At 48.1% G+C, this 51,976-nt stretch overlaps 1 pseudogene and 5 gene segments (V, D, J or C); 1 reads left to right on the top strand and 5 right to left on the bottom strand.

Moving 5' to 3' along the window:
• Window positions 1-7,919: 7,919 nt before the first annotated feature.
• On the bottom strand, window positions 7,920-8,546 carry LOC113220062. The segment is given in 2 exon segments: window positions 7,920-8,299; window positions 8,454-8,546. Coding segments are annotated over 2 exon segments (426 nt in total).
• A 6,156-nt stretch (window positions 8,547-14,702) lies between these two features.
• LOC113220060 lies at window positions 14,703-15,364 on the bottom strand. The segment is given in 2 exon segments: window positions 14,703-15,160; window positions 15,276-15,364. Coding segments are annotated over 2 exon segments (504 nt in total).
• Window positions 15,365-20,603: 5,239 nt separating this feature from the next.
• On the top strand, window positions 20,604-21,303 carry LOC113220061 (annotated as a pseudogene).
• A 4,691-nt stretch (window positions 21,304-25,994) lies between these two features.
• Window positions 25,995-27,086, bottom strand: LOC111533812. The segment is given in 2 exon segments: window positions 25,995-26,536; window positions 26,939-27,086. Coding segments are annotated over 2 exon segments (588 nt in total).
• A 1,605-nt stretch (window positions 27,087-28,691) lies between these two features.
• Window positions 28,692-35,139, bottom strand: LOC111528575. The segment is given in 4 exon segments: window positions 28,692-28,863; window positions 31,147-31,250; window positions 34,572-34,891; window positions 35,045-35,139. Coding segments are annotated over 4 exon segments (642 nt in total).
• Window positions 35,140-39,564: 4,425 nt separating this feature from the next.
• LOC111528576 lies at window positions 39,565-40,330 on the bottom strand. The segment is given in 2 exon segments: window positions 39,565-40,144; window positions 40,262-40,330. Coding segments are annotated over 2 exon segments (594 nt in total).
• Between the last annotated feature and the right edge of the window lie 11,646 nt (window positions 40,331-51,976).

The raw sequence follows: 51,976 nt of genomic DNA on the forward strand, positions 1-51,976 counted from the left end.
CAGCCACCCCAGGCAGTGCACCCGCATCCACACGGGGCACATGTGGGTGGGACCCTGTGGAGGGAACACAGAGCACCAATTAGGGCCGCATTCCTGAGCCTGAGTCTGCTGCTTTCAATCCTGCCATTCCCACTCACGAGCAGGTGACTTGTCCTTCCCAGCCTCTGGCTCTCAGCCTGAGAAATGGGGACCACAGAGTTCATTCTGCACACAGGTGATCCATGGGGATATGACCCAGCAGGAGAAAGGAAAAGTTTGTTAACAGGCATTTCTGTGTGGATCAGAGTGATATTTATTGTGAATGATTTATTGAAAGATTTTTTCCATTTTACTTTGACTTACGTTTTGAGTGGCAGAGATGTGTGTTTTTGGCTTTCTTGGTTTCCTCCATCTTAGCACATCCTTCGGGAACCATAAAACTGACCTCTCTCAACCCTGAAACCCTGAAGACACACAGACAGTCTATAAGTACATTATTGGTTTTTTCCTTAAAAACTTTCAATCTACTTTCACCTTTCCCATTGACTATGACAAAACTCATTTAACTTTCATATTAAACAAGCTATTGTACTGGGCACAGTGGCTCATGCCTGTAATCCTAACACTTTGGGAGGCCGAGATGGGTGGATCATCTGAGGTCAAGAGTTCAAGACCAACCTGACCAACATGGTGAAACCCCATCTCTACTAAAAATACAAAAATTAGCCTGGCATGATGGCGGGGGCCTGTAATCCCAGCTGCTCAGGAGGCTGAGGCAGGAGAATCACTTGAACCCAGGAGGCAGAGGTTGCAGGGAGCCGAGATCATGCCACTGCACTCCAGCCTGGGAGATACAGTGAGACTCTAAAAACAAAAAACTATTAATGGATTTAGGTTCCATTTAAATATTGTAACATACACTATCCTGTCTTTCCACCTAGATTCATGTCTGAAACCACGACAAGTGCGTGGAGCAGTTATTTGAGCACCAGAAAAGGAAATGGTAGGCAGCAGTTTGGGATGGCCCCAGCTGATGGAATACAACAGAGTCAGAGTGAGACTCCTGGATTTCCTCAGTGTCCCCTGGCTGGGACTCCGGACAGCCCCAAACCTGAAGGGGCACAAATCTGAAAACCAAAAGAAGTCCGGGAAAGTCCTCTTGCTCAGGATTGAAGATAGAAAAAATAATTGATTTGGCTCAAACTGAAGACTCAGCCCCCTGTATAAGCAGGTGGTTCTCTCTTGCACCAGCAACTCTCTCTGGGTTCACACTGATGTCCTCTAAATGGAGCTGGGGCTTCCTGCACTGGGTCACTCCACAGCCCCTGTAACCTAAAGGGGTGCAGACCAGCCCTGTTCAACCACAATATGATGTGAGCCTCATGGGAATCCCACTGTCTAGTCACCATATTAGATATACAAAGAGAAGAAGGTAAGTGACTTCAAATCATATATTTTATTTACCTAGCATATCAAAAATAATATCATTTTTATCAATCTAAATTCAGTTGCTTCTGTAACACTTTAGATACCTTTTCATGGCCAATGTTACTATTTTTTGAAGAATATGTGGGGATTATGTGGCTGATGGAGATGTGAGTGGGTTTTCTGTTGACAAGAGTGGGCTCTTAAGGCTTTTTAAGTGTTAACTTTGATAGGCTGAAGGAGGGGTGAAAAGAATGATTTTTTGCACAGGATGTGGAGGGTGAAGGTGGGCAGCATCCATCCTGCAGCTTACCCTGTGGGTGCATCTGTGGTCCCTGCATTGGGTAAGGCTGCTCCTTCTGACCCCAGATTCCTGCAGGAGGATCTGACTCCAACTCTCCCTCTGACCCCAGAGCACCTAGTATGCCAGGGCCCTTTTCAGAGAATGGCAGGATGCCACGGGAGCCTGAGCTGGGCAGTTCTGGAAACTGACCCAGGATATTCAGGCGTAGGACTGGCCTTCACCCTGTATGCAAATCCAGAGACCAGTGAAAGATGTCGACCTTGGCCTGATCTTCCAACCAGGCCCCATTTCCCCAAATCATAACTGAGTCCCCCAAACCTCAATATGTCCTGGTCACCTCAGCCCTAAATTCACTCTTGATGCCCCCTCTGCAGAGTCTGCCTGGAGGGCCTGTGGAAAGGGCAGTCTGGGAGTCTCAGATCCAGGTGAATTGGGAAACGCAAGCTCATGGCTTTGTCCACTGTCTTCCTGGCCTGGAGGGCAAGAGTGACACAGATGGGGAAGGGGATTGTGTCTCACTTTCCCATCTGCCTGTGTCACTGTGGGATGAGGAGTGCTAACGTCCCACATCTTATAGTAATAGCTTTTTCCCCAACCTGGGTCCTGTAGATGGTCAGGGTGGCTGTGTTCCCCAAGTTTGAGCCGGAGAATCTCTCAGAGATCCCTGAAGGCCGCCTGCTATCCCCACAATGACCCACACAGGGGCCTGGCCTGGCTTCTGCTGGTACCATTGAGCACTTTTACTTCCAATACTGTTTTCCCCCAAGGTGATCCTGGTTGTCTGCCCTGGAGCCACTGACACTGAGGGTGGCTGTGTCAGCTCATAGCAGATGACAGAGCCTGCAAGGAGAGGAAAGGGAAGAGAAAAACCTTGAAACTGAGGGGCTCAACCCAAGGATATCCTGCCACTTGCCAGGACTGGAGTGAGCCCCAGGAATAATAGGGCTTTCATGGCACCCATGAGCACAGGAGCACAGAGTGGGGGCATATTAACCCCACCAACCCCTCCTCCTGCAGCAGGATCATGAGCATCCTGCCCACCACAGGCAGGGCCCTGCTGAGTTCAGAGTGAGAGCCAGGCTGGAAAGAGAACCTTGGAGATAGGCAGGTGAGTGAGACCCTGGGGGCAGCAGTGAGTCAAGAGACCAAGGAAAAGAGGGGCTTGGTCATGGCTGAAGCACCTCCAATGCTGCTTCTCAAGGCCAGCCTGGGCAGGCTCCTCCCAAGCCTCTCTTAACCCCTTACTGGAGAGAGCGGCCCGTGATGCCAATCAGCAGAGTCAGGGGCTGCTGCTGGAGGGGCCTTGTGGTTTCCAGAAGGGTTTAGCCCCAAGGGACCTAAAGTGATTAGGGGTGGCCTTGCCCTCCCACCCTTTGCCCCCAGGATCTCTTTTATGAATTGATTCCATATTCTCTGCAGACATCTCCACATCACACTGTGCTCAGCCTCACTCCTGGGCTCACTTGGTCACAGCAGAGCTCAGAGGTGACTTTGTCTGTATTTCCTGGGGGAATATGAAGTCCTTCCTGTGGGATGGTCTTTGATGTGGTCCAGGAGGTGACCATAGAGTCAGGCTGGTAACTGGAATTATCTGTGGTGCCCTGTCCCCTCCTCCATTCTATCCTGGCTCAGAACGGAGGTATTTAATTTTGGTCTAGGCCTCTAAATGTGTCCTGATCATAAATATTTTATGTTAGAGAGATTTCTGGTGTAGTCCTAAATCTATTTTTAGAGGGCACTTTCCAGAACCCAATGCAGGTACCGTCTTCATCTCCATTGTACAAGTGATAACACACACCTTGGACAGGTGCAGGTCCCACCCCAGGGCACAGGCCCTGAGTAATAGAGGTCAATGAAATTCCTTATTTGCCAAGTGCACACAGAGTGTTGGGAGATCCATGAGATGCTGGGAGTTTCTGCCTTGGCTGTGAGCTCCTAGGTAGGTCTCAGATGCTGTGCCTCAGCATCTCCAGGATGCTGTCAGGACCAGGGATAGATGAGGAAGTGAAGGAAATGTTTGTTCCATGAGAGAATGAGAGGGGACTGCAAACTCCAAGACCCCCAGAAGTGAATGTTTATTATAACTAAGTTGTCTTCAGTTGCTGGGGAAAATGTATCAATGAATAAGAAATTAAATCAACTAAAGGTTCATGAGCAACTATTTTGTGACTCACCAGGAGATCAAGAGCCATGATTTGGCAACTTCCCCAGGAGAGAGTCGGGAGAGACCAGGGACAATGAAAGTGGAGGAGTGGCCTGGAAAGGAGAAGCCACTATGTCTGCAGGACAGGGGCTCCCAGGGCAAAGGGAAGTGGGGGGTACACCTGTGATCTCAGGGAGGACACTGTACATGACAGGGAAACCATTTTAGCACAACTGGGTGTGTGAGGAGGGGGCACTGTGAGAAGTCAAGTGCTTCAACCTGTGGCAGAGACAGAGGCAGCATCTGCAAGAGCTGAAGGTAAAATCTGATTCTAGAATTTCTACATCAGTGTCAAGGACACAAGGACAATACTCTAAGAAAATAAAGACCCTTTCATTCCAAGTGTGAGATCATGGTCACTGGTGCCTGCTGAATGTCAGCATCTCCCTGTCACCCAGGCCCACCCCATCCCCAGGTAGCTTTGCCAGATGACTCTCTGCTTCTCCCTGGTGGCCACTCCACACTGTGGGCTGAGGACCTAGGGACGTCCTGGGTCTAGGTGTGGATTCAGAACATGCCCTGATGCCCTGATCTGTGGACTTCTTGTTCCAGGGGAGGAATTCCTCTTCTCGGTGTGGTCCCTGCCTAACTCAAGACCAGGTACAAGGGGCTCAGCTTACACAAGAAAATACAAAAACAAAAAACAAGACAACAACAACAACAACAAAAAAAAACAAAAACCAGACGCAGTGAAAGCAAACCCCCATCATATTGGAGAAGAGTAACCTGTAAGAGGCAGTGTGAGGGGAAGAGCTGGCTCAGTGCCCTGTGGTGAAGAATCTGCTGTGTGTGGGGATCTGAGAGGACAGTGGAATCCTGAGGGGACCTGGGACCCAGATCAATCCGTATCTGATATGATACTGTCTTGTAAATGAAGAGCTGGATCCAGGTGTGTGGTGCAGTCAGGTGTAAGGAGGAGAAGTTCCTGTTTATGCTTAGGTGATCTGTGAAGGGCTGGGCACCCACATTCCTTGGTGATCTACAGGATGCAGCTACTGATGCTGGAACTAATTAGACACAGGTGAGCTCAGACAGGCCCCTCACCTGTCCCTGTTTGCCTGGGGCTGAAGTCACTCGGGGGTGGTGGCTAACCTGACTCAGCTATCCTCCCAGTGCTCACTCTGCAGCCACAGGGAAGTTAAGCTTCTGTCACTTCCATTGATCCTGGTTCACCCTGACTACACCCAGAACTAGCAGGTTGACTGTTTTCTGGAAAGTTCTCTGGGAGCTCCCCTTTTAACTCAGCAATGCAGAGCGGATGATGGGGCACCCTTTTCAAGTGAGAATGAGAGCCAGGTCAAGGTGGGACAGTTCTGTTGCAAGTGCTTATCTTTCTGTCTTACTATGAGTCTGTCCAGCTGCTCCCACTGTTATTATCTGTAGCACGGTAATAATCAGTCTCATTCTGGGCCTGGGCCCTGCTAATGGTCAGGATGGCCATGTTCCTTGATTTGGAGTCTAAGAATTGAGCAGAGGTCTCTGAGGGTCACTTGCTGTTATTAGAAGCACCGAGGCCTGGCCTGGCATCTGCTGGTTCATAAAGGCATGTTTATGCTGAGGTCATCTCTAGAGCATATGATCATGGTTGTCAGTCCCAGGGCCACCAACACTCAGACCAACTGTCTCTGTATGTAAGAGGCACAGGGCTGAGAGGAGAGGAGAGGAAAGGAGAGGAGAGGAGAAGAGAGGAGAGAAGAGGGGGCTTGAGGATGAAAGGCCCACTCCCAAAAGGTCCCAACCCAGAGCTGAACTTGGGGTTTGGGGAGCCCATTTACAGAGTAATTTATTGAGTGGTTTAATGGAAGGTCTTTTATTTTTTGTAAAATGTCTTTTAAAATATTTTCACATTGTTGTCCCATAAAATTTTCATAATTGAAATAATTAATGTAAAAATTCTTAGTGTAAAAATACATTTCTCTCAGTGGTGCTGAAACCTGAATTGGGTAGCAAGATGTGGTTGAGAGGATCCCAGAGTAGGTGGGGGCCAAGTAGTGGCCTTTTATCACCGAAGACACTGGGACTTGGTTGCCATAATTCATAGCTGAGCCTACAAAGAATCAGAATGATCAGACAAGATCATGGGTGTGGTCTAGGTGGTCCTAGGATCCCAGACCAGAAGCAGGTGAGCAGCCACCCTCTACTTACTTATTTATTTATTTTTTGAATGAATAGAAAGCTCCATTTAAGAAAGACTGTGAGGGATCTTGGTCCTCGTCAGGGGCTCTGTGTGATTGTGGCCACACAGCTCACCATGGGACCCAAGTTGCTGACATGCTAGGTTTGGTCTGAACCATGGTCCTGGGTGGCCATTTCCAGCAGCTCCCCAATTACATGGCAGGGATGTATTTGTGACTTGAGGTACTCGGTCACGAGGCCTAAGTAAGTTGCATGAAGAGTTGGCCAAATAGACATGACCCAATCCCTGTGCCATGCCATCCTCTCACCTTACAGCTTTGGCATCCTGAGGGGTTCCCTGAGATCATTTGCCTAGGAGGAGGCACTTAGGCTGGGGTTACAGAGGTTTCTGCAGGACATGCAGCCACCACTGGTGTGGACAGTGCTGGTACTCCACCTGGCCTCTGAGGATACCTGAGCAGCAGTGGTGGAAGAACATTCTCCTTAAAGCAGAGTTTTAAGCAGTGAAATTGGTTCATGTCACCTGTGAAGAGATGGGCAGAGGTTCCTAATTCATGGGCTGTGATTCAGGGTGTTGGAAGAGGGTCAAGGATGTTTAGGGACTTGAGAGAAACAAAATGAGAATATTGATCACAGATATATCAGGGGGAGGGATGTGTGAGTAGACCTCTGCCAGTGGGCAGAAGCATGAGAATTTTTTCCGTATGTCAATACTCACCAAGTCTTCTGTGAAAATGAAGTGATTTTGCTAATCAAGTGGGTAGGGTGACTTGTTCTGTGGACACCAGACAGCCTCCCTCAACCACTCCTGTCATTGCCCAATGGGCTCCATATAAAAGCACCCATGGTGGCAGGGACTGAGGCTGTCCTTAGGCCCGTCAATGTGGATTTCCACTAACTGGAGCTGACCTAGCTGTAACCACTGCTAAGTGACCATCTGCCAACAGCAGAGACTAACACAGAGATCCCTATAGGATGACCTTCTCTGTGGAAAACAGTCAGAGGCCTGCTTGATATTAATTTCATTTGCACTCTTCCATCATGGCAGGAATTGGTCTTTTTTCTTACTGGAATTCACATTTACACTACAGAGGATTTGCTTTCATTGACAGCAGTGCTTCTGCCAAAACTGTTATCTCTGGATTACAGAATGATTCACCCATCACAATAGTATTCCACAGGAGGTTCTGATCAAGGAACTCATTTTACAGCAAATAAAGGGCTATGGGCCTTTTCTCCTGGCATTCAAGAGTCTTACCATTGTCCCAAACATTTTGAGACATATGGCTTATATGCATGGTTTGATGACTGCTTGGAAGCTCCATTACTGTGCCAGGCAATTGGCAAGTATGTGTAGGGTTGGGCAATGTATTCCAGGATGGCGCATGTGCTGTGCATCAGTGCCCAATATGGTGCTGTTTTTCCCACAGTCAGGATCCATGGGTCCAGAATCAAGGAGTAAATTGTAGTGGCTCCACTCAAAAATGTCTCTAGTGATCCATCAGCAAAAGTTTGACATTCTCTCCTCCTGACCTCAGGCTCCGTGGATCTAGAGGTCTTAGGCGCACTGGAGGAACGCTTTCCTAGAGGATACAACAATGACTGCATTGAACTGAGACCTGAGAGTTGCCCACATCCCTCTGGACATGCCTGTATGGATGTCTCCCTGTGTCTGTCTTTCCACTCAGACCCTCCATCAACAACTCAAACCCCAGGCAAAGAAACACAGGACATCCTGATCCTGCCAGGCAGAAATCCACACCAGACTGACTCTTCTGCAGTGCCTGCCTGGAGGGCTGGAGAGAAGGGCAGCTTGGGGGTCTCAAATTTGGGTGAATAGGGCCGAGCCTGCTCATGGCTTTGTCCACAGTCCTACTGGGGCAGGAGGAAGATGATGAAATAGAGGGGGAGGGGTTTATGTCTCACTTCCCCGTCTGCTAGTGTCACTGTGGGATGATTACCACTGCTGTCTGCTGATTGACAGTAATAGTCAGCCTCGTCTTCTGCCTGCACTCCACTGATGGTCAAGGTGACTGTTGTCCCTGAGCTGGAGCCAGAGAATCGCTCAGGAATCCCTGAGGGCCTCTCACTGTCTTTATATATCACCAGCACAGGGGCCTGGCCTGGCTTCTGCTGGTACCAAGAAGCGTAATTGTTTGGCAATGCATCTCCAGAGCAGGTGATCCTGGCCGTCTGTCCTGGGGACACCGAAACCGAGGATGGCTGTGTCAGCTCATAGGAGGCCTCAGAGCCTGCAAGGAAGAACAAGAGAGGGGGTTTGAAGATGAAGGACCCATTCCCAGGAGTCCCACCCAGAGGCTGTGTCTGGACTTTGCTCAGGATTCAGGATAGGCTCAGCTTAGGATCTGTGTGGACTGAGTCTGGGGCAGGGCCTGGGGTCAGCACCTGTGCAGAGAGTGAGGAGGGGAAGCAGGAGAGGGATCCAGGCCATGGCGAGACACCAGAGTTCTGCCTCCTGGGCCCACAGCACAGCTGGGCTCCCCAGACCGCTTTTATTCCCTCATGCTTTTGGGGACAGTCAGTGTTTGGTGTTTATGCAAATTAACATCCACTGCAACTCCTCCTGGAGAGATGTCACTCAAACCAGCTGTGGGGGCAGCACAGGCGACAGGAGGAAGAAGAAGCATAGTGTCCAGTTAGAAAATCAGCTGTAGCCTTCAAGTCCCGTGATCACAGTCATCTTCCTGGGAATTGACCTCTTGACCACCCTCCCAATCATCCCTGACCAGGGTTCAGTCCTTGGCCAGGCTCAGCAGAGCTGTGGACCTTCCAGGAGGTTGGCCTGGAGTTGGGTCCACCTCCTACCTCAGCAGGGCTGAGCTGGGCTCTGCTGAGAGATCATGATGACACCTGACTTAGCAGCGGGTGGACCAGGGACCCATCCGCTTCCTCCTGCTGGTCCCTCAGACTCAGTCCCCTCTTGTTCATTCCATCTAAATGCTGTGCTGTGTCATCAGGCACTTGCCAATTACTTCAGTAGAAATAGTTGGGTCATTTAAGCAACCACACACCCCTGTGGAGTCAACAGGGCCTCTGGTCTCATTTTAGCCATGATGCTGCTCCTTCTACATCACCCCTCATTGCCACAAGAGATTAGCAATTGGCACCCTCAGCTCGTCTGTTATTTATGTATGTTTTTCTCATCAATGTTTTATGTAAACTTGCAAAAAGCAGGAGAAAACCACACTGGACTGATAATCTAACTTTAGGCCCCATGGTCTCTGCAGGGGTCCCAGGGTCATGGTCCCTGCACAGCACATGAGCTCCAGAAGGTGGGTGGTCCCTGGTTACTCCAGCCAGGTCCCTGGTCAGTGTCTTGTCACTGAGCGTGGACAGCCCCATGGTCAGAGCTGTGGCTTGAGGCAGGGGAGAAGCCCCATCCCTCAGAACAGTGTCACCTCAAGGAGGCTGGGGATGCCCCATGCAAGGACCAGGGCCCCAGATGCCTCACCCCATCCACCTGAGACTCCCCTGAGCACAGGAGCTGCCCCCTGAGTCAGAGTCCGCCTGGATCAGGAAGGAGAGGCAGAGGGAGGGTAGGGAGGGTGTATCTGGAAGTGCCCAGGACAGAGAGCTCAGCTCCCCAGGACACTGCCGGAGAGGGAGGGACGAGGCCCTGAGAGTGGCAAGAGGCCCAGGCCACCATCCTGGGTGAAGGACTCGGGCTCTGGGAGCCCCGTCACCTCACATTGTGCCCCCTCCTAGACCAATTCGACCTCCAGACGTCTCCGAGGGAATCCCCTTCCTGAGGAAGCTGCCCAAGCTGCCACATGGGCAGCCTCCTCTAGCTGCATTTCCCAGGTGAGGCGTTCACTGTGCCAGGCTTCTATTAGTGTCCTTGGGTGACACTGTAAGAGTCTGACCCTCGGAACATGGTCACTGCAGCCCGAGGGGATAGGATGAACTGTCTTCACTTTCAGTCTGAAGATCGATTCTTGGACACCTGTTGAACCCCAGGCTGACCTTCCTCTTTGCCCCAGCTGGGCAGCCCCAGCCTCTCTCCTGACTGCTCCTGGCTGCAGCTCTGCTGCCCCCAGCTGGTGGAGGAGACAGCCCAGGAGATTCCTTCTTCCAGGTGTGTCGCCTCAGAAGTTGAGGACCAGAAAGTCCAGCCCCATTCCGTGCCAGTGTGACCCAATCTGCCCTGCCCAGCCCAGCACAGAGAGGTCACACATGAAGTGCAGGGAGGTGGGGCAGGTGCAATTGCTATAAAAGTGACTCATGGTTGAAATGCTCTCCTCTAGTGGTTTTGTTCCGTCAGGACTAATTAGAGTGAGTTAATCGAAGCTCTTCTGCAAAGGTTTCAATATTTAGAGAGATGCATGTGCCATCCTACGGGAACCCAGGCTTTCTATGCACTTAGGATGCAAAGTGGTGCACCTCCCACCTAATGAGAGTAGCTATGAGTCAGTGCAATCACTGCATGTTTCTTGCACTGCAGTTTTGTTGTGAGCTAACATCACAGTCGTCAGCACCATCAATTTCATGTTTATGTTTATTTCATTGCACACTTCTCAGAGTTTTTGCTGGGAGAATTTCTACACTAACCTAGTCTGTTTTCCTGATGAAACTGGGACTCTCCTGCTTATTCTCAGCTCGGGGCTGCTGTTCCCACCATACAGAAAACAAGATCTTTTGAGCTCGTTTCTCGGAATCCCTGCAGAGGAAAGACAAGAAGTTCCACGTCTGAAACCCACTGAAGCCCATTGAATGACATCCCCTCATCAGGCTTTAATTAATATGACATTCATTGCTTTTCTTTCTTTTAATTTTGAATGAAGAAAAGAGCTTCTTCAGTTCAGTATAAGCCTCCTCACTTCGCAGCAGGTAACACTGTGGCCAAAAGAGACTAAGTGGCTCAGAAGAACAGAAAACAGTGGGGGCAAGTCCAGGAGCTTACCCAAGTGTCCTGATTTCTGAAACTGGGTGCTTCGGGGCAGAGCTTAGCCAGGGTGGGGAGGGACGGGGCACCAGGGTCAGGCAGGCTTCAGGGTTGTGTCCCGAGAACACACTGATGTCTCCTGTCATAGGGGGAGCCCACCTCAGCCTGCAGAAGGTGGGGTCTGTACCCCAGGGTAGAGCTGGAGAATCTGTGGAAATTGGGGGCTGCTTTGGACACAGGGCCTGGCCTGGCTCCCGCTGGTTCTCTCTGCATTTTTGCCTGCTCCACTGTCTCCTGAGCAGGTGGGGACAAGTGTCTCATGGCCATCTCTACTGGGGGTAGCTGAGTCTTTAGGAAACCACAGAGGCTGCAGATTGAGGAGACTTCAGGGCTTATGCTCAGGGTCCCATCTCCTGAAGCATCACCTGGGCTGAGCTCAGGATCAGGAATAGGCTTACGGTCCTGTGGGGCTTTCCCTGGGGCAGCATCTGTGCAGAGTGAGGAGAGGTGGCAGGTGAATGTTCTAGGCATGGGGAGACATCCTAAAGCTTTGTCTTTGGAGCCCACAGCTGAGCGTGGTTTCCTCAGGCCTCCATACTCTCAAAAGTCCCCATGAAAATGCTCCGTCCATCGCGCTCAACTGGAGAGAACTCAGCAGGCTTCAGTGTGGGCTTTATGGGGCTGGTTCATGTGGAATTCTTCTTCTTCTCATGTCTCATAGGGGAGTGATTGTCACTGCTTATTTGAACAATCTTCAAGGAATGTCGGTATCCCATACCCACGGTTGTCTGTGAAGCTCACAGGGTGGGAAGGTGTCTCCATGTTGCCAGGGCCCTGGCCATTGTTGTGTATCAGTCCCCCTTCTGCTGCTGTGTCAGGACCAGACAGGTGTGTACTTGTGGCCCATCCTGGACAAGGTTCTATATAAGCATAACAATATTTGATGACACTAACTCAGCAGTGACTATGGCCTGTGCCTTGTCTGTTTGTGGGCCTTGCCCACATGAGCTCATTTAACCCAGAAGTACATCTGAGGGAAAAGGTAAGTGAGGAAAATAGAAAAGTTTTGAGTCTGGGACATTTGACACTGCCAGCACTCCCTGGCAACTCCAACATGCACGTGTACACACGTGCACACACACTCACACACAGCATATGCATTTACACACAGGCACACACACCAACTCACAGGCATATGCATTTACACACATGCACACACACAGGCATATGCATTTACTCACTTGCACACATGGCACTGCTTTGTGTACAGGAGAAAGGGAGCACATCTTCCAGCCTGCAGTCCTGTTCTCTGGGCCTGCAATTGCAGAGACCTGAACCATTCTGAGAGACATCACCAGAATGTGTCCCAGCAGAACTACTTTGTGATGGACATTACTCTCCTGCTTGCCTTCCTACAGCTGGCCTTGCTTGTGATGTCCTGGTGCTGGGTGAGATGCTCAGTTTTGCAGAAAGAGTCAGGACAATCTGCTGAAGACTGACAATCAGTTTTTGACCTGTGGCCATTACAGTGGGCAGCATGGAGCCCTGACCGGGCAGGCACAGATGGATGGGCATTAAGGCTGGGCTGGTACCACTGAAAGGAAGGGACCCTGGGGACAGAGAGCAGGGGAATCACCTACTATTTCCTCCAGGTCAGTCCATTGAACACAAGGGGAAGTCAAATGGGCTCATAGAATACAAAGGCCACAGCTGCATTGACCTGGGCTCAGGATAACCAGGGACTATGGTTGGAGGAGAGAAGCAGATAAGCATAAATTGAATTTAATAATCATTAGCCATGGAACATCTTTGCCGGTGTTTGGTTAAAAAAAAAAAAAAAAAAGCTGATACAGAACATAGAACAAAAAATAACACAAATTAAATTGTTTTAAGAACAGAGGATGTCCCTATTATGAAAGATATATTGGAAACAGAAATGGTATAGTCAAAAGAAAATTCATCACATATGTGTATTAAACTACTATTTCCAATGTTACCATTAAGCATCCACATTTTGCTGTGCAAATAAAGAGTTTCCTAATGGTTATACGAAAGTGCATTATTTTTTCTATTTGATATTGAGGTTCCCCTGTGGGGTGAGGGTGGTCTTGAGTGTAGGAAAGAAGAATATTCCATAGGATGTTTCCTTATTACTAAAAAATAATTTCATAGGAAAAGGTAGTTTGCAGCATAAACATGTTTCCACCAAAAAGGTCCTGTTCTTCTGGTAACTTGGCTTGGGATCTTTGTACTTTTAACATCTCAAGCTCTCTTCCTTATCCCATTGTTAAAGTCTGTTCTAGAATTGTCATGGAATATAAAAATATTCAATACATTCAAAACTTAAACTATTTATTTATTTATTTCTTATTCTCAGAACTTGTATGTTCTCTTCTGTTTTTGGCTTCAGTCAAATGCTGATATTAGGACCCTTCTCTCTGAGCCTGCCCTGGATATTCCAGCTTTGGTACAAGCTTTCTTGCCCACCTGCCCATCCCTCTCCCTCAGACTTTTGCCTTAGGGAGAGTCTATTCCTGATATATTAAAGCTCTCCCAAAACTCAGAGCAAGCAATGCAGATAAAAGTTATGTGACTGTGACACAGGGCTGTCTTGGTCAAACCCATGAGTCCACCAAATAGAGGATATGAACATGTTCTTATCCAGTGGAAGACCTCAGCCTAATATAGGAGGTGAAATACAATGACCCTCACAGAGAGATCCCCACCTAGATTACATGCTGGTGGAATTTTCAACCCTCAGACAAATCTACAAACCAGTGACTGTTCAGCCACATCCTGTGACTGTCACTGGCCTGACACTTGATTTTGTATGGTCCAGAGAGACAGTGACTTTTATCATTTTAAATGATTATGTTGTAAATGATGCTATAAGTACCTAAGAATCAACTTTAGGATTGAAAGTTGATTCTTGGACCGCAAAGACTAAAATAATTCTTTTTTAAATTTATTTTTATGCTTTTTAATTTAATAGAGATGAGGATTCACTGTGTGGCCTAGACTAATCTCAAATTCCCTAGATCAAGCAATTGACCTGTCTAACTCTTCCAAAGTGCTTGGGATTGCAGGCGTGAGCCACCGTGCCTGGCCTCAAAGACTAAAATTCTTCTTATCTGGATATTCAAGAAAAAGTTTATGAAATCCTAAAAAAGGAAAAACTACTGAACTCTTTCTGAAAAGGCCCAAACTTAAGCAGAACAGGAGACTCAAAAATAAAACTGTAACAAGGTAACATTTTTGAGTCTGGTAGGTTGGCAAAAATTTACACTTTCAACAATGTACTCTGAACAAGTACTTCCGGCTGGCATTGAAAATTGGAAGAACCCCTCTGGAGGGGAATCTGACAACAGAGGGTGAAAATTACAAGCACACATCTTTCTGACCCAGCCATTTCAGTTTCAGAAATGAATCCTATGGTCATATTCACACAGGAACTCAAAGGAGGCTGCATAGGGATGTTCGCTGCACTGTTACTTCTAAGATCAAAGTTGTGGCGATAACCATTAGAATGTAGTTGGCTAAAATTCTACCCACAGTGTGGGAGATGGTGATGCATTTAGGGTGAAGACATCCCTGAAAAAAGCAGTGACTACAGTAATCAGGCAGCTCCTTGTCACTGTCCCTGCATTTGAAGAGCTAGGAAGAGTTGCACATTCAGGGACCACAGCACACAAGCATCAGGAAGCTGTCCCTGTCCTGGATGAGAAACCACAGGGCAGGTTTCCTGTTGGATTTCACGGTTGGAAAGGAGAGAGGAGAATTCTCAAGGGCCCGCTGCAGGAAGCCCCTTGCACAGGGTGAGGAAGCGTCTTCAGAGCAAGGAGGAAGCCTGAGAGCCCAGGGCAGGTTTTGGTCTCACTTCCCCATGAACTTGGACCACTGTGGAAAGTACCACTACCTGCATATGAGCTGCAGTAATAATCAGCCTCGTCCTCAGCCTGGAGCCCAGAGATGGTCAGGGAGGCCGTGTTGCCAGACTTGGAGCCAGAGAAGCGATCAGAGACCCCTGAGGGCCGCTTACTGACATCATAAATCATGAGTTTGGGGGCTGTGCCTGGGTGCTGTTGGTACCAGGAGACATAGTTATAACCACCAACGTCACTGCTGGTTCCAGTGCAGGAGATGGTGACCGACTGTCCAGCAGACCCAGACACAGTGGGAGGCTGAGTCAGGGCAGACTGAGCCCAGGACCCTGGAAAGGGAGAAACACACTCTAGTGAGTCAGTGCTGGGCCCAGGTGAGCCTGAGGAGCAAGAGACCACGGATCAGCCCAGAGGCCCCTGAAGCCCCTTCCGTGGAGGTGTCACCTGTGCCCTGAGTGAGGAGGGTGAGGAGGAGCAGAGCCCAGGCCATGGTGGAGACGTCCCGAGAGTGCTGCCTGCTGATACCCCAGCGCTGGGCCTGCCCCCAGCCCTGTGTTATCTCCTCTGCCTCAGAGGAGGGTGCGGCCTCCATGCAAATCTGCGTCCTGAGCTCCTCTCCTCACCCCACCCTCACCTAGGCCTGGGCTCAGAGACTTCTGCTTCCCTGGACAGTGGGGCTCGGCTGAGGAGATGAAAATCCTTGTTTGTCTATTCTGATGGCAGGAACTTAATTATTTCATATGTGATTTGCTCAGGAGAGCAGGATCTGCTGAAATCCCTTTCCTGAGTGAACTCCTGACCCTTAGTGTCTCTGCTGTGTGGTGCCTGTGTCTCTGTGACCCTCCAGGCCTAGGCACACCGTGCAGTGCCCTCTGCTTAGCACCCACCTCCAGGCTGTCTCTATTGTCAGGAAATGGGACTGCCCATCCTGTGGACCCCTCTGCCAGGGGGCGTTGGTCTCTGATCTCCCCAGCTGCAGCTTCGTCCCATCCCCACCCACAAGCTTTGTGCTGAAGCATTTGTCACATTGAATCCCTGGAGCACATCAGCCATCCCAGGCAGTGCACCCGCATCTACATGGGCACATGTGGGAGGGACCCTGTGGAGGGAACACGAGCACCGACCAGGGCCGCAGTCCTAAGCCTGAGTCCTCTGCCCCCAATCCTACCCTTCCCACTCATGAGCAGGTGACTTGTCCTTCCCAGCCTATAGTTCTTAGCCTGAGAAATGGGGACCACAGAGTCCACTCTGCACACAGGTCATCCATGGGGATATGAGCGAGCAGGATGAAGGGAAAGTTGTTAACAGGCATTTCTGTGTGCACCAGAGTGATATTTATTGTGAATGTTTGATTTATTGAAAGATTTGTTTCCATTTTACTGTGATTTACGTGTCAGGTCACAGAGATGCATCTTTCCTCTTTCTTGGTTTCCCCCATTGGAGCATATCCTCAGTGCAACCTAAAGCTGACCTCTCTCAACCCGGCAACACTGAAGACACCCAGACACTCCATAAATACATTATTGGTTTTTTCCTCAAAATAATTTTAATATCTTTCCTCTTTCCCCATTGTCTATGACAAAATTCTTTTAATGTTTCATATTAAAATAAATATTAATGGATTCAAGTTCCTTTTAAATATTATAACATACACTATCCTGTCGTCCCATCAGATTCATCTCTGAAACCATGACAAATGCATGGAGCAGCTATTTGAGCACAAGTAAAGGAAACGGTACTCAGCAGTTTGGGATGGCCCCAGCAGATGAAATAAAACAGAGTCAGTTTGAGACTCCTGGATTTCCTCAGTGTCCCTGGGCTGGGATCCAGACAGCCCAAAACTTGAAGGGGCACAAGCCCAAAAACAAACAGAGGTCCAGAGAGCCCTCTTATTCAGGATTAAAGATAGGAAAAGAAGCTTATTTGGCTCCAAGTGAAGGCTTAGTCCCCTCCACAAGCAGGTAGTTCACCCCTGGGTTCTCATCTCTTATACCAGCGCCTCTGCCTGGGTTCACATTGATGTCCTATGGATGGAGACGGGGCTTCCTGCACCAGGTCACTCCACAGCCCCTGTAACCTGAAGGGGTGCAGACCAGCACTGCTCATTCACAATATGAGGTGAGCCTCATGGGAATCCGAATTCTAGTCATTGCGCTAGAAATACAAGGAGAAGAAGAAATTGGTTAAATCATATACTTGTTTACCTAGCATATCAAAAATAGTATCACTTTCATATGTAATCTAATTACAATTATTTAGAAGACATTTTCTATACTTTGCATGGCTACTGTTGTTATGTTTTGAAGAATCTGTGGAGATTGTGTGGCTGATGGAGATGTGAATGGGTTTCCTGTTGACAAGTGTGGGCTGTGGTAGCTTTTTAAGTGTCAACTTTGATAGGCTGAAGGAGGGGTGGAAAGAATGATTTTTTTGCACAGGGTGTGGAGGGTGTAGGTGGACAATGTCCATCCTACAGCTCCCCCTGTGGGTGCATCTGTGGTCCCTGCGTGGGGTGAGGCTTCTCCTGCTGTCCCGGGTTTCCCTGTGGGAGGATCTGAATCCAACTCTCCCTCAGAACCCAGAGCACCTGGTGAGTCAGGCTCCCTTTTCATTCCATACAAATGCAAGAAACACTCAGATCTCATTGGGCATGTGGATACTCACAATGCTAATTTAGGAATAAACGGGTGCTTTCCAGTGTACAGTGGCCTCCTGAGGTCCCGCATGGCCCATGTTGGGAATGACTGGTGATCCTAATTTGGGTTCCCTGGAAGCAGACTCTGAGATGGGGAATTGCATGCACAGAAGATGTGAAAGGAGGTGAGGGAGGCAACACTGGACAGGAGACCCCGACCCACAGTGAGGTCTCATTATTTCCTACAGGGAGCTGTGGAGCTGGGAGGATTTTCAGGTCCTCCTATGTTTAGGCAGAATCTTGAGATATAGGCCTCAGGTAGTCATGAAACCTAATCCCGCTGAGGAAGAACATAAACCTGGAGGAGGCAGTTTTCTGCACTGAGCCACACTTCCCAGTGAAGGCACAGCTCTCAGCTGCCACAAGCTCCCAACAGTGCTGGGTGGCTGAGCTCAGAAGAAAGAATCTGGGCAGATCCCACAGTGTCCACTCCTCTGGTTTTACTGTAGAGAATGACACGACTTGAGCTGTGCAGTTCTGGGGACTGATCCGGGATATTCAGGCCAAGGACTGGCTTGTCATGACCTGTGGAAATCCAGAGACCAGCTGAGGGATGTCCACCTCAGTCTGTTGATTCAATTAGGCCCCATTTCCCTGAGTCACAACTGAGTCCCCAAACCCCCGTACATCCTGGTCAGCTAAGTCCTAAATCCACTGTTGACGCCCCCTCTTCAGAGTCTGCCTGGAGGGCTGGAGGGACTTAGATCCGAGGGTCTCAGATCCATGTGTACTGGGCCAGCCCTGCTCATGAATTTGTCCACAGTCTTCCTGGCTGGAGGAAATGTCCCATCCTGGTCATTTCATCTAAATGATGGATTGTGTCATTAGGACACTTGTCACCTATTTCAGTGAGAATAGTTGAGTCATGTAAGGAACCACTCACCCATGTGGAGTTATCAGGACATCTGGTCTCATTTCACCCATGGTACTGATCCGTCTGGGCCATCCCCTTCCCCACAGTGGACCAGCCATTGCTATCCTCAGCTCTGCCATTGTTTATTTATTTTTCCCATCAAATCTTCATGTAAATTGGTAAAAAGCACCAGGGTTCTCCATCCAATGTGGTTTTCTGGTGCTTTTTCAAGTTTACATGAGGTATTGATGGGAAATCCAACTTTAAGCCCATGGTCTCTGTGAGAATCCCAGGGACACAGTCTTTGCACAGGGGGTGGGCTCCATAGGGTGGTGGTCCCTGGTCCCTGGTCCCTGCAATGAGCTGTATCCTGTCACTGAGCCAAAGACCAACTGGTGGCCAGAGCTGTGGCCTGAGGCAGGTGAGAATCCCCTTCCCTGTGGAGACCATCTCCTCAAGGAGGCTGGGGATGTCGCATCCAGGAACCAGGGCCCTGAATGTACCACCCCAGCCCCATGAGACTCCACTGAGCACAGGAGCTGCCCCCTGAGCCAGATTATGCCTGGAGCTGGAAGGAAAGGCAGAGGGAGAAGGGGTGGGGGAGTCTCTTGAAGTGCCCAGGACTCAGGACTCAGCTTCTCAAAATGTTGCTGAACAGAGAGGGACAAGACCCTGAGATTGGCAGGAGGCTCAGGCAGCCATCTTGGGTGAAGGACTCTGGCCCTGGGATCTCCATCTCCTCACACTGTGTCCCACTCCTACAGCACCCCAACCTCGGGGGAATCCCGGCTCTGTAGGAGCTGCCTAGGCTGACACCGGGCCCAGGTGCCTTGGCTGCATTTCCCAGGTAAGGCCCTCATGTTCCCGTCTCCTGTCAGTGTCCTGGGTGAACACTGCATAAATCTAGCACTCGGGACGGGGTTACTGCAGCTCAAGGGGGTAGGATGCACTTTACTGGGCTTCCATACTGAGGACTGATCCTTGGACTCCTCTTGAGCCTTCAGGGTTGGCCTCCTTCTTAGGCTTCTCCTGGGCGGCCCCAGACTCTCTTCTGACTGCAACTCTGCTGCCCCCTGCTGGTCAAGAAAAGGGAACCCATAAGCTTCCCTCCTCCAGGTGACCCCAGAACACCTGACACCTGGGAGGCTGAAAACTATGGAGTCCAGCCTCAGTCTGTGCCATATGTGAACGCTTCTGGCTCAGCACAGGGAGGTGGCATATATGGTTGCAGGGAGGTGCAGGTGCAATTCTAGTAACTGAGTCTCAGGTTGAAATACTCTTCTCTGTTCCATGGTTTTTGATCACAGAATACAGAGTGCAGAATAAACTGTAGTTCTTCTGTGAAAAACCTAAGTCCAGTGAAATGCGGTTCTCCCCACATGTACTCCTTTTTCCCGTGTATACTGAACACAAGATTGATTTTCACACCCCAATAAGAACAACTGCACTGCAACTGGGAGCAACTGATGTTTCTGTCACTAAACCTCAGTTGTGTGCCTGAACCATCATCACCGTCATTGTCATGGTATTTTTTCTATTAATCATAAGATCAGGAAGATTAAGGTAGAAAATTATGACCGTAAGTAGGTGGAACCTTTCTGTGTTCAATCCTGTAGTTTACGACTGTAGTTTTATCAACATGGTTTCATTTTTCCTTATAAACTTAAATATTTATCAAAAAGTTAACATTTCAGAGATTAAAGTTGATACCTTTCGTCACAAGATTTTGATCATTTTTTACGTATTTGATGTGAAACTCTGCTTCTTATTGCTAGAAGGCCTTTCCTTCTCTATAGGCATAATCAAAATTTGTTTTAATCACGTTTAGACCCCTGTTGGATCACAGGCCCCCACTGGATTCCTAGGTCCCAGGTGCACCTCAGGCACAGGTGTACAAGCAGGCCCTGGGTGGACTTACTTGTGTACAGGTAAGGAGCTGACCTGGGAGGAAGGTGAGCAGCCAGCAGCCCAGTGGGTTCTGAGTAGGTCTTATGGAAGGAAGGAGGCAAGGATATGGAACCTTAAAGAAGTGACTTCACTTCCTTGGCGACAGACCCTCAAAGAACTTAGAACTCTGGTAACCAGGCACCCACATCCTAGGGACAGCCCCGCAGCCAGCTCCCTTGGTGGGAGATGATCAGGAGAGCAAGATGTTCTGATGCTGCCTCCCCACATCTTGAGGCTTCTGCTTCAGGAGGGCTCAGAGTGAGAGCCTTTTCTCACGATGCTCATGCAGGCTCATTCCTCATCCCAGGCACCTGTGGCTGAAGGCGCCCCCAGGTATGACAGGGAAGGCTCTATGAGGCCAGACCTCACCAATGATCCCATTGGGACCACATCTGTGCATTGCCCTTGGTCAGCTGGAGCCTCTGGAGTTCCACCAGGCACAGGCACATGGTGAGGTGGCCAGTAGTTTCTTCAGGGACAGAAATGGAGCTAGAGGCAGCTCCAGAACCCTCCTGTCCTTGCCCTGGTCCTGTGGAGGACGAGCCCATTAAGGAGCTGCCTGACTTCATGGCATCCGCTCTAGCCACTGGCCTCAGCCCTGGAGCTGAAAGCATAGCTTGAGCAAGAGGTGGAAGAGAGGGGGTGGCCAGCACAGCCCCAGCCAGCAGCTGCTACTCTGCTCTCAGTACTGCGTACTGTGGGAGGCATGGAGGCAGAGACCTGGGTGTGTGGCCTGGGCTCCTCTGCCTCACTGGAGAGAGGCTTCTCTCATTTGGCAGAGCTGCAGCCCTGGAGCTTAGGGGCCTGCTGCTGCTGCTGCTGCTGGAGTTGTTTGCCTGCCTGCAAGAGGCACTGGAGAGAAGGAAAAGAAGCCTGGGAGGAGGGGTTCCAGCAGCTCCTCCTGTTCCCAGAGGGGGATTCTTCCTCCAGGCTCGGAGGTCTGTGCTGAACTGGGCTTCTCGGCTGTTTGCCCCTGAGGTAGTGCCCAGGACAGGCTCTTCTTGGCAGGTGTGCAGGGGTGAGGAGGCTAGGGGGCATCTCCAAAGGGTATAGAAACCAAAGCTTTGAAACTCAGGAGTTGCACCCCAAAAACACCATACCACGCCACCACCTGCCCTAGAATTTATTCAGTGTTAGAATTACAAGTTTCTACAATGACATTTAAATGAAGTTTGACTTACGTTTCTTACCTTTGCTTTCTTACTAACTTTTGTGTCATTCATTTCCTGGTATCTTCTTCGATACCATAACACTAGACTACGCACAACACTGTCTGACTTCTCCATTTGGGTATCAGTTAGGAATGTTAAAATTAGTAAGACCACATGGAGCCGCTGACACTCCTCAAACTTGCTCTTCCCCATTCTGTTTAATGGCAACTCCCATTTAATAGTTTCTCAGCTCAATATTCTTGGTGTCCCCTTTTAATTCTCTCTGTCATTGCAGCTCTGTCATTGTCTCTCTATACCTGTCTGGTTCTCATTCTTCCTCTTTTTTTCTCTCTCTCTATAACACACACATACACACACACACACAGACACACACACACACACACACACAGACACACACACACATACACACACACACACACAGAGACACACACACACACAGACACACACACACAGACACACACACACACACAGACACACACACACACACACAGACACACACACACACAGACACACACACACACACACACATTTTCAGATCTGACATGTATGAAAATCCTGCCAGCTTTAACTTTGAAGTGAAGTCATTCCAGATGGTATCTGCAAATTCACCTTCCCACCCTCACCACTTGCTGACTATAGTACTTCCCTCACAAGGCCAAAGTTCTACTGCAGAGATTTCTTGAAGAAATAATGAGAACTATTATACATTGTTATTTCAGGCACCCTCAAAATACAGGCTAGTGCTCTATGCCTAGGATGTCCCAGGAAAGAATAAGAAATGGTGCATGTAAGGGATGGTCTTTGACAAGGGGAACCAGGACAGGCCCCTTACACTTCACTCTCTCCTTTTCCTTTGAACTTTTCCACATCAGCCAAACAGGTTAGGGACAGTAGAAGCCCCTCAGGCTGGGCCTGGCCACCTTCTCTGGCCTCAGAATGCAGCCTGGCCTGACAGATTGGCTGCAACTTCATGACCAACCCAGAGCCAGAACCACAAAACTAAGCTGCTCTCAATTCCAGATGCACCGAAGTGACAAGATCACAAACACGTGTTCTCTTAATATGCTCATTATTAGGGAGCAATTGTTATTCAAAAGTACACAATACATACAGTTTAGCCTTTTGAAATACATTTTCTTGTGGATATTTCAGGTACACAACATATTGATATAGGATACACATATACTGAAACTTTTACTTTGTTTTCATAAAATCCATTTAATCAAAGTTTATGAAGCCTAAGCTATATATATTCATGGTTATGTTTACCAATTGACTCATAAAATTTAAATATTGGATGCAGGTAATGTCTCAGTATTTATTAAAGGAATTCTCACCTTTAGTAGATTAATACAGATTTCAGCTACAGAATTATTGACGCCCATGGTAATTACAAATTCGTGATGTCAACGAGGAAGAAGGAATGGACTCAGGTTGACTCTTCCCTGTGGAACCATTTTGGAAACTCCCATCCTATAGAGAGACCATCCACTTTTACGCAGTTCCCAGGACAGGGCCTCAGAGATGTGAGACGGGGATTTTGAGAGAACACTGAGTCTGTCACTCAAAATCTCTCTAGCTCAGCAACCTGAGGTATTGAGGCAAAAAGGAGGAGCAGGAAAAAAAAAGGTCAGGTGCAGTGGTTCACACCTATAATCCCACCCTTTTGGGAGGCCGAGTCAGGTGGATCACCTGAGGTCAGGAGTTCAAGCCCAGCCTGGCCAACATAATGAAACCCAGTCTCTACTAAATATACAAAAATTAGCCAGGCGTGGTGGTGCAGGCCTGTAATCCCAGCTACTCAGGAGGCTGAGGCAGGGAGAATTGCTTGGACCTGAGAGGTTGGGATTGCAGTGAGCCGAGATCGTGCCATTACACTCCAGCCTGGGCAACAATGAGACACTGTCTCAAAAAAAAAAAAAAAAAAGAAAGAAAGAAAAAGAAAAGAAAAAGAAAAACAACAGCTTCTTCTTGTTCTTAATCCCTCAAAAACATGTTCAGATCTTCTCACAGTGGTCGTCACTGCTTCAGAACAGAGATGCAGAGGAATAGCCCAGCCAGGAGAGTCATCTTCACCAGAGCATGGTGGACACAGAGTTGAGTAGGAAGCAATTCCAGGAAACTCCCTGTAATGACTTCTGTCCAGGTTGGTCTGCACAGTGTCGGATATGGGTTGCATTTAGGGCAAGGATACCCCTAAAAACAGCAGTGAATGCATCTGCTCCTTCGCATTATGTGCCTACATTTGAAGAGTTGGGAATAGTTGCGCATTCAGGGACCGCAACACACAAGCAACAGGAAGCTGTCCTTGTCCTGGATGAGAAACCACAGAGCAGGTTTCCTTTTGGACTTCGTGGTGAGAAAGAGAGGAGCTGAGAGAGGGGAATTCTCAAGTAGGTGCTGCAAGAAGCCCCTTGCATAGGGTGAGGAAGCATCTTCAGAACAAGGGAGAGCCTGAGAGTTCAGGGCAAGTTTGGTCTCAATTCCCCATGAATTTGAACCACTGTGGAAAGTGCCACCTCTCCTATGTGAGCTGTAGTAATAATCAGCCTCATCCTCAGCCTGGAACCCAGAGATGGTCATGGAGGCTGTGTTGCTAGACTTGGAGCCAGAGAAGCCATCAGGGACCCTTGAGGCCTGAATACTGACACCATAAATCATGGGTCTGAGAACTGTGTCACCCAGTGTTTTGGGGCCAAGAGCAGAAAGGCTTTGCAGCAGGTGCAGGTGGGGGAGTGAGTGTCCTGCTATTGGGCCAGAGAAACTAGTAGAGTCTACCATAATAGAGGAACTGGACATAGGAACTGAAACCTTGTGCTTAAGGCAAGGCTTCAGACGAGAATCTTACTGTAGACCCATGGGATTTAGCAACAAGTCTATGTCATGTGCAGTAGAGAATTATTTCCTTTTGAAAACAACCTCTTCTATGTTCAGGGGCTTTGTTACATCCAGAACCACGTGAGATAGCAGTGACCACACAGCCATACCTGTCAGATCCCCTCAGTCATGAGCTCAGGCAGGGTAAGAAATGATCCATAGTGAGATGGAGGTGGCACGTGTAGGATGGAGCAGGAGCAGAGCCCACAGGCACTGTATTCTGCACAAGCAGGTTCTTCTCTGTTATTCCAGTGCCTCTTCCTGGGTTCACACTTCCATCGTCTGGTGGAGATGGGGCTTCCTGCACCAGGTTACTTGACAGCACCTGTCACCTGAAAGAGTCTGTCCCATAATGGTATGACACGATCCTCCTGTGACCCCTAGTGTCTAGTCACCACATTAAATATAAAAAGATACGAAAAATAAAATAAAAATAAATATGGCTAAATAGTATACTTTATTCTTGTGAATAAAGCAAAATACCATCATTTTCACAGGTTATCAACATGAAATTATTTATGAGGTGAATTGCATAGATTTTTATGGCTATTGTTACTGTTATTTTTCTGGAGATCAATGATTTGGGGACTGTATAGTTGATGGGGATGTGAATGGGTTTTCTGTTGACCAGGGTGGCCTACAGTGGCTTTTGATGTGACAAGTGACCTGTTTTTTACCTAGCTCATCACATCTACATATCTGGTTGGGATTGTAGAAAGGAGCAACATTTGGAGAAGATGTGGAGGGCAGAGGTGGGCAGTGTCGATCCTGCAGCTCACCCTGTGGGTGCATCTGTGGTCCCTGTACGGGATGAGGCTGCTCCTGCTCCGGGGTTCCCTGTAGGGAGATCTGACTTCAACTCTCCCTCAACCCAGAGCACCTGAGTTTAGGCTCCCTTTTCATTCCATAAAAATTCAAGGAACAATCACATTGGGCATTTGAACGTTTACTCTGAAAATTTAGAACAGAAGCCAGAGTGTTCAGTGTATAGTGGCCTCCTCAGGTCCCTCATGGCCCATGTAGAGGCATTTGGCCATCTTAGATGGGGTTCACTGGAAGCCGGCTCTGAGATGGAGATTTCCAAGCACAGAAGATTTAGAAGGGAGTGAGGGAGGCAACACTGGGCAGAAGGAGACCCTGACTCATGATGGGATTGCCACTGAGGCCTCAGGCGTCCACACAGGGAGCTCTGGAGCCGGGAGGCCCTTCATTCAGTGGCATCTTAAATTGAGGCAGGGACTTGAGACTTTGGTTGATGAAACCGAACCCCTCTGAGGAGGGACATAGACTTGAGGAAGGTTTCTGAAAACAACAGCACTTTCCAGTGAGGGCACAGCTCTGAGCTACTGGGCTTCTCAGCAGTGCCAGGTGGGTCACATGGAAGAGGGGATCTGGGCAGACTTCACAGTGACCCCTCCTCTGGTTTGCTCCTTTGGGAATCACAGGCTGCCACACAGCCTCAGGCCCAGGACCTCAGCAGAGCTGGGCAGGAGTTCTGGGGCCTGAACCAGACAGCTGGTCTAAAGACGGGCCCAGTCCCCACCATATGACCATGCAGGGGCAGGATGTGGATGGAGGTTGCTTCTGTCTGTCTTTCTACCCAGGCCCTCATTCTCAACTTACACAACAGCTCCAGTCACCAGATGATTCTGGTCTTTCCAGGCCATGTCTCTGCCTGAAGTATGCTCTGTAGAGACTCCTGGAGGGGGCTGGAGGGAAGGGCAGCCTGAAAGGCTCAGATCCAGGTGAACTGGGCCAGATAAACTCATGGTTTTATCCATAGGCCTCCCAGGGCTGGAGCAAGAGGGTGGCAGAGGCTGGGAGGGTGTTTTTGTCTCACTTCCCCATCTGCCTGTGTCACTGTGTGCAGTGCTGCTGTCCCACACCTGACAGTAGTAGTCGGCCTCATCCCCGGCCTCGACCCCGCTGATGGTCAGGGTGGCGGTGTTCCCTGAGTTGGAGCCAGAGAATCGCTCAGGGATCCCTGAGGGCCGGTTGCTATCTCCATAGATGACCAGCACAGGGGCCTGCGCTGGCTTCTGCTGGTACCATTGCACATTTTTACTTCCAATGTTGTCTCCCCCACAGGTGATCCTGGCCGTCTGTCCTGGGGACACGGACACTGAGCGTGGCTGAGTCAGATCATAGGAGGCCGCAGAGCCTGCAAAGGAAAAGAAAGAAAAAAAGTAGAGGTTAACTCGCAGGTGAAAGGCCCTTTTTGTGAAATAGCTGCCCTGCTGTCCGGACAAGCTCCAGAGAGTCTGTGAACCCTCAGTGTATCCCCTGCAATCAGCCCCAGTGCCAGTGGCCCATGGACTTTCCTGTTGTGTGGAGCCTTTGAACTGAAAACCCACTACTCTCTCCTGGCAGGTGCTGCCCTCATGCCCTCACGAGTCTTTGAGCAGCGTGTGGGGGAATTTTAGCCCCACCAGCGTCTGACCCTATGGCAGGGTCATGACCCTCCTGCCCACCACAGGCAGGGCCCTCCTGAGCTAAGAGTCAAGGCCACACTGCACCCAGATCCCCGGGGCTGGGCAGGTTGGTGAGACCCTGGGGGCAGCACCTGTGCAGTAAGCGAGGAGGCCGAGGAGGAGAAGGGTCCAGGCCATGGCTGAGGCACCGCCAAGGCTGCTTCCCGAGGCTCAGACTGGGCAGGTTCCTCCCAGGCCTCTCTTATCTTCTTACTGGAGAGAGCGGCCTGTGATGCAAATCAGCAGAGTCAGGGGCTGCTCCTGGAGGAGATCTGTGGTTTCCTGAGAAGGGCTCAGCCCCGAAGGAAACAGAAGGAGGAGGGATGGCCCCTGCTTACCCACCCCCTCAGCCCATGCGATTTTCCTTCACCCACTGGTCCCATGGTCTGGGCTCACATCTTTACCCCGGTTGTGCCCAGCCCTGCTCCTTGGCTGGGTTGGTCATGGGAAAGCTCAGAGGTGACTTTCTCTGTATTTTCCAGGGGATATAAAGTCCTTTCTATGGGATAGAGTTTGGCTGCGGTTCAAGAGGTTGCCAGAGTCACAGTGGTGACGGGGAAATTATCTGGGGTCCACAGTCCCCTCATCCATTCCATCCTTGCTCAGGAGGGAGGTGGTTAGCTTTTTTTCTGCTTCTCTAATAATGTCCCGATTATAAATATTTTATGTCAGACATGAGATGTACGGTATAGGTGAAATCCATTTTGAAGTCACATTCCAGAGCCCAATGCAGGGACCCTCTTTATTCTCACTCATGTCCAAGAAACATCCAGAGCCCAATGCAGGGACCCTTTTCATCTCCCTCAGGGGACAGCACAAGCCTTGGATAGGTGCAGGCCCCACTCCAGGGCACAGCTCTTCTGTCCTAGAGGAGAATGCAATCCTTGGTTGCCAAGGGCACACAGATTTTTGGAAGATCCATGGGATGCAGTAAGTTTCTGCCTCAGCTGTGAGTTCTGTGCCAGTCATATGTGCTGTGCCTCAGTATCCCCAGGGTGCTGTCAGGACCAGGGACAGATCAAGAGGCGAAGGAAATTTTTGCTTCATGAGAGAATGAGAGGGGGCTGCAAACTCCAAGACCCAGGAAATGAATGTTTATTGTAACTAAGTTGTCTTCAGTTGCTGGGAAAATGTATCGATGTATACAAACTTCAGTCAATGAAAGATTAATGAGTAAGTGTTTTGTGCTTATAAGGAAATCAAGAAATGTGAATTGGCAGCTTCCCCAGGACAGAGTCGGGGAAGAACGGGGACAGTGGATGTTGAGGGGTAGCCAGGGAAGGAGAAGCCGCTGTGTCTGCAGGATAAGGGCTCCCCAGGAAAGGGCAGGGATGTGGGACACATGTGAATACAGGATGGGATGACATGTGTGACTGTGAGATGGGGGCCAAGGCTATGGGAAGAGGCAAAGTGCCTGAATCTGTGTCAGTAAAATAGGGATCGTCTCCAAGAGTCAGATCTGAGAACTAGGAAGTCAGAATTTAAACATCGGTGTCAGGGACAAATACTATAGAAAAAGAGGAACTTCATTCCCTCCGGATCTCAGGTCATGGTCGCTGATCCTCCCAGCGTGTGAGCATCTCCGTGATGCCAGGCCCACCCCATCCAGAGGTGTTTTTGCCAGGTTACTCTCTGCTGCCCCCTCGTGGCCACCTACGCTGGCTACTGGAGGCTCAGGGCCCTCCTGGGTACAGGTGTTGTTTCAGACTCTGCTGCTCAAGTCCCTGATTCCTTCATTCATGGACTGCTGACCTCAGGGAAGAAATTCCTCTTCTCTGTGTGGCCCCTTCCTGCCTCAAGACCCAGCACAAGGCGCTCAAGATTCTTGACGGAAATACAAACACTTTATGTAGTAGTGGAGGTTTCAGGTTCTTTCTCAGGCTCCTTGCACGTCTCTCTGGGTGGTGGGTGGTCCTGAAGGGGGATTGGGCCTTGGTACTGAGGGATGCAGGACTCACGAGTGGCTTTGACAGGTTCTGGATACAAATATAGGGCCAGCGTGGGTTGGTGGTGACTCCTGCAATAAAACAGAGACAGAAGCTCATTCACTCAGCAAATATTTCCCCCTGACCCACTCTGTCCTGGCAAGACAGCTTTTTAGGAATTCAGTATGAGGAAGACAGAGTCCTTGCTCTGAGGAGTTTCCTGTCCTATTCCTCCGTCAATGCAGTAACCAGTGCGTGGGTCCAGATCAGGACCCGGCCCCTCCCTAGTTCACCTGGCCCTGAAGACACTCAGGGGAGTTGGTCCTAGTCACTCCCCTGTACCTGATGCCCACCAGTCAGCCCTGTGGGGACCCCACCTGCTGCCTGTGTGTCTGGTCCTGGGCCAGCTTTCTGGGGTCCCATTGGGTCACTCAGCCCTGCTTTCCCTGAAGTTCTAGAGCTTTGCTGACCCAGAAGCAGAGAATTCAGGGAGTGCACTTGACAAGGAAAGGAAGGGCCTGTGAGAGGGAGTGACAATGTCAAGGCCACTGGGGAAGGAAGAAAGAAGAGCAGGACCAAGGAAGTCCTAGACCCTTAATGATGAGCTCTTCTGAGTGTCCTGGGACCAGCCCGAACTTGGGAAGGGGACATGGGAAAATCCTGAGCCAAATTTTTGAGGTCCTGATGCAGACAGCTTCCCCTCGTCAGTTCCTCCAGCTGCCTGTGGGGAGTGCAGTCTACCTGGACATGCAGCCAGTCAGGGCCTGGGTGGGCAGCCAGCTCCCTGCACTCATTGGCTGATTAGAAGACTCAAAGTACATTACTCCAGATTTTAATCAAACATAGGCCTTTTACCTGACACATTTTTAACATAATGTTTAAGGATTAGGGATCCCCTATAAAAATGATCTGTCCATGTTAATATTTTATTATGTCAATTAATTAGTTGTAGGTATATTAATACAATAGCATTTCTTGGTGCTTTTTTGAGCAGAGTATCATTTTCTTTTCCATTTTTCCCATTTCCATGAGGTATGGGCACAAATACAAGCCATGAGCATTGATATGGGAAGCCTCTGCTTTTCCTGTTCAATACGTCGCACACCTGACATGCTTACCTTATGCAGGTGTCCTAAAGTGCATCAGGAGGAACATCAGTTGAAGCAGTAGGCAGACAAATGTCACCTATGGTATGATTTTACCCAAGAGCCACACAAGGTATTTTCTCATGGAGCAAATAGATGATGCTCACACCAGGTGACCTTGCACAGGTGTGACTGAGTAATTCCAGGTCAGATATGAGCTGAGCAAGTTTGCTTCCCAGTGACCAAGGTGGTTTCTGTCCCGCTCACCCCTCTGAGAAGCTCCCTCTTTGCTCCTGGTTCTTCCTGCTGGGAAGATTCTCTTTTTGGGGGGAAATGCAGAGCTCGGGCTGTCATGGGAGAATGAAGGGACCTTGTCTGTGGGCTTTGAACCTCCCGGACTCACAGGTCCTTATTCTTCTCTGGATGCAAAATTATCAGGCAGCAGAATAACAGAGTAAGGGCCCCTTACCTGCCCCAGGTTGTGCTGAAAAGGGTTTCCTAGTGCAAATCTCCCAGACGGTCTCCAGGAGCCTGAGACTGGCTGAGTCAGTCCTCACTGTGGCCCAAGCAGCAGGGAAACATGTGAAGCTTCCCTCTTATGTCGTGGTTCATCCAAAGATTGAGTTTTCTTTGAAATCCCCAAATCCTGTCTCTTGAAATTCGGAGCGTTGCAGAGACGTGTTCACTGCTTCAAGTGGTGGAAAAGTCTCCAGATGGACGAGTTCCTGCATCCATCTGCACTTTCAAAAGTCTGTAATTTAGAGGTCGGGCATGTTTGTAGAGCAAAAGCTCCAATAAAGTAGGTGTAGAAGAGTGCGTTAGATAAGCAAGGGAGACGGTGAGAGAGAACATGAAAGCTTCCCAATCCCCTTCACCTCTAACCTACGTGGTTCACATCTCCCAGGAACATACAGATGAGGGGGCCATGGACAGCAGAGACTGAGGGATGGAAATTCCATATTTGGGACCACAGGTTTCTTCATCTTCCTGTTCCACCAGCAGATCTAATCCCCTTATGCACATCAGAGATAAGGTGCTCTCAGCCACCGTCTATCCCTCCATGTGACTGAGGGTCCAACAGCTATGAATGACCTTTTTCTTGAGAATCAAATTTGGATGTAGACTCAGCAGTGGATATGGTCCTCCCAAGCACAGGGATCATTCACAGTGAGCAGTACAGAATCTGCCCCGTGGGCACACTGTGCACGGCTCCACAGCACACCCAGTTTAGCCCTACTGTGTGGAAACAGTGCTGCTGCCAACAGTGAACACTGTCATCATGGAGGGTACTTTTTACAAAACTCTTCACAAGACTTGACAAAGGATCCTGGTTTAGAAATGCTGGCTGGAGACACCTGACCATCAAATATGAACACGAAGTTTGAGTATTCTGCCTGGCAACAAATTAACAGCTTCAATAGACATTCCTGGAAAACTGGGAATGTGTGACTTTGGATCAGACAGGAGATCACGGTTAATCAAAGAAAGAGTGAGAGAGACAGACATATAATTGTAGCATACAGAACAGAGAAAATTGTGCTTAGTACATAATTCTTCCATTTTTAACAGTTCTCTGCTTTCAAAATTAAACTAGTATTACCTTGCTTCCAGAGTATGCAATATTTTTATTATGGTAAAATAAACATAACAAAATGTTTCATCCTTTTATTCGTGTTTAAGTATGTAATTAAGTGGCAGTTAGTACAGTAGAAGTGTTGTGCAGTCATCACCACTATCCAACCCCAGAGCTTTTTCATCAGTGCACACAAAACCTCTGTATCTATTAGACAGCTACTTTAGAAACTTTGGACATTGTGGACAAAATGACAAGTCTGTGATAAAAAGAAAATCCCAAGGATGAACCAAAGATGGTGTTAGCACTTCAACCCCAGCTTCTGTGAAATCTCAGCACAGTAGTGGGGGGAATTCCTCATCCGGGAACCCGGATGAGACGCAGTCCCTGGGGCCTTTTCTGGGCTGTTTCTTCCCAAGAAGCAGAGGAATTTCAACAGGACTGTGAGCTCTGAGACAGCTCTCTCCTCTCTGACAGTACATGTGATTAAATCTGGGGTCCTCATTTTCAGTTCACTGAACTGATCTCTACAATAGTTAAAGGATCCTGGAAGATGAATTTGGATTTGTACAGATCCAGACAGGCAACAGTGGCATTTGCAGTATCTGCGCCAGATGGGGCTCTCCTGGAACAGAATGCTATGGCTGCAGGTGCACAGTTACACCACTGAAGCAGATACTGAATTCTTGTCTATTCCCCTCAGAGACTAGGATCAGAATCAGTGTGCATTCATGTGGGGTGGACAACCGTAAACATTCACACTTTTTCTGCCGAGCATCATTAGCTCTGCCTTCCCTGTCAAGATATCATTATGGGGATTCAGACCATCTGGACATCAGAGTTGAATGACATGTACATGATGGGCACGGCCTATTGGAAGGTTTTGGGAGATCCACGCACTTTTGAGAGTGGGAAATAAACTAAGATGCTTCCTCTTTCATATTAGCTGAAATTGGGAGTTTAGTTGTCTGGAGCAGCTGAGACTCTCCTACAACATAAACAACATGTTATTATACCCTTCAATTCCTTCCAGGAAGAGAGAGACACAAGGTCTCTAAAGGTCTAAGAGTAGCATATTTTACACTTGGGGATGTGACTCTGACCCATATCTCAGGAGCCATAAATATCACCCATTGTTTTCCAGGCCCAGAGCGTTGAGGATCTGCAGCAGGTGCAGGCAGGGTTGTGAGTGTCCTGCTGTTGGGACCAGAGAATCCAGCTGACTCTACCGTGGTAACTGAAACCTCCTGCACATGGTAAACCCCACTGGAGAATCCCAATGTAGACTCCTGGGGTTTTGGAAGAAGGCCATGTCATGTGCAGTACAGCATTACTTCCCTTTGGAAAAACAGCTCCTTTTGTCTTACTGGGCCCTGGGAGAGACAGGATAACACTGGACATCAAGCGACCATGTAGCCAGAACTGCCAGATCCCCCCAGTTGTGAGCTCAGACAGGCTAGCAGTGATCTCTGGTGAGATGAATGTGACACATCTAAGGCAGAGCAGAGTCAGGGCTCCAGGACTCAGTCACCTGGATAAACAGCTGGTCTACATTCGTGTTCTCATTTCTCTTCCACCAGTGCCTCTCCCTGGCTTCATACATATGTCTTAAAGGTGGAGATGGGGCTGAAGCGGGTTACTCCACAGCACCTGTCACGTTAAGGGGTAAGATGAGACCAGCATTGTACAATCACAACATGATGTGAGTCTCATGTGAATCCTACTGTCTAGTCACCATATTAGACATAAGAAATAAAAAGGTTCAATAATATACAGTTTCAATGATATACTGTATTTAACACAAAGTGTGAAAAATAATATTTACACGTGAACACAATCTAAAATTATTTATGAGATATTTTATAGACATTTTCATAGCTACTGTTACCATTATTATTTTGGGGAGATTCTTTATGTTGGGATTGTGTGGTTGATGGAGGTTTGAAGGAGTCTGATTAACAAGGGTGACCTGTGCTGGCTTCGTAAATGTCAACTTTGAAAAGCTGAAGGAGGGGTGAAAGCGTGATTATTTGTGCATTATGTGCAGGGTGGAGGTGGGCAGCGCCCATCCTACAGCTGACCCTGTGGGTGCATCTCTGATCTCTGCATGGGGTGAGGGTGCTCCCCTTTCAGTGGATTGCTTGCAGGAGGATCAGACTCCACTTCTCCTTCAGGACTCCTAGAATCTTGTATGTCAGGCTCCATTTTCATTTTCTAAGAATACAAGGAACACTCAGATATAAATGGCCATTTGGGTGTTCACAATGGAAATTTGGTAAATTTGCTCGTGTTTCCACCTCAGGTCTATGGTAGTTCATTCTGGTGACAGCTGGCCATCTTAGTTTGGGTTCCCTGGAAGTAGACTCTGAGATAAGGATGTGCATGCACAGAAGATCTGGAAGGAGTGAGGGAGGCATCACCCGCAGAAGGAGACCCTGGCCCACAGTAGGGTTGCAACTGAGGCCTCAGGCATCCATGATGGGAGGTCTGGAGCTGGAAGGCCTTTCACTATCATTCTGTATTAAGACAGGGCCTTGGGTTGTTGGCTCAGGCAGTCATCAAATTAAAACTCTCAAAACTGGGTCTAAATACGAGGAAGGAAGTTTTCTGGAACTAATAGCACTTCCCAGTGAGGGCACAGTTCTGAGCTCCTAGAAGCTCCCAGCAGTTGAGGGTGGGTGAGTTCAGAAAAGGGTATTGAGGCTGATCCCACAGTGTCCGCTCCTCTGCTTTTCTTGTTCAAGATCCCAGGCTGCCATGGAAGCCTGGAACCTCAGGTGTTGAGCTGAGGTGGACAGTTTTGGGGACTGAGGTAGGCTGTTTAGAAGAAGTGACCCAATCACCATCATGTGGAAATCTAAGGCCAAGTGATGTTTCTCTACATCTCTCTCATCTTCCATCCAGTTCTTATTTCCCCAAATCACTCCAGAGGCCTAAAAACACCATAAATTCTGATTATAGCAGCCCTAAATCCACTCCTGATCCACCCTCTCCAGAGCCAACCTGGTTGACTGGATGAAAGGATGGCCTGGAGGTCTCAGATCCAGTAGAACTCGGCCAGACCTGCTCATGGCTTGGTCCACAGTCTTCCTGGTGCTGGAGGAAGAACATGACACAGATGAAAAAGGGGTTTGTGTCTCACTTCTCCATCTGCCTGTGTCACTGTGGGATTGTTCTCATTCCCAGAAAAACAGTAATAGTCAGCCTCGTCTTCACTCAGGCTGCTGCTGATGGTCAGGGTGTTTGTGTCCCCTGAGGTGGACCCAGAGAATCGCTCAGGGATTCCAGAGGGTCGCTTACTATCTTCATATATCACCAGCACAGGGGCCTGGCCGGGCTTCTGCTGGTACCAGTCAGCATAATTTTCCTTCAGTACATCTCCAGAGCAGGTGATCCTGGCTGTCTGTCCTGGGGACACTGACACCGAGGGTGGCTGTGTCAGCTCATAGGAGGCAACAGAGCCTGCAGGAGAGGACAGGAGAGGGGGCTTGAAGATAACAAACCCATTCCAGTGGTGTCACCCTGGGGCTCTGCCTGGGCTGAGCTCAGGGTTTAGGGCAGGACAAGCTCAGAGGCCTAGAGGGCTGAGCCTGGGGCAGGGCCTGGGGGCAGCACCTGTGTAGAGGGTGAGGAGTGGGAGCAGGAGTGTGGTCCAGGCCATGGTGAGACACCCAGAGCTCTGCCTCCTGAGCCTGCAGCACAGCTGGGCTCCCCAGTCCTCTCTTATTTCCTCTCAGGTCCACTAGAGCAGTGCATCCTTGGTGTTTATGCAAATTTACTTCTCTGGGACTCCTCATGGTGGGGTATCTGTCAAGCCAGCTCTGGGGCAGCACAAAAAAGTAAGAAAGAAGGAGTGAGTCCCCAACTTCCTTCATCTGCTTCTCTAGTCAGAAAATCAGCTTTGGCCTCCAAGGCCTGTGATCACAGTCACCTGCCTGGGTATTGACAACATGGTTGTCTCAAACCTCTGTGTCATGTGGTCTGTCCTAGGCTGCATTGAGCAGGGATGTGGACCTTCCAGGAGCCTGGTCTGGGGCTGAGCTGGGCCCTGCTGAGAGATCATTGATGACACCTGACTCAGCAGCAAGTGCACCAAAGATGCGTCATCTTTCTCCTCTTTCATCTCCGCTCCGGATGCCCCAGAATCACTTGGCCCCATCCTAGTAATTTTATGTACGTGATGTACTGTGTTTTTAGGACACTTATTAATCATTGCCGTTGGAAGAGTTTTGTCATTTGAGCAACCACACACATTGTGGATGCATCCCAATCCCTAGTCTCATTTGACATGCGCTGCTGCTCTTTCCGTGGTATCCCCCAACCCCACAGTAGACCAGCAACTGCCATCCTCAGCTCTTCCTTTATTTATTCACTTTTTCTCATCAACGTTTTATGTAAACTTGCGAAAAGAGCCAGATAATCACACTGTACTGAAAATCTAATTTTTGGTCCCGTGGTCTCTCTGAGGGTCCCCGGGTCATGGTCTCCGCACAGGACATGAGCTCCAGAAGGTGTGTGTTCAGTAGTTCCTCCAGCCATGCGGATCCTGTCACTGATCGAGGAACAGCCCTGTGATGAGAGCTGTGGACTAGGGCAGGTGAGAATCCCCTTCCATCTGGAGAGTGTCTCCTCAAGGAGGCTGGGGATGCCCCATGCAGAGACCAGAGCCCTGATTGCCCCACCCCATCCACCTGAGACTCCTCTGAGCACAGGAGCTCCCCCCTGAGTCAGAGTCCACCTGGAACTGGAAGGAGAGGCAGAGGGAGGAGGGGTCGCTTGTCTCTGGAAGTGCCCAGGACAGAGGGTTCAGCTCCCCAGGACACTGCTAGACAGGGAGGGATGAGGCCCTGAGAGTGGCAGGAGGCTCAGGCAGTCATCCTGGGTGAAGGACTTGGGCTCTGGGAGCCCCATCCCCTCAAACTTTGCCTCCTCCTAGAGGACCTCGACCTCTGGGCATCTCCCAGGGATCCCATCCTTGTGGGAGCTGCCCAGGCTGACCCCTGGGCCCAGACTCCTCCAGCGGCATTTCCCAGGCAAAATCCTAACTGTTCCTGGCCTCCTGCCAGTGTCTTGGGGTGATGATTTGTGTGCTTGACTCTCAGAACGTGGTTACTGCAGCCCGAGGGGGTACGGTGCACTGTCCCGACTTCCGGGCTGAGGACTGATTCTCCGACATCTGTTGAACCCCGGGCTGGCCTCCCTCTTAGGCTCCACCTGGGCAGACCCAGCCTGTCTCCTGGTTGCTCCTGGATGCTGCTCTGCTACCCCCTGCTGGTGGATGTGACTCACACCAGCAGCTTCCCTCCAAGTGAGGTGTAGCACCTGTCACCTCAGAGGCTGTGGACCAGGGAGTCCAGCCTCATTCTGTGCCAGCATGATCCCATCTGCCTTGCTTGGCACAGAGAGGTCACATACACTTGCAGGGAGGTGGGGTAGGTGGAATTGCTATAATGATGTCCCAGGTTTGAAATGCCCTACAACAGTGGTTTGGTTGTCGGGACTAATTAGAGTGAGGCAACCGAAGCTCTTCTGCAAAGCTTTCAAAGTCCAGAGATAGATGCATGCCATTCTTCAACGATTCAGACTTCCTATACACTTAAGAAGCAAACTGGTGCACCTCCCACCTAATAAGAGCAGTTATGGTTCACTGCGATCACCCCATGTTTCTGACACTGCAGCTTAGTTGTGAACTAACATCATCATCATTGGCATGATTAATTTCATGTTTATGTTTATTTCATTCCACACCTCTTAGAGTTTGTGCCAGGAGGATTTCTTCACTAGCCTAATCTGTCTTCCTGACGAAACTGGGATTCTCCTGCTTATTCTCAGATGGGGAACGCTGTTCCCACCATACAGAAAACAGGCACTTTTTGACCACCTTTCTTGGGATTCCTGCAGAGGAATGATGAGAGATTCCATGTCTGAGGCCCATTGGAGCCCATTCAATGATACCCCCTCATCAGACTAATATGCCTTTTGTTGCTTTTCTGTCATGTAATTTTAATTAAGAAAAAAGATTTTTAAGTTCAGTATAAGCTTCCCCAATTCACAGGAAGTGATATTCAGGTCCCAAGAGACTAAGTGGCTGAGGAGAAGAGAGAGCAGTGGTGGCAAGTCCAGGAGTTGACACAGATGTCCTGAGTTCTGAACTTGGGATCTTTGGGGCAGAGCTTGACCAGGGTGGGGAGGAAGGGGCATGAGGGAGAGGCAGGCAGCAGGACTGTGTCTCACAAGCACACTGCCATTCCCCGTCATGGTCTGGCCATTCTGAGAAGCCCACTTCAGCCTGCGGAAGGTGGCTGCTCTACCCCAGGTTAGAACTGGAGCATCTGTGGGGATTGAGGGCTATTTTGGGTGCAGGACCTGGCCTGGCACCTGCTGGTTCTCTCTGCATTTTTGCCTGCTCCAGTGTCTCCTGAGAAGGTGGTGGACAGGTGTCTCATGCCCACCTCTCCTGGGGGCTGCTGAGTCTGTAGGAGACCACAGAACCTGTGGGTTGAGGAGACTTTGGGGCTCATTCTCAGAGAACCATCTCCTGAAGCATCACCTGGGCATAGGGCCCTGTGGGGACTTATCTGGGGGCAGCATCTGTGCAGAGTGAGGAAAGGTGACAGGTGAGGGGCACAGGCCATGGGGAAATGTCCCAGAGCTTTGTCTCTGGAACCCATAGCTGAGGCCGTTTCAGCCTCAGCTGAAACGTGAGGTGGGTGAATAAGAGCTAAGCCACTCAAAGTGTGGTCCTTGGAGGACCAGCAGCATCAGCCTCACCTGGGAGTTGCTGGACACAGAGAATTTGGGGCCACATCCAGAACTGTTGAGGCTGCATCTGCACCTTAACCAGACCCCTCAGGGGCTTGTATGTCCACTAGAATCTCTGCTCTAAGCCACAATGAAAAATCTCACTTCCTCTACTTTTGACAACAAGCCCTTGTCTCCCCAAGTCCTTCCGAGGCCACCTGGGTCTGGTGCTTAAGAGGCCTGGACTCATCAAACTGAGTTTGATTCACATGCTTGACCCTGTCATGATATGCAAAAAAAAAAAAAAAAAAAATTAAAAATGAGCATTTTTACAATTCACATGGGTGGTGTGTTGGGGAGGAGAAAATATTTTAATGAGATATCCAGAGAGAAATACATGGCTTATGCCATTTTTTTTTTTTTTGTTCTCACTCAGCTCCAGTAAGTCTTATTTCTCAGACATATTATGTTCTGTTTTGTGTTCCAACTGCCATGTGTTTTTCTCTTTGAAAGCTTTCCTGTGTATATCCCTATTCTTCACCCACAACCTGCCTAAATGCTACCTATCCTATCAGTTCCCCGTACTCACCACTTGTCAAGGAAGTGGTCTCTGACCATTAGAACATTTGGAAATGCAGAATAGGAATCTTTTAGTGTTTTTATTTTTCCGATGGAGTCAGATTATTTCCGCTGTTGACAGAGGTTGTTATCATTTTAAATGTTTACATTGTAAATGGTGCTGTAAGTCCGTATGGAATATCCCCAAAGTTGATCCTTGGGCCACAAAGACTTTTAAAGCTATTTTTATTTTCTTTAATTTAAGTGAGATGAGGGTTCACTCATCTCACTGGGCCTAGTGCGGCCCAGGCTAATCTCAAACTCCTGGGATCAAGTGATTGACCCATCTTAGCCTTCCAAAGAGCTGGGATTACAGGCATGAGCCACCGTGTAAGGCCACAAAGATTAAAATTCTTCTTATCTGATAATTTTTAAAAAGTTTACCAAATCCTAAAAAATGAAGAGTACTGAACTATTTGTGAAAAGGCCCAACATTAAGCAGAACAGGAAACTCAAAAACAAAACTGTAACCAGATAACATTTCTCTGGAGGGGAGTCTGACAACAATGGGAGAAAATTACAAGCACACATCTTTCTGACCCGCAATTTCACTTTTAGAAATGAATCCTATGGTCATATTCACACAGGAACTCAAAGGAGGCTGCATAGGGATGTTCGCTGCACTGTTATTTAAGATCAAAGTTGTGGCGATTATCATTAGAATGTAGTTGGCTAAAATTCTACCCACAGTGTGGGAGATGGTGATGCATTTAGGATGAAGACATTCCTGAGAAAAGTAGTGGCTACAGCAATCAGGCAGCTCCTTGTCACTGTCCCTGCATTTGAAGAGCTAGGAAGAGTTGCACATTCAGGGACCACGGCACACAAGCATCAGGAAGCTGTCCCTGTCCTGGATGAGAAACCACAGGGCAGGTTTCCTGTTGGATTTCATGGTGGGAAAGGAGAGGAGCAGAGAGAGGAGAATTCTCAAGGCCGTACTGCAGGAAGCCCCTTGCACAGGGTGAGGAAGCATTTTCAGAGCAAGGAGGAAGCCTGAGAGCCCAGGGCAGGTTTTGGTCTCACTTCCCCATGAACTTGGACCACTGTGGAAAGTACCACTACCTGCATATGAGCTGCAGTAATAATCAGCCTCGTCCTCAGCCTGGAGCCCAGAGATGGTCAGGGAGGCCGTGTTGCCAGACTTGGAGCCAGAGAAGCGATCAGAGACCCCTGAGGGCCGATTACTGACACCATAAATCATGAGTTTGGGGGCTGTGCCTGGGTGCTGTTGGTACCAGGAGACATAGTTATAACCACCAACGTCACTGCTGGTTCCAGTGCAGGAGATGGTGACCGACTGTCCAGCAGACCCAGACACTGAGGGAGGCTGAGTCAGGGCAGACTGAGCCCAGGATCCTGGAAAGAGGGAGAAACACACTCTAGTGAGTCAGTGCTGGGCCAAGGTGAGCCTGAGGAGCAGGAGACCAAGAATCAGCCCAGAGGCCCCTGAAGCCCCTTCCCTGGAGGGGTCACCTGTGCCCTGAGTGAGGAGGGTGAGGAGGAGCAGAGCCCAGGCCATGGTGGAGATGTCTGGAGAGTGCTGCCTGCTGAGACCCCAGCCCTGGGCCTACCCCAGCCCTGTGTTATCTCCTCTGCCTCAGAGGAGGGCGGGGCCTCCATGCAAATCTGCACCCTGAGCTGGTCTCCTCACCCCACCCTCACCTAGGCCTAGGCTCAGAGACTTCTGCTTCCTTGGACAATGGGGTTCAGCTGAGGAGATTAACGTTCTTGTTTGTCTATTCTGATGTCAGGAACTTAATTTTTTTGTACCTGATTTCCTCAGGAGAGAAAGATCTGCTGAAATCCCTTACCGGAGTGAGCTCCTGGCCCTCAGTGTCTCTGCTGTGAGGCGCCTGTGTCTCTGTGACCTTCCAGGCCTTGGCCCACCCTGTAGCGCCCTCTGCTTGGCACCCACCTCCAGGCTGTTTCTACTGTCAGGAAATGGGGGTACCCACCTGGTGGAGCCCTCTGCTGGGTATCGTTGGTCCCTGGTCTCCCCAGCTGCAGCATTGTCCCATCCCTACTCCCACGCTTTGTGCTGAAGCATCTGCAGCATGGAATCCCTAGAGCACATCAGCCACCCCAGGCAGTGCACCCGCATCCACACGGGGCACATGTGGGAGGGAACCTGTGGAGGGAACAGGAGCACTGACCAGGTCCACAGTCCTGAGCCTGAGTCCACTGCTCCCAATCCTGCCCTTCCCACTCATCAGCAGACAACGTGTCCTTCCCACCATCTGGTTCTCAGCCTGAGAAATGGGGACCACAGAGTCCACACTGCACACAGGCGATCCGTGGGGATATGACCCAGCAGGACAAAGGGAAAGTTTGTTAACAGGCTTTTCTGTGTGCCCCAGCGTGATATTTATTCTGAATGTTTGATTTATTGAACTGTAATTTATGTGTTAAATCGCAGAGATGCATCTTTCCTGCTTTCTTACTTTTTCCCATCGGACCACTTCCTCACTACAACTTAAAGCTGACCTCTCTAAGCCTTGCGACAATGAAGACACACAGACATTCAATAAATACATTTTTTGTTTTTTTCCTTAAAAGGATTTTAGTATCTTTTCTTCTTTCCCCATTGCTTGTGACAAAATTCTTTTAATGTTTCATATTAAATATTAATGGATTCAGGTTCCATTTAAATATTATAACATACACTATCCTGTCTTCCCACCTAGATTCATGTCTGGAACCATGACATGTGCATGGAGCAGCTATTTGAGCACCAGGAAAGGAAATGGTATGTAGCAGTTTGGGATGGCCCCAGCAGATGAAATACAACAGAGTCTGCATGAGACTCCTGGATTTCTTCAGGGTCCCCCGGCTGGGATCCAGACAGCCTGAAACTTGAAGGGGCACAAACCTGAAAACAAAAAGAAGCCCAGAAAGTCCTCTTGTTATGGGTTGAAGATAGGAAAGGATATTATTTGGCTCAAAATGAAGCCTCAGTCCCCTGCACAAGCAGGTGGTTGACACCTGTGTTCTAATCTCTCTTATACCAGCGCCCCTCCCTGAGTACTCACTGATGTCCTATGGTTGGAGACGGGGCTTCCTGCACCAGGTCACTCCACAGCCCCTGTAACCTGAAGGGATACAGACCAGCCCTGTCCATTCACAATATGTTGTGAGCCTCATGGGAAACCAAATGTCTAGTCATCGCATTAGAAATACAAAGCGAAGAAGAAAATGAGTTAAATAATATACTTTATTTACTTAGCATATCAAAAATAGTATCACTTTCATATGTAATCTAAGTACAATTATTTGAGACTTCTTATATACACTTTGCATGGCTACTGTTATTATGTTTTGAAGAATCTGTGGCGATTGTGTGGCTGATGGAAATGTGAATGGGTTTCCTGTTGACAAGCGTGGGCTGTGGTGGCTTTTTAAGTGTCAACTTTGATAGGGTGAAGGAGGGGTGGAAAGAATGATTTTTTTGCCCAGGGTGTGGAGGGTGGAAGTGGGCAGTGTCCATCCTGCAGCTCCCCCTGTGGGTGCATCTGTGGTCCCTGCATGGGGTGAGGCTGCTCCTCCTGCCCCGGGTTTCCCTGAAGGGAGATCTGACTCCAACTCTCCCTCAGAACCCAGAGCACCTGGTGAGTCAGGCTCCCTTTTCATTCCATACAAATGCAAGAAACACTCAGATCTCATTGGGCATCTGGATACTCACAATGCTAATTTAGGAATAAACGGGTGCTTTCCAGTGTACAGTGGCCTCCTGAGGTCCCACATGGCCCATATTGGGGATGGTTGGTGATCTTAATTTGGGTTCCCTGGAAACAGACTCTGACATAGAGAACTGTATGCACAGAGGATGTGAAAGGAGGTAAGGGAGGCAACACCAGGCAGGAGACTCCGACCCTCATTGAGGCCTCAGTCTTTCCCAAAGGGAGTTGTGGAGCTAGGAGGAATTTCAGGTCCTCCCATATTAAGGCAGAGGGTTGAGATCTTGGCCTCAGGCAGTCATGAAACCTAACCTCACTGAGGAAGGGCATAAACCTGGAGGAGGCAGTTTTCTGTGCTGAGCAGCACTTCCCAGTGAAGAAGGCACAGCTCTCAGCTGCCACAAGCTCCCAACAGTGCTGGGTGGGTGAGATCAGAGGAAGGAATCCAGACAGATTCCACTGTGTCCGCTCCGCTGGTTTTTCTGTAGAGAATGACATGAGCCTGAGTTGGGCAGTTCTGGGGACTGATCCAGGATATTCAGGTCAAGGACTGGCTTGTCATGACCTGTGGAAATTCAGAGATCAGCTGAGGGATGTCTACCTCAGTCTGTTGATTCAATCAGACCCCATTTCCCTAAGTCACAGCTGAGTCCCCACACCCCAGTATATCCTGGTCACCTAATTCCTAAATCCACTCTTGATACCCCCTCTGAAGAGTCTGCCTGGAGGACTGGAGGAACTCAGATCCAACGGTCTCAGAGCCAGGTGAACTGGGCCAGCCCTGCACATGAATTTGTCCACAGTCTTCCTGGCTGGAATAAATGTCCCATCCTGGTCATTTAATCTGAATGATGGATTGTGTCATTAGGACACTTGTCACCTATTTCAGTGAGAAGAGTTGAGTCATTTGAGGAACCACTCACCCATGTGGAGTCATCAGGACGTCTGGTCTCATTTCACCCATGGTGTTGATACTTCTAGTCTGTCCCCATCCCCACAGTACACCAGCCATTGCCATTCTCAGCTCTGCCATTGTTTATTTATTTTCCCATCAATATTTTATGTAAAATGGTAAAAATCACCAGGGTTCTCTATCTAGTGTGGTTTTCTGGAGACTTTTACAAGTTTACATGAAATATTGATGGGAAATCCATTAAGCCCCATGGTCTCTGTGAGAATCCCAGGGACACAGTCTTTGCACAGGGTGTGGGCTCCGTAGGGTGGGTGGTCCCTGATCCCTGCAATGAGATATATCCTGTCAATGAGCCAAAGACCACCTGGTGGCCAGAACTGTGGCCTGAGGCAGGTGAGAATCCCCTTCCCTGTGGAAACCGTCTCCTTAAGGAGGCTGCGGATGTCCCATCCAGGAACCAGGGTCCTGAATGTCCCACCCCACCCACCTGAGACTCCCCTGAGCACAGGAGTCGCTCCCTGAGTCAGAGTCAGCCTGGAGCTGGAAGGAAAGGTAGAGGGAGAAGGGGTGGGGGACCCTGTGGAAGTGCCCAGGACTGAGGACTCAGCTTCTCAGAATGTTGCTGAACAGAGAGGGACAAGACCCTGAGAGGGGCAGCAGGCTCAGGCAGCAATACTAGGTGAAGGGCTTGGGTCCTGGAAACCCTTTTTCCTCACACCGTGCCCTCCTCCTAGAGCACCTCGACCTCGGGGCATCTCCCAGGGAATCCCAGCCCTGTGGGAGCTGCCCAGGCTGACACCAGGGCCCAGGCACCTCCAGCTGCATTTCCCAGGTGAGGCCCTCACTGTTCCCCGTCTCCTGTCATTTGGGTGAAGCTGTGTGAATGCAGCACTCAGGACAGGTTTACTGCAGCTCAAGGGGATAGGATGCACTTTACTGGGCTTCCAGACCCGAGACTGATCCTCAAACACCTGCTGAGCCTTCAGGGCTGGCCTCCCTCTTAGGCTCCTCCTGGGCAGCCCCAGACTAACTTCTGGATGCAGCTCTGCTGCCCCCTGCTGGTGAAGAAGATGGAACCCAGGAGCTTTCCTCCTCCAGGTGACCACAAAACACCTGACACCTGGGAGGATGAAAACTATGGAGTCCAGCCTCAGTCTGTGCCGTACATGAACCCCTCTGGCTCAGCACAGAGAGGTGGCATATATGGTTGCAGGGAGGTGGGGCAGGTGCATTTCTGGTAACTGAGTCTCGGGTTGAAATGCTCTTCTCTGTTCCATGGTTTTTGATCACAGAATGGAGAGTGCAGGATAAACTTTAGCTCTTCTGTGAAAAATCTAAGTCCGGTGAAATGCGGTTCTCCCCACATATACTCCTGCTCCCCATGTATACTAAACACAAGATTGATTTTCCCACCCCAATAAGAACAGCTGCACTGTAACTGGAGCACCTGATGTTTCTGTCACTGAACCTCGGTTGTGTGCTTGGACCATCATCATCATCATTATCATGGTATTTTTTCTATTAATCATAAGATTAAGAAGATTAAAGTAGAAAATTATGACCATAAGTAGGTGGGCGCTTTCTGTGTTCAATCCACAAATGAGAAACTCTATAGCATTCCCTACAACTGTGGTTTAATCAGCATGGTTTTATTTTTCCTTATAAACTTAAATATTTATCAAAAGTTAACATTTCAGTGATTAAAATTGATACCTTTCTTCCATGAGATTTTGATCATTTTTACATGTTTGATGTGAAACTGTGCTTCTTATGGCTAGAAGGCCTTTTCTTCCCTGTAGGAATAATCAAAATGACTTTTAATCCACATTAGGCCCCTGTTGGATTGCAGGCCCCAAGTGAATTCCTAGGCCCCAGGTGCACATTAGGCGCAGGTGTACAAGCAGGCTCTGGGTGGACTTACCTGTGTACAGGTAAGGAGCTGACCTGGGGGGAGGGTGAGCAGTAAGCAACCCAGGGCGTTCTGAGTAGATCTTATGGAAGGAAGGAGACGAGGATACGGAACCTTAAAGAAGTGAGTTCACTTCCTTGGTGACAGACCTAACAGAACTTAGAACTCCGGTAACCAGGCACCCACATCCTAGGGATAGCCCTGCAGCCAGCTCCCTTGGTGGGAGACGCTCAGTAGAGCATGATGTCCTTATGATGCATCCCCACATCTCGAGGTTCATGCTTCAGGAGGGCCCAGAGCAAGAGTCTTTTCCCATGATGCTTATGCAGGCTCATCCCTCCCCCAGGCGCCTCTGGCTGAAGGCGCCTCCAGGTACCACAGGGCAGCCCAGAGCAGGCCCTACCCAGGCCAGCCCTCACCGGTGATCCCATTGGGGCCACATCTGTGCATTGTCCTTGTCCAGCTGGAACCTCTGCAGTTCCTCAAGGCACAGGCACACGGTGAGGTGGCCTACAGTGTCAGAGACTTTGTGGGGGCGGTGTTTTCCCTGTATTCTCAGAGACCTTGGGGGGGGGGGGGGGGGGGTTTTCCCGGGGGGGTGGGGGGGGGGGGGGGGGGGGGGGGCAGTGTTTTCCCTAGAGACTTTTGCGGGGATGGTGTTTTCAGGATGGAATTCCTTAAATTCAGTGAGGCTGATTCTGTGTGTGGAAATTCCAGTGGAAAGTGACTGACATTGGGAACTCTTTTTATCATTTTCAACTCCTGCTCAATGTGCAGCAATACAGGACCTTCCAGCGTCATCTGATGAGCCAGTGCCAGCACTAGGGGAAGAGCCCCCGTCAGGGAGAGAACTGGAGCTAGAGGCAGCCTCAGAGCCCTCCTGCCCCTGCCTCGGTCCTTCCCAGCACTAGCCCATTAAGCAACTACCTGACCTCTTGGCACCTGCTGTAGCCACAGACCTCAGCCCTGGAGCTGAAAGCATGGCTGGAGCAAGAGGCAGAAGAGAGGGGGTGACCAGCACAGCCCGAGCTAGCATCTCCCACGCTGTTGTCAGTCCTGGGCACAGTGGGAGACATGGAGGCAGACACCAGGGTTAGGAGGCCAGGGGCATTTCCAAAGGGTATAGAAACCAAAGCTTTGAAACTCAGCACTCGTGCCCCAAAGTCGCCATGCCATACCACCACTTGCCCAGAATTGATTCATAGTGTTCAATTAAAAATTTCTACAATGACATTTGAATCAAGCTTGACTTTTTGAAACTTCATGTCTTCTTTAACTCCCTGATGTTGTCAGATGGTGTTTTGGAGGCTATCCTGAAAATCTCTGATAGTTGTGTCACTTTGCTGTGGTTGTTTGTGTGATGGAATTACCATCTAATCAACTGTTACTGGAAACTTTTCAGGCACGCCTTTTAGGAGACCTTGACCTACTTTAGCTTGTTTTTATTCTGGTTTATTGTGGAAAGAGTGATCATGTAGGTCCATTCCTCCAGCAGATCAGTCACCTTTTGCCATCAAAGATTTGGCATCCCTGTTTCCAGAAAGTATGTGTACAAGTTGGTATGTTGGTACTTTAGCTAATCTGGGTGCCAAAAGAGAATGCCATAGACTAGGTACCAGAGAAACAAATTTATTTCTCATGGTTCTGGAGATGGTAAAATCCAAGGTAAACTGGTCATCAGGTTTTGTGTCTGGTGAGGGCTTGTTTCCTGGTTCATAAACTGTCATCTTTGTACTGTGTCCTCACATGACCAAAGGGATGAGGGAGCTCTCAGCAGTCCCTTTGATAGGAACACTATTCACATTCATAGTCTCAGCTTTCATGACCTAATCACCTTTCAAGGCCCCACCTCCAAATCCCATCACATGGGGAATTAGATTTTAACACATGAATTTGAGGGGACAGTAATATTTTGTCTATAGCATCAGGTCGCCCTGAGCCCTTTGCATGCACAGGAAATCTCTAATCTTCTACAAGTACTTGCAGGTTCGTTCTACGTTTAGAGAATTCTTTAACTGCAGCTCTTGATTCCACTGGGTCCAAGCTTAAATTCTACATTTGCCCACATAACTTGTTCACAGGCAGAGGGAACTTTAGTGGCAACTGACCATTTGGAGCTTTAGGAGAATCGATGGAGAAGGGCTTGGATGTAGATGAAGAGAAGTGGAGGGAGGAGAGGACGAACACGCAGAATGAGACAGAGCAGAATATGAAAGGGGAAAGGACCTCTGGATAACAAGAGGGCAACTCTGGTCATCTAGATAACTCTGGTCAACTAGAGGGCACGAAGGTTAATTTTCCTCGGATTCTAAACTTGGATCCCATATTACATCAGCATCACCTGAGGAATACATTTTTCAATGCATATTCCTGGGTTCTGGAAATTTTGATTTCATAAATCTGGAGTTATGCCAATTTATCTGTATTTATCATAATAATTTTGGATAATTCTAATGAAATTAGACAACAAAGCAGAGCTTGGCAACCGCTGGTTTGGGATGTATATCTGGAAGACATTTATTTATATAAAATAATCACAGAAAGCTGAAGAGGAATCATTTATTTAAAAATGCTTGCATATAATTCAACACTTCCTATATATGTAGTTTGACAACATATTTGGTCTCTATAATACTAAGATTGGAAATGTGGAGAAAGTCTTTTAAAAATCAAGTAGATGGAAGAAAGCAGTCAGTGAGAAAAGAAAACTCACAATTGTCTGGTAAGAAGAGAACAGAAGAGAAGGGGAAGGAAGTAGCATATTTTCGTACATTATTTGATGCATGTAGATTATAAGCTCAAATGGTGTTTGTAAGAAAGCCAATAATACAAGTTGTCAGAGTGTGGAGAGTGTAGTGCCAACACTGATTTGCTGGGATAGAGAAGTGTACTCTGTCTTGCTGCATAATGTTAACCAGGTTCAAAAGAAAGAGTCATTCTTTAAGAAGTGTGAGTTGTATTGCTGCTGAATTATTTTATCTCATGCCTAGTTCAAAATAAAAGGGCTATAAAGTGCTTAGGTTGAACACAAAGTCCTCTGCTATCGGTAACATCTTCAGGAGCCACATTAGAGGAGGGACAGGTGGCAATAGTGGATGCTTATGTATTAAACCAAATAGTATGGCATATATTTTATTTTATTTTATTTTTTGCCTTTTCTTTTTTTTTTTTTTTATTATACTTTAAGTTCTAGGGTACATGTGCATAACGTGCAGGTTTGTTACATATGTATACTTGTGCCATGTTGGTGTGCTGCACCCATCAACTCGTCAGCACCCATCAATTCATCATTTATATCAGGTATAACTCCCCAATGCAATCCCTCCCCCCTCCCCCCTCCCCATGATAGGCCCCAGTGTGTGATGTTCCCCTTCCCGAGTCCAAGTGAACTCATTGTTCAGTTCCCACCTATGAGTGAGAACATGCGGTGTTTGGTTTTCTCTTCTTGTGATAGTTTGCTAAGAATGATGGTTTCCAGCTGCATCCATGTCCCTACAAAGGACACAAACTCATCCTTTTTTATGGCTGTATAGTATTCCATGGTGTATATGTGCCACATTTTCTTAATCCAGTCTGTCACAGATGGACATCTGGGTTGATTCCAAGTCTTTGCTATTGTGAATAGTGCCGCAATAAACATACGTGTGCATGTGTCTTTGTAGTAGAATAATTTATAATCCTTTGGGTATATACCCAGTAGTGGGATGGCTGGGTCATATGGTACATCTAGTTCTAGATCCTTGAGGAATTGAGTATGGCATATATTTTATTAAGAAATCTGTTAAAATGAAGTAAAACTCAGGCTCACGTTCTTAATAGGCACACTATTTGCTATGGCAGCAAGAGCAAAAGGCTTAAGTACCAAAAATGTACATTAACTACAATCGTTTTCATATAAACAAAACAAAGTGAGCATCTATATATGACAGTAACTCCTATGCCCAAAATATTTTTAAGTAAGATTGAAATCATTTTCTACATAACAGATGTTATTGCTGTATTCTGAGATGATACATTATTTGTGTATAGACACTATAAATATTAACTTGTTTAAGTTCTTCATTATTTATTCAACAAATGATTCTGTGGAATATACAAAATGTTTGCTTTGGCATTGGATGTAGAATTAACATAAAATATAATTTTTAAGTGGTTGATTAAAATACAAAATATATAATAGATGGAGGTTGTACTACTAAAAATAGGCAGAGACTGACTTGCTAAGAAAACATTCAGGGAACCCAGTGTGATAATTTTTAATAATAATCAATATTTTAATACAAGTCTCTTGCTTTTTCTCATCAAAATATATTACAATGTGGAATTTCTGGTGTCTGCCATTGGAAAGTTTAAGTACAGCGGGAATGGTGAATTTTCCGAAGACATTTTACCAGCTTACCTGCTTATCAATAACTCAGTATGATATTATGTGGAACCACATCCTCTCCAGCAACCTCTAGTGTCAGTCTTTGTAGAGTGTGTCCATTAAATGGGTGTGGATTTTGCAGGTGATTGTTCTGTTATTGAAAGATAACAGGATGCCCAACTTTAAAAAGCAAGGCATGCAGAGGTACATGTTTAGAGTGTGTCCCGACCCGGGAATTAAAACTAATCCAATCTGTGCCTCCACTGTTCAATAAAACGTTTCCTTAAGAATCCAGAGACCAGGCATTCCTTTGAGAAACCACTCCAATGTGGTTTCTCAACTACTCACTCCAAGAAATTTGCTCTTAGCAAAGCACAATCGATATCATGTTGTTAAATGACGAATTGAAGCGTAATTCCTCAGCCTTTGTCTTAATTTATGTATCAGCAGCATTGAACGCAGTCGGTCTCTCCCTCCCTCCTTTTTTCAAAACTTTCTTTGATAGAATTCCAGAACACTTAACCTACTTTCCTCTTGACATTTTTGATGATTACCCCTAGTACTTTTGGGCTGGTTTCTTCTCATCTTTCTACTTTTTGGGTGTTAGATAACCACTAGACTCAGGACTTTCACTTATGTTTCTTATCTTTGCTTTCTTACTAATTTTTGTGTCATACATTTCCTGATATTTTCTTTGATACCATAACGCTAGACCACACCCAACACTGTCTGGCTTCTCCACTTGGATGTGGTTTAGGGACCTCAAAATTAATAAGTCCACATGGAGCCACTGACACTCCCTGAACTTGCTCTTCCCCATTCTGTTTAATGGCACCTCCCATTTTATAATTTCTCACCTCCGTATTCTTGGTGAACCCTTTTAATTCTCTCTGTCTCTGCAGCTCTGTCACTGTCTCTCTCCGTCTGTCTGGTTCTCATTCTCTCTTTCTCTCTCTGTCATACACACCCACACACCCACACACACACCCCCACACACACACTGTCAGATCTGACACATATGAAAATCCTGCCAGCTTTGCCTTTAAAGTAAAGTAATTTCAAATGGTATCTGCAAATTCAGCTTCCCACCCTCACCACTTGCTGACTATAGTACTTCCTCACAAGGCCAAAGCTCTACTGCAGAGATTTCTCGAGGAAATAATGAGAACTATTACACATTCTTATTTCAGGCACCCTCAAAATACAGGCTAGCCATATTCTATATGAATTTAAGCTTCTATCATCGCTCTACTTTTCAATCCAGTCTCCACACAGCAAGCACAGTATGCAGTTAGAATTCCAAGCCATATCACAACACTCCTGTTTTAAAGTCCCTGATTAATTATTTCTTTTCTTCCTCATGAGGATTTAAGTTTAACGAAGCTGGGCAACTTTGTATCTTTCTCCACTGACCTATCTTCGGAGCTGGAGGTCACTTGGTGCAAGACAAATGATCAGTAAATATTTTCAAATAGTAGAATCAATTATAAATACTTTTACTTCTTTGAGTATACGTTTAGACTTAAAAATCAAGAAAATAGACTCTTCAAGAGAATTGTTTTGATTTTGTCATCCCTTGATTAGATTAGCTTCTTAGTATAAGTTTCAGTGTGGGAAATATATGCCCATATATATGGGAAGCTGTAAGCATTCTCTAAATTTTAAAATAAAATGCAAGGAATTTAAGTATCTGCTCCTTTTATTTAAGGGATAAAGAAAGACAAGTTTATCTTTTAAAAGACCTTTTATGCATGTATACACAATCTAAATGTATTTTTCTCTCTTTACCCCAAATCCTTTTTAAAGGTATTCATGTCCTCATTTTTAAAATCCACTTCAATGATAACATTTTAAAATATATTTGCAACTTCCTTAAGAATATCTTGGTGTTCCACTGAACACCTTGCCAAATAATACATTAGCAGTGCAATTTCCTCTAATTGTTTAATTTGTTTCCTTAAATTTATAAATTTCCTACTCTCAACTCATAATTTCATTCAAGCATAATACATCCTACTTGACCTTTGCGGGATTTTCATATCATATATTTATTTTTGAAAATGGTTTTGATATCTGAATCAGAATTTTGTAATCGTATTGCTGGTTAGACTGTTCTGTAAAATCTTTTATTATTTGGTTCTGTTGTTTATTGATTACAGAGTGGCACTACTACTGTAAAGCTTGAAATATTTTCCTTCCTTCCTTCCCTCCCTCCCTCCTTCCTTCCTTCTTTCCTTCTTCTTTCTTCTTTCTTTCTTTTTTTTTTCCTTCCTTCCTTCCTTCCTTCCTTCCTTCCTTCCTTCCTTCCTTCCTTCCTTCCTTCCTT

Source organism: Piliocolobus tephrosceles, unplaced genomic scaffold (genome assembly GCF_002776525.5).
Source record: "Piliocolobus tephrosceles isolate RC106 unplaced genomic scaffold, ASM277652v3 unscaffolded_314, whole genome shotgun sequence".
NCBI lineage: Eukaryota > Metazoa > Chordata > Mammalia > Primates > Cercopithecidae > Piliocolobus > Piliocolobus tephrosceles.